This window comes from Hibiscus syriacus, unplaced genomic scaffold, assembly GCF_006381635.1.
Source record: "Hibiscus syriacus cultivar Baekdansim isolate YM2019G1 unplaced genomic scaffold, ASM638163v2 tig00002840_pilon, whole genome shotgun sequence".
In the NCBI taxonomy this organism is placed as follows: Eukaryota; Viridiplantae; Streptophyta; class Magnoliopsida; order Malvales; family Malvaceae; genus Hibiscus; species Hibiscus syriacus.
Window position 1 is genome coordinate 8,074,389 of NW_024061947.1, and position 72,089 is coordinate 8,146,477.

At 33.7% G+C, this 72,089-nt stretch overlaps 3 protein-coding genes and 2 pseudogenes across 4 annotated transcripts; 2 read left to right on the plus strand and 3 right to left on the minus strand.

The window, feature by feature from the left end:
* Positions 1 to 741: 741 nt before the first annotated feature.
* LOC120156455 (probable WRKY transcription factor 15) lies at positions 742 to 14,076 on the plus strand. Of its 2 annotated transcripts, XM_039167787.1 has the most exons (4): positions 742 to 1,407; positions 1,505 to 1,712; positions 7,653 to 7,659; positions 14,063 to 14,076. In XM_039167787.1, the coding sequence occupies exons 1-2, from the start codon at positions 869 to 871 to the stop codon at positions 1,677 to 1,679; spliced, it is 714 nt and encodes a 237-aa protein (XP_039023718.1). In that variant the 5' UTR covers positions 742 to 868; the 3' UTR covers positions 1,680 to 1,712; positions 7,653 to 7,659; positions 14,063 to 14,076. The 2 variants fall into 2 exon arrangements, with proteins under 2 accessions (XP_039023718.1, XP_039023714.1); XM_039167783.1 differs by lacking the exons at positions 7,653 to 7,659; positions 14,063 to 14,076 and adding an exon at positions 1,728 to 2,055 and having other exon boundaries at positions 782 to 1,407; positions 1,505 to 1,630.
* A 5,566-nt stretch (positions 14,077 to 19,642) lies between these two features.
* LOC120152361 lies at positions 19,643 to 21,254 on the minus strand (annotated as a pseudogene).
* Positions 21,255 to 42,995: 21,741 nt separating this feature from the next.
* LOC120152370 (uncharacterized mitochondrial protein AtMg00810-like) lies at positions 42,996 to 43,793 on the minus strand. The gene has a single exon (XM_039164599.1). The coding sequence runs from the start codon at positions 43,791 to 43,793 to the stop codon at positions 42,996 to 42,998; it is 798 nt and encodes a 265-aa protein (XP_039020530.1).
* A 1,018-nt stretch (positions 43,794 to 44,811) lies between these two features.
* Positions 44,812 to 45,723, minus strand: LOC120152380. Its single transcript, XM_039164606.1, has one exon. It carries the CDS (start codon positions 45,721 to 45,723, stop codon positions 44,812 to 44,814), a length of 912 nt encoding a protein of 303 aa, XP_039020537.1.
* A 12,363-nt stretch (positions 45,724 to 58,086) lies between these two features.
* Positions 58,087 to 59,448, plus strand: LOC120153664 (annotated as a pseudogene).
* The last annotated feature ends 12,641 nt before the right edge of the window (positions 59,449 to 72,089 follow it).

Sequence of the window (72,089 nt, forward strand, 5' to 3'; positions counted from 1 at the left end):
GTTGCACTGGTGAGCTCTGCAGTACTTTATTCATGGTGGGATATAGTCATATAGCTGACCTAATTTTTAAGTGGAAAATGTAAGAGAGAAGAAGAATGGAGAAGAAGATAATTTTTTTTCAAACTTTTTTCTTTAAGTGTTGGTCAAAAGTTTTTGAGTCAAACATATAAAAAAATGATGTCAAGTTATATAACAGGTGACATCAGCATCTCATCACTTCTAGTATCGATCGTTAACGAAGGTTGATCAGTTTATTATTAATCGATAACATTAATTAATCAATTTATTATTTTTAAAATTTCAATGATAAAAATTAAAATTTACTCAAATATTAGTGGGTATTTATGTAGTTAAAAAAAACTAATTCAATATCAAAATAGTTTAATGGTGTAATTGAATTTTGAAGAAAGAATCCCATGTGAAGTGTGAGAAACAATTTTGACGCGGTTTCCGGTTACCGGTAAAATAAGTGGAGATCTTTTTCGTTGGTCCCACACATGATTTATTTTTGCATTAAAAGCTGTTAAATGTCATCTCTACCACCTAATACAACCTTTTGACCTTCTGCTTTTTGCCTCCTATCTTCATTTCGACACGGTCTTGGAAACCGGTATATCCCATTGCCGAGGGACTTCATATTTATTCTCAAAGCGTGTTGGTCAATGTGCTGACAATTCTTGAATACGTGGAACCAATTTAATGGATGGTAGTTTGACGGGAATATATGAAAGATTAGAAATGTCAGTGAGCCGATCGATGCCCAAATCCATTGGCTTTGCTTTTCTGAGTTTTCATTTTCATATTATTACAAGTCCATTTATTGTTCTATAAAACCAAAATTGAGGATTTCAACTTTGGATGAACAAAAATGGCGGTGAAATTGATGATGGGATATGGTGATGGGAATAGTTTTGCAGAAGCTGCAACTGCTGGGATCCAAGGCGTTGAGGAATTCATAAAATTGATGTCCAAAGCTCAGCATCTTTACAACCATGATGATTCTTTTAAAGCGTCTTCTTCTTCTTCTTCAGATTCAGAGCCGAGTATCGTGATCCAAGCTGTTACAGATAAGAGTGTAAGTTCTTTCAAGAAAGTTATTTCTTTGCTAGGTCGTCCCAGAACAGGCCATGCTCGGTTCAGACGTGCGCCTCTTACTCCTCTCCGACGAGACCAATTTGATTCCCAACAATCTCCGCAGAAGATTGAAGAAACCAAAGTTAAAGTGTCTGCCTTTAATCCAGTTCATCCGACACAACCAGTTCATAGATTTCCTCCTTTGTCTTTCTCTTCCCATGTCCATTCATCTGGTAAGCCTCCATTGTCTTCGAAAAGGAAGTGCGATTCCATGGGTACTGCCGCTCTCAAGTGTGGATCCGCATCCGGTCGTTGCCATTGCTCCAAGAAAAGGTTGGTTTTTTCTTCTCTTGATCTAATTTGGATGGTTTTGTTTAATCGATCGGATCATAAAGTTTCAACCTTTTGATTGATTTTATTTGTTACTTAGGAAATTAAGAGTGAAGAAAGTGATTAGAGTTCCTGCAATCAGCGATAAAACGGCGGATATTCCTCCTGATGATTATTCCTGGAGAAAATATGGCCAGAAACCAATCAAGGGTTCTCCTCATCCAAGGTGTGCTATTATATTAGCTCATGTGTTAGGTGTTGGTGAGCCAACTTAACTCAATCCCCGAGTTTCCCTAACTCGTTTCTTTGTTCAATTTTTTCAGGGGGTATTACAAGTGTAGCAGCGTCCGAGGCTGCCCTGCCAGGAAACACGTCGAGCGAGCATTAGACGATCCGACGATGTTGATTGTAACATACGAAGGAGATCACAACCATAGACAAAACATCAGTGATGTCCCAGCAACTATGATCCTGGAGTCATCTTAGTACCTCACCACTAGAGATTTAAATTACCTTATGGTCATTTTTGATTACGTTTGTAGCGATTAACAAATGTTATTGCGATCATTACGGTTACGAGTATCATGTCATCCCATAATAATTTTGGACAACATCATTACTATTATAAAATGACGCTATTTTAATTGCGAATTGTTATTTAGATCCCTGTTCACTACCCAAATCTGACTATATGTATAGAAGATTGATTAGTGGACTGGTTATGCTAGAAGAAAACGTAGGATTCATTGTTTTTGGTTTTGCAAGAAGACTTTGTTTACACAAAAACATAAAAAAAGAATAGAGTTGGAGATTGTGGATTTGGTGGGATTTGAATCATGCAAGTGTTGATTTTTTTATATGTTTTTATACTTGATTTACCAGAAAAGTTTTCCCTTTCATACATAAGAATAATAATATATGGTGGTGGATCTTGTTGAGGATGCTGTCACTTTAATTTGTTCCTATGTCTCCACTAAAGCTCTGAATTATGATTCATCATTACATTTTATATATTTAAAAGAATATAAATGGTGATGCAATCTATGAAGAAACGAGCTTCTTTTTTATTGTTTTAAGCAAAGGACGTGTCTTTTATATGAAGGTTGACCTTGGTGTGGGTGCTGAATTTAATTAGTGTTGAAGTGAATATCGACACAGAAAGAACAAATAAAGCTAATGTGTGGTTGGTTTTTTGTTAGCTTGTGATTGTTTTGATCTGTTAACGTTGTGGACTGATGTTGATTTTTGTGAATTTTGAAAAAGAAAAGTTGAAAACAAAATCAGTTCATATGGTGTACAAGAAATAAATGGAGTTTTTAAAGATTTACTCGTTCTTATAATTTTGATATTATTTCATATATAATTTAGTTAATTTAAAATTAATTATAATTATCGTAAAAATATATTCTAAGGGTCTTGTTTTTTTATGTAACGCATTGAATCACGAGTTGTTAGTTTCGGGCTAACTCGAGAAGATTTTGAAAAAAAACATTTGTGGAATGTGTTAGCCCAAGTTTAAATTGATTTGGGCTTGTTGTGAGCCCAAATAGTTTTTAAAAGGAAGATTTTGAATTGGTGACAAAAGGAGGATAAGGAGGTGATTATTAGGGGTGTACCTGAAATACCGGGTAATCGACCCGAAAAATTGGGTATTTTCAATATAAATACATGATATTTTTTAACTAGGTCGGCGGGTTAGCGGGTTGGGTCAACCGAGTCAGATATTTTTAAACACCCCTAGTGATTATCCCATGGTTTATCTCAAAGGATGAATTTCCATAATGGTTGATGAGGTCACACGCCGGAGACAAAGAGGAATGCTAATCTCTCATATCTCATTTTCCTCATTTTTTGTCTTTCTCCATTATTTTCCATTGTATCTTGAAAAAGGTAACAACTTTGTAGCCTTGAAAGCTTAGTCCAAATTTTCTAAGGTAAGAAGTGAATTCCTCGTCCTAGAGCTTCATCTCAAGCCCAAAATATCAATGTTTGGCTATGATAGCCATAAGTGGGGTTTTAAAAACCCTTAGTGAATCAACTCGATTTTTTGTTTGTTTGTAGATTTAAGCTTTGGTGAGTGATCTAAGGGTAAGGGCAAGGAAAAACTAGTTCTTGGTTGAGCTGGAGTCATTTCAAAACCATAGGATTCTAGGTAACACATTTCTAACTCATCTATATCACTTATAGATCACTAGATGTGTTTGGTTGGTTTGTATGAGTCATGAAGCATGTAAGTGCATCCATGATAGATTTAGGCTTATAATGTTGTTCAACATGAAAATTGACCTATTATGACCTCTTTAATCTTATATAAGACTTAAATATCTTTAAGGGCCTTAGAGTGGCAAATTGGTTAAGTTGGGTGTCATTCTCGAGTAAAAACAAAGTATTTCTGAGCTCAAGTATCAATACTGGATGAACAATACCGATATTATTCTTTAGATAGTCAAAATAAAAGGGTTTTTGACTTATTAGTATCAATAATACTCATCAAGTATCGATGCCCAAGGAAGTGGTATCAATACAAGAGTTATATTACAAATTCCAGTAGCCAAAATTGATATCGGTACACGGGGAGTATTGATACCATTTAAAACAGAAGTATCGATACCATAAGTAAGAATATCGAAACTGAATTATTTTTCCAAACATCGAAACCAATTTTAGTATCGATACCTAGGGAGGCATCGACACCTTAATATAGCAGTATCGATATTCCCTATAGGGGTATCTGTAACACCTATAACCCGTATAATTATACATATACAGATTATAGATGTCACCCGAATTTTTAAAACCATTTTCTTTTCTGAAACAATTTAAAATTTATTTCCTTAGAATAGTAATTGATATTATAAAAATATCATATCTTATAATTTATATTTTGTTATAGCAAATTTAATTCAAAAGATTTTTTTATGAATAGTGATGAACAATACCGTAAACAGTGATGAACAATACCTGTGAACAGTGAACAGTGTACCGATGCGCTACAGTATCGTGAATAGTGCATCGATGCACCAAAACTTCGAATTAATATTATGTATCGATATGCTACAGTAGCTGCTACAGTAATTTCAGCATTATACAAAACTCATAAAATTATCATTTTGTTTCCAAATTTGTTCAACAAAACAAATAAAACATTAATAATTACATGCCACTAATTAAGTCTACATTACATCTTAGGATGTCTTAGTGATACTGAAAATATACACCTCGATGCTTGATGTCGCTTTAAACTCTTTATTCCACTACTGGCTTTTTACCTATGTGTGAAAATCATCACACGCTAAGTATATACTTAGTGAGGCAATTAAGACGATAAACAATGTAATACAATTCATGCATGATTTTCAATGTCAAAATCAAAGTTCCATAAAATCATTTTACTAATATATCCAATATTTTACCATGATCAATATAATATAAAATCTTTTACCATTTATCCCATAAGCTCGTAAGCTTATTTTACCAAAATACTTACCATTTAAATTCTATAAGCTCATAAGCTTATTTTATACAAAATACTTACCATTTAATCCCATAAGCTCGTAAGCTTATTTTACCCATATACTTGCCATTATTCCAAAAGCTCGTAAGCTTATTTGTATGCTTACCATTTATTAAGCAATAAACCATAAACCATAGCATATAGCCCAATATACAACCCTGAGGACCCTGGGTATTCGAGTAATATTTGCACCGTAGTACTACACATAAGGTCGTTCCCACCATATACACCGAAGTGTATTACTCATAAGGTCGTGCCCACCATGTACACTTAGTGTCCTTACACACTATAGTGTAATATAAACCTGCAGCTGCTATACTCTATGGCATGCCAACTATACCCTGTCCCTCAATGACTTATTTGGGCATATAGTCTACTTTATTCGATCCATCCATGGCAAAGTATATTATCAAATTTAACATTGGACAGTTCATACCCGAAAACATTCATGGTAAAATATCACATTTTTCATAATCAATGCGTTTTGATTTCATACCGTAATATTTCAATGTCATGTCGCTGTTATAAAAATAACATATATCATGTTGATATAAATAAGGTTGACTTATCGCAAGTCTTCCTGATGATGTATAAAACGTCCATGTATAATTTCATGCATGTATTGCACTCACCTTGACACTTTATAAAATCCACAATATGAGCCTCACTATTGCTCCACAATAAACCCTCTTGATTTGCTTCAATCGTAAATCAATCATAATCTGTATAATTCACAAATTCATAATAATACATATGTTAGTATTATACTAACATAAACATATCCCATAACAACTCCATTTCTACCAAATATTAAACACTTAATAATTCCTTTTAACATTGGAACCAACCTTTCCAATTTACACAAAATGGTCCTTCACCATTTTATCACTTAAATTCTTAATACAAAAAATTCAAGCATTGAATTTATTACCATTCAAATGCTTTTACAAAGGCATACTTACATTTAAGTACCCCAACTATGGAAATATTGTACTTAATTCACAAATCTTTTCAAACTTCCAAAATAGTCATATTTCACGTTCTAACACTCATTTTAATTCCCAAACAACAATTTCCAGCATAGTATATCAATTATACAACACTTTCAAAATAACCCATCAATTTTCCAAAATTTATGAATTGATCCCCAACTTTTCAAAACTTATGAAATGGTCCCCAATTTTTCTAAGGCTTGTAGCATACTTCCTTCATCATTTCCAACCCATATATAATTTTTCCATAATTTTTCTCACTCAAACCATTCATGACCGAAATTTAAAGAACAAGTTGTAGAAAGATTAAACATGTTCTAATCATCTTTCATACTTGAATATGAATCTACAACATGTAAATCATCAAGATTTATCATCAATTTCATGAATCATATCATGAACATAAACCCTAAGATTTGGGATCTTTGAAATCCAACAAAATTAGAAAGCAATATTGGTACCAAATGATATCGTTTTTCACTTAGATCACTTTCTTATCTCACGACATAACTCTAATTCCAAAGGAATTAGCTCAAAAATGGAAAATAAATATTTTTCTTACCTTGAAAGCTTCCTCACGTGAATATGCTGGAGAAGAACACTTTGGCATGATATTTTTTATTGATATCATGTTTATCATCTTTTAATTATCATATTTAATCATTAACTTGAGAAAATACCAATATACCCTTAATATAACCTCATAATTACCATAAAACCAAGATACATATCCTTATCATCTTTAAATTCAATTAAATTTCAACCTTGTCATCTTTTAATAGTCAAAAATGAACAAATTAATTTTCCACTTTACCGTTTTGCCCTTGCAATTTCCAAAAATTATAATTCAATCACTTTAATCAAACAATTCAAATTAAACATGAAATTAAACCATTAAATATTATTTTCTAACATTTTAAAAATGTGAAAATAATATTTTTATTTCTTATTTTCGTGACCCATTTGTAATTTTTCCAAAATTACATTTTGGTCCCTAAACTTTCCAAAGTTTATACTTTGATCACCAAACTTTACCAAATTTATAATTTGGTCATTAAATAAATCCATTTATGAAATAAAATTCTTTTTTGGAAAATCACCAATTAATTCCTTAAACTTTTCCCAATTTTCTACATTAACCATCAAACTTTCAAAATTTACATTTTGGTCAATATCTAAATTTTGGGGTATTACAGTATCGATACTACCAGTTTTTCTCATATTCCAGTAGACATATTTATTATCGATATCAAGTGTGAGTATCGATATAAAAAGGTCAATACCGATACTAAATGACTTAATATTGGTACCATCGTCCTTAATTGAACAAGAAAATCCAACTTTGATAGTATCACCAGAACTTCTTAAAGAACATACAAGTGAGAATAGCTAATGAATACAATAAAAACTAAGAATGATATGAAATAAGAATGACATAAAACTAGCCATTGTGTGACGCTCGGGAAACAACAAGGACACCTGAGTTACTCTAGTAGTATGAAGATCGTCTTATATGATAAGAATATTAGAATATATCTCAGCTAGTGCCAAGATACTTCAGTTACTAGTTGGGCGCATATGTCCCAAGTACACTAAGGAGTAAGCTGACCATGTGTACGTTTCTGATACAGTTCCTAACTTTATATATCCTATGGTATCATAAGTAGGCTAGAAGAGTGTATGTCCCGAGGTGAAGAACCCTTCGACCTTACCATGATGCCTACCTCAACTTTGTATGTTAGTTCTTTTGTATGTTCATGCCTCTGCCTACTAGCATGCTTACATTTTAGGGTTTATGCTTAATTTCATGATTATATGACATTTTTTATGTAATGCATGTGTTTTATGGCACTTTATGACCTTGAGTAATTTTTTAAGCTTTAGTACATGAATTGATACCAAACTAAGACCTTTAGTATGATTTTAAGTGTTTTTAGCTTAAATAAGATAATTTTGGGTTTGAGTATCAATACTAAATGAAAAATATCGATATTGGGCGATCTAGGATAATTTCTAAGCATTTTATAAGGGAAGTGTCGATAATCTAAGGAGCATTATTGATATTATAGCCATATTATCAATACTGAGGATGTCAATATCGATACCGAGAGGATTTTTGACACACAAAAGTTATTTCTGATACCAATACTCATGAGGGTATCAATACTTGACTAGAGGGTATCGATATTGCATGTAGGGTATCGATACTACCTATCTTAGATGGTTAAATTCGATTTTATTAAGGCTCGTAAGAGTTAAGGATGACCCGTAATGGTGGGACATAGTCTGTGAAGGACATAAAGGGCCAAAAGTGCCTAGAAACACTCGTAGAAGTGGGTTATGACCGAAGTAATCATATTACGCGTAATACATCCGAGTATCTTTAGCTAAGAACGTATCGAGTAACTAAGAATGAATGATCATTGCAGTGGATGTACCAACAAGCTGTATGATGAATTAATCAGATTATGTAATAACGAAATCATTTACTACAAGAACGTTAGTGAGATAAGGACGAACAAATTGTTCTCCCAATTTAAGGGTGTACAGAAGGGAATTGTGGTAAGAGTGACTAGCGTGTTGTTACCAAGTAACGAATCCGAGTCAAACGTCGAGTTAGAAAAATAATACAGCTAATGAACAACAGTAACAACATTAGTCGTAATTTCATAAAATTCCTAAAGACCTTAGAGACAAAGATGACTAAAACACCTTCAGTGTTAAATGATCAAAATAGAGCAACTTAATAAATTAACAGAAGTAATGGACTAATAAACCCTTGCATAACGTTCTAGATGAGAGAATGAGCGAGATAATAACTGTGTCAAGATATACTAGTGGGTAGCTAGGCTACCGTAGTTACCCTAGTAGAACATTGTCAGTTATGTGTGGCTTTTGAGCCTTCAGTCATACATGTGTAGTTGTATCAGTACAATACATTAGTTATCCATACATTTTTGCTTCATGCTATATGATGCCGAAGTAATGCTTCAGCGGAGCGAGAATTTTACTGATGCTATGAGATAATATGTTCCCCTTTGATGATCTACCTGATGTTATATGAGACCAGGACATCATTCAACAACTTAGTGAGAATTTTACGGATGCTATGTGATACTAGGATTCCTTCAGTTTTCTAGTATCTGATGCTATGCGATACCAGATACTAGAAGTGTGTTATGTGTCACATTTAGATAATGCACAATATTTACAGTCATTGTGGTTGGAGACCCAATAGAGGTGTACTAATGGACATACCCTTAGCAGAGGATTAAGAGAAGCATGAGACTCTTACTTTAGCTATAGAATAGTTGAACCTTAAGTATGTAGCACTTAATTATGATCAAGCATGCACCTACTACTTAGTATCATGTCTTTAGCATACTTATGTTTATGAGACTCATAATTCTTTTCTAGATTAGTGATTATACTGTTAGGCTTTGTAAGCTCACTGTTCAAATGTTTTTCGTTCGTAGATTATTAGCTTGAGCCATTCGAGGAGTACTGTTATAGTAGGGCTTCCAGTATCCCTGCCAGAGTATTGTATTATCGCTTTAGTGGGTATGTATATTCATACAACCTTACTTATATTTCTAGATTATCAAACTTTGATTTGTATTATTTGATTTAAATTATGTGTCATGAAGCTCCGGATTATAAAAGCATTTTTATAATTGTCATTTATGTCTATTTTGGTACCATTCATTATGTTTTCAAATGGACATAAACATGTTTTAATTTTTAGTGGTTGCATCGGCAGCCCAATGTGACACTTTAGAACTAATCAAATTTAGGGTGTTACACAATGTCATTCCCATGCTTCATTTTTAGCTAAAGAAAATAGCAATTTCAATGAACAGAGCAAAACGACCAAAAGTTCAAAACTTACAAATAGACTAACGAAGAAAAGAATAAAAGAACAAACAACTTCTGTATTGATCCATCTTGATTGAACAAAAATATTATAACTGCTAGCTTAAGTATAAGCAACAAATCCAGTTAAAATGTAATTTGGAATCTCCATAGAACAACCTATCTTTGCGGACCTACTTGCAGCTATTGATGTTGGGGTTGTGCTCATTGCACTTGCTCCTCAACTATAATTTTTATCTCTGTTAGAGACTGTTTTTAATAGATACCACGCAACAAAATAAGATACAAAGTAATCAACGGTAAATTTAAAGTTACTTACAATCTTTTTCACCATTAAAATATATATCATTATACCAATCCCCCAACTGGAAATGATCTGGATGTTTGCTTTCTAAAGTAATCAATAATAAATTTAAAGTTACTTAAATAGTTTGTTAATACTTTTTCTCTTTTCTTTTTATATTTTTGTTGTATTCAATATTTTACCTCTCCTGTACAAAACATTATCATTCAAATTAATTAGTTTTTTTATAGTAATGGTTGTAGCATAAGAATCAACAATAACCAATCAAACTATGAGCATATTTTAAAATCAAAAGATCAAATAATGACTTACTATTTTATTTAGAATACACAAAAAGACATGTTGATATGCTACATTTTCACATTTTAACACTTTCACTTATTACTTCAACAGTTCAACCAATTCAACCAATTCCGACATTAAAAGACATCGACACTAACACAGGGTTTCCATTAAAATAGCTAGAAATAGAGAACTATCCGAAAATAAATCTATAACAACCCATATGCAATAAAAAAACGAAATAGAACAATGACTTCTTATAAGTTTTCTTCCTTCTCTAGTATCTTACTATAAAAGGCTCAAAGAGCTATGGTTGATAAAAAGAGTTAGCAGGCAAGACATAATCTCGTGTTATCAATACTTCCTAAGACTAGTTAGTTTCATAAGATAGATTTGAATAAGAGAAATCTTAGTGTAGAAAGTATTGTGAATAGAATGAGTTCCACAAGAATAAGGAAGTTGGGACTAATTTTCTAAAGAGGATTTCTGTTCTATGAAGTACATGCCCGGTCGCTCAAAGCAAGAGGAAATAGACATAGTTTGGCTGGTCAGTTTAAACAAAACAACTTATAACAATGAATAATCAATTCAGTGAATACTTTCTACAAATCTAAAAATAGCATAATGTGTTAATCTTTAAAGCTGGATAAAAAATTTTAGGGTTAGGAATAAATTTTTTTATAAGAATAAAAAAATAACATAAAGAGTTAAAGGGGAAAAAAATCAAAGACCTATGTTGAGAAAGATCAAGAACTAAGAAAAGCACGTGAAGCTTACCTTTGTTTAAGATGTTGGAGTGACAGTGATAGCTAAAAAGATTCGATGAGAGAAAGAGAAAGAGAAAAAAGTGGGAAGAAAACTAGTGAGAAGAGTTGAAGATGGTGAGCAGCGTTGGTCTAGGGTAAGAGACCTGGGGGAAAGAAAGAACTCGTCAGAATGGGAAATTGAAATGACTTACCGATAATTTTTCGTTATTTTATGGTATTTCAGTTTCTTTTCCCTTTGATTGTATTTAACTTTCTATTAACCGTTATTGATTTTCTTCAACCAAACACCTAAAAAAAGGAAAAAAGTGTTTTCAGGAAAATGAGTTCCTTCAAACAAACATACCCTAAATGAATTCATTTCTCATTGTACACAAAATGTAAAAAGATTAGAGCCAGATAAATCTAAAAGTGCTCGCCAAGCCAATATCTTACAAGGGCTAGAAAAGAAATTTTCAAAATGAAATTGTTAAGGATCCAACTTAAAAAAATAACATGTTAATCAGAAGCTGTCTTTTGCTACATGTTTGGACAAGTGTAATAGAATTGTTACTAAATATCACACATGGCGTGTAAAAAACACTATGATATTTACTTTAATGTTAACTTTAATCACAAACTTTACTTTCATCCTTCTGATAAGCCGGATTCAGATCTTATTTACCATCAGTTAACCGGTGTTGAAACCTATAATCTTTGAACTAGATAGATACTTCTAGCTCTTCTTGTAAAGAATAAGCTGGGACTCATTGACGATGATTGCAAACGAGATGACTTTGATGAGCCTCTACATCCTTACTAGGATCGTTGCAATACGATTGTTCTCTCATGGATCATCAATTTTGTTTCGAAAAAACTTTCAGTTGGGATTATTTTTACTTCGTACACCGTCGCCGCTTGTAAGATCTCCATGAGCGTTACGATAAAGTCGATTGTTCTCTTATGAATGGGAAAAACCGGTGATCCAACTCCGACTAACTACTTTACTCTTCATGATGAACTTGAATCAAGGTAAAAGACGATTTATTTTCCCATTTTTTACTATTTGATTCGAAAAAAACCAGACCCAGAATGCTTGAATACGTAAGGCAAAAATACCTTTCAATTTTTTGTGTTTGTATTACTTTTTCTTCTGAATGAGGAAGCCTTTTTTACATTTTGCTTAGGGTTTTTATAACCGGTTTACAAGGAAGAAAATAAAACGAAGAATTACAATTCATTTTTTGATTTGCTTGCATGTCGGTGCTGATGGAGCATTTGGGGGGGGGGGAACTATCTTGTTTGTTGATGGCATAGAATACTCGGATGAAAGGGAACCACGGCTGGGTTGCATACGTGAAAGACGAAAGAAAGAGTCATTGACAGTGTGGTTGCTTCCCTCTATGGCTAGTGTCGTAACTATTTTTTTTAGAATTAAAAATTTTAAAAAAAATTCTACTCTATTTTGGAAAAACTAGGATTTTTTTTATGAAATTTGAATTTGGAGTCGCTATCGACTTTTATTTTAGGTATATCAAATACATATAAAAGGCATTTTTAACAAGTTTTCTAAAAATCATTCAAAGGACAAAAATTGGTTTGCATATTACTAGAAATTAATTTTAGTGGTTCGAGAGTCGGTTACGCATAGGGAAGGATAATCACCTCCACAATGCCCATAATTAGTACCTTCGATTATACGTTGTCTATGATGGTGGAATTTTATAAATTTGAATTCTAAATTTAAATTACGATCATTTTATTTCGACAAATTAAAAATGAAAGAATCTCGTTTTTAAAATAATTGACTCAAAGAAAATGATTTAATTCACTCAAATTTATTTAAAAAATGATGTTCTCTTACTACGTGAATTAACGAAAATTGAAATTCAGTCATGTTGGACACAATTCCATTAACTCACAACGCATCACAACGTTACCTTTGAATATTTTATAAAACGAGAAAACAAATTTATAACGGAGAAATGCAACAATAATAAGTAGTATGCAATGGATGAATGAAATCTCAACACGTCAGGACAAATAAATAAAATAACGAAATACTAAATTAAGTAAAAACACAATAAATCTTTATTTATTAAAATAATTTCATTATATATAAAAATATAAATATATATATATATAAAGATATCTTTAAAAATGAAAAATGTTTATATATCTTAAAAAACATAGAATACGAACAAATATTAATTAATAATAAAATATCAATTTTATTTGAATAACCTTCATAAATTTTTAGAGGTCTTCCATAAGTTAATCAAATAACCAGAGATTTTATGAATATTAAAACATTGAAAATTCATATTCTTAAAATATTATAAATATGTAATAAAATAAAGAAAACTATCATTAATAAGATATATACATGTGTATGAATTCAAAATCCATAAAATATAGTACATAAAATTTTAATGTTTTCTTATCTATGTACATACATATACACGTAACTTAGGATAAAAGTAATTATATTATATCTGTAAAGTATAAAACACACATGAATATATATATAGTTAAAAATATTTTAAAAAAAACATACATACGGTATAAGGTATTTCATAAATATATAGATATATACATATAAAAGATTATTATAGGGACCTAATACATAAATATAACAGTTTCAAGTAACATTGCAAATATAGACTAAAATGTAAGTAATGCCAAATTAATAAACTAAATTAAGCATTTAATCATAATATTAACATAGTAGGTCGTGACAAAATATAAATATGTATGGCAAAATAAACAGGATCGAACACAACATTAACCTATCTTCATTTCATGGCTGAGACAGAGAAGTTACAAGCATGAAGGACCTAAGGTGCTATTAACCTCTAAAAATTGAAAAACAAGGGTGAGGGAGAGTGAAACGACGTCATTTACATGAGGTATTTAAGCCCAAGAGCAAGGCTTAATTTCCAAAGCCTAGCTATTTCATATTTTTTCTAAAGAGAAAACAGAGAGAGAATTTGTGATATTCTCTCAACTTCCCCTAACCGGGAAAGAGGACCACCGTCCACCGGTGGAGTTTCACGGCCGGTCAATGCTCCTCTCTTCTTTCTTAACCCAAATCCTAGCCCTCTTTAGCCTACCCTAAAAACCTAGATCTACAAAAATACCTTTCGAAATCCATCAAAAATCCGGCAACGTTCGAACATCCATCGAGCCCAGTTTTCTTCCGATAAACAGTGAGTAAGATAAATTTGCCCCTTCTGCTCTTCTTTTTTTTATATTTCGAATGATTTTTTCTCTCTCTTTTCAAATTGGTTCCTCTTCTCTTCTCTACTACTCCCCCTTTATCTTGTTGGTTCTCTCATTCTTTTAATGGTGATGGATCATTTTTATAGAGGTTCGGAGAGTAAATGATGGCTAGGTGGTAGGGATATAAGTATTTTTTGGATCCTCAACATTGGGTAGATTTGGGTATGATTTTTATTGTTTTTTTATTAGATTTTGATTTGATAAAATTTGATTGATTTGGAACATGGGTGGCTTGATCAGCGCGGTTGAAGGCTTGTCGACGACGGTGTGCTTCTTAGCTTGGCTTATCAGCAGCAGACAGTGGCGGTGGGAGCGGATATGGTGGCACAAGCAATGGCTTAGTAGCTAGGGTTTAATTTATGTTGTGTGCTGTGAGTATTATAAATTGGACGCAAATTATGTGCAAGTATATAAAATCATAAAATAAATACCTATTTTTGTCCGGATTTTAAAAAATATAATAATAATAATAATAATTATTATTATTAGTTTTATTAATGTTAATTTTACATCTTTGTACAGGCATCACCAAACAAGTTCAATACACCTAAGGCCCAACAGTACAAGAGGACCCAAACAACAACCAATCGCCCCAAATAATTACAAGCTACAACTCGGTTCAAGCCCAAGAATCGAATCCACTCAGTAAAGCAGCGGACCAGCTCCTAGACGTGAGCCGAGCCACCAACTAGCCATTGAGCCACCAATGATGCGCCGATCTGCACAAATAATCCACAATCCACCAAAATACAAAGTCAAAAGCAAATACAACCAAACCCTTACCTAATCCCTAAAGTTTCGGGATGATTTCACCTACTCTATTAACATCAAATCCGTCACAAAAAATGAGATGCATCAATGGGAATAAAGGGGGCGTGGAGAAGAAAACTGAGGGCACTTAGGGAGAACCCAAAAAAAAAAACGAGAAGAAAAACATGAGGATTGGAACCAAATAAAAAAGAATAAAAAGAAATCCAGGGGACTTTTGAAAGAAAAGAAAGGAAAAAGGAAGAGTACCTCGGTTGTAGTATCAGAGATTTCAAAAGGTAGCCGGAGTCGAAGAAATACGAAGAGTTCTTCGTAGATCTACGACGTGTGAGAGCTTTTCAGGTGAAACTAGCTTTGGATTCGCGACCAAGGTAACAAGATCATTCGGACAGCACCATTATCTCTCCACTCCGACGCCGGCAGACGGCGGTTGCCGCCTCTCAGTGGCGGCCGACTGGCGGAGCTCCATCAGAGCTTTTGAGAGAGTTTTCTTACTCTCTCTCTTGTTTTGCAGAAATGAAACATAAATGAAGGCTTGGGTTTATTTTGGCAATGTAATTGGCCTTATATTAGCAGACCAAAACGACACCGTTTAAGGGTTTGATGCATGCGTGTTTCAGCGTGAGGGTGTAATTTCTGTTTAAGTCATTCCTACCTTGTAGCTTTATATTTTGGCCATTAATGAAATCATTGTTGTTTTATTTCGAGTTTTTAGATTTCAATAATTTAATTTCAGTCACTAGTTTATGTTTTATGTTATATTTATTAATATTTGAATTTGGCCCAGGGATTTATGTCTGTTTTATTTTGGTCACTTTGGTATAATATTATTTATTTTGGTTTATTTACAATGTTCAGTCCTCTATAAAGAGTATTGTTTTAGATTTGGCCATATTATATTATGCGTGTTTATTTTGACACTATAAATTATGTAATTTTAATTATTTTAATTTTAACAGGTAATTTTATAAATTTTTATTTTAACCCTAAATATTATTTAGGTTGTTTTGGTTTAAATAAAGCTTGCTGGTATAAATATTTGATTTAATCAATTGGGATATTTTTTTTTCTTAATTTGATTTCCATTGTGTGAGTTTAGATACCAACTCTCCAGCTTTGTCAAAGTTAGGCCACAAAGCACCTAACCACTGAAGACGAGAGAAGAGCTACTTTTAATTAAATAATTATTTGTTAATATAATACTAAAAGTTTGACAGAGGAAGGTTACCTCCTCATTTTTTTCAATAGATTGTCTGTTATTTACATTTATAGTGCTTGTATTTTCATCCCTATTTACATTTCAATGTTTTATGGTTTTATTTAAGTCAGGTCACCGTATTTAAGTTTATTTATACTTAAGTAGTAGATGTTTATATTAGTTCATTTTAATCCCGTTTGCTTTATTATTTTATCTTTCTGTTGTTTATACATTTGTCTTATGATTTTAATGTTTCATGTTTCAGTCCCAAAGTATGATATATTGTTCATGGGGTTTAGGGGTGCACAAAAAATCCGAATATCCGATTTTGCGAAAAAAATATCCGAAACCGGATTTGGGAAAAACTGGTTTTTTTTTTTAACCGGATCAGATTTTTTTTAACCGGTTATTTTAACCGGTTTGGAAAAAAAACCTAGACAGGTTTTTTTACCGGATAAAAAACCGGTTTGAAAAAAACCGGTTAAAAAACCGGTTTTTATCCGAAAAAAAAAACCGGTCTGGGTTTAAAAAACTAGCCGTTAATATCCGGTTTTTTTAAAAAAACCTAGACCGGTAATTTTAATAATATTAAAATCGGTTTTTTTATAACTGAAACCGGTTACACCGGTTAGGATATCCGGCCCTCCAAACCGGTTAGAAACCGAAGCGATTATTTTATAAACCGGTTTTTTTCTATGGGAAAAAATCGGATCGGATAAAAACCGATCCGGATCGGATTAAAATCCGACTTCTGTGCAACCCTGATGGGGTTGATAGTATTTGATATTTACATGTCTTTCATAATTATTGTTTTGCTTTTGATTCGTAACCTTAAGATTAATATTATTTAATTTAGTCATGCGTTTATGGTTTACATAATTTTGGTTATTTATTTTTGGACTTTCACATTTGTACGGGTTGCATTTAAAGCTCATATTATAATAAAGTGTACGTTGTAACTATTATATGTATATATATTATTTTAGGGATAATATATATATGTTAAATTTATTAAGTATATTATATTATTTATTTTAGAAGTTTAATATTTTATAAAGTTCTAAAATATTCTTAGATATTAACTGCATTCTTTATAAAGTTAATTTTATTCATATTCGAACATCTTCAAGAATATTTATTTGTAGAACAGGCGTGGAAAGTATCACTGATCGAAGTGGTGTGATCCGATACGATGTTTGAACAAATGTGAACTTGAAATAAAAAATGATTCTATTTTGTTAATTAATTCTTTTTATTTCATGTTGAACAATGTCGTGCATGTTTTTCTAAATAATAATTTATTTCATTTTTCTAAAATGTCAATATTCAATTCATATTTTATCAAAGAGAGAATATTCTTTTATTGATTAGAAATAGTTGAGTTAGCCTTCCCGACGGAGGATTACTAATTTTGAGATTTCTTTTTGAATTAAAGAATTTTCCCTAATTAGTTAATTTGAAGCAAATTAATTAAATTTCAATAACTGGATCATAATTTAAATTTATATTTGATTCATGATTTCCACCATTACGACAACGTGTAAGTGACATAGTACCCAGTTTTAGGCGTTGTGGGGTGCTAATCCTTCTCCACGCGTAACCGACTCCCGAACCCGTTTTAATCGAATCTTTGGTAAATGCAGATCAATTTTTGTCTTAAAAATGATTTTTTCTGAAAATTATTTTTTTAAAGATGTTTTTGGTTATTCGACCTACCTGACTCAAAGGTTGATGGCGACTCTTATCTATTTTCGTCCAAATTAATTCCAAATCACCAAATTTTCCAAACTAAAGTCGTAACTATTTTTTTAAAAAAACAATAAATAATTGTTCCACCCTAAAAATGGTTATGACAACTTGCCGACCTTGCTGGGAACCCTTTTTAGAGAGTCAGGCTATAAGTTGCTTACACATTGTCGTTGTGGTCGAAATTATGAGTTCGAGTCTTTAGTTAATCTATGATCCTTTATTGAAGTTTTTAATTGCTTCATTTTTTTTATCATAATAACATTTGAATTTTTTCTTGCAACTTAGTCCAAGTTTGTTGAGTTTTTTCTTTTCAGTTTAAGAGTCAAAGATAGGTACGTTCCTCCTCACACACATCACGTGCATTTGCATAACATAAGCTCTAGACACGAGCTTCGATCCAAAGTAAGTCGGGTGAATGCTTTACTCTCGTAAGAATTTATTCTTCGTATGAGTTTTAGCAAATAACCCATGGGATACATACTTTATACCTTCGTAGGGATTTATTCCTCGTATGGGTATAAGGTAGTGGATCCCTTCGAATTGAACTCGTTCCGTTCGAAACCTGTAATGGGTGAGGATTGAGGGTTTGGCAGCCCAAGGGGGCACCGACATCAAGGACAATTTGAATACCTTTTTCCTCATAGAGCCGAAACCATGCATATAGTGAACCGCAGAACGGTCACCCTAGGTATAGACATATCAAACCTCTGTTCGTTAGTAGGTACCCAAATTAAGTGTACACAAAGGAGGAACGTTTCTAAATTATTTTCTTCTACTTTAAAATTGTAGAATATATTTTTCTTTTCGAATAAAAGCATGCGAACTAGATACCATGCGGTTAGGATTAATTTCTTAAAAATTGTCATTGTGGATAGATAGCATGTCCGGGTAGGAATACTATTTAATTAAAGCATGTTCGGGTAGATATCATGACAGGGTAGGTGTTATATTCATCTTTGAATAACATTTATCTGTATCGATTATTTCACATGTACTAACTAATTTATTTTCTTTTGTTTGTGTACACTAACATATTTCTTTTCTTTTGCTTGTGTTATTTTTCATCATTCTTTGCATTGTATTGCATTGACATGACATAATGCGAAAAGTATTGATCTGCAAGGGGATATTCATGAGAAATTTTCTCAAAGAAGAGATAAAAGTTTTCAATCAAGCGGTTGCGTACACAGACATGTACCAAGGGCTAAAAGAAGTTGAGAGCACAAAATGAAACTTGTTCGAAGATCATGCAGCATTCAAAACTGAAGTGATGATCCACTGATTCGAGGAGTAATCCAGCAGTAGAGTCTTCTCTACAATCATGCCATCACTAATCATAAAAAAGTGACGCACTAACTTCAACACCGCCGAGGCATTAACGGAGTTGGTTTACAGAGTATTGAGAGGCATCATTTTCAAATATGAAGATCCAAGATGAAACAGTGAGCTCGACGATCGTGCAGTAGTCGAGACTGAAATGATGATTCATCGATATGAGGAGTAACCCAATGGTAGATTCTTATCTACGATCATCTAATCGCTAAGAGCGACGCACTGGCTTCCGCACTGACTTTCATTTAAGATATAACGAATGGAAAACTTCATTAGATCAAGTGGGATGTAGAAAATAACACTGTAAAGCCATATGATATCAGCCCATCCCCATCTTATTCCTTGAATCCTTGTAAATCCCCAGTTTGCATATACAACAATCAAAGTAGCAACCAACTGTGCAATAACAAAGGCGGTAACCAGTAGCAGTTTGGGAGGCTCAACATAAGACTAGTTACATGATCCAATCACAAAAACTAAAGCTTGGCTCACAATGTTTGCTTGTAAATATAAAGCGCCCATCATTTGATCCTCCATGTCCCTTAGAGACCTTACAACAAATTTGTTCGAGAAGAAGTTGGTATCATGCATAACCCAGAAGAAAACGAAAGTAATCAATGCCAAGTAGCCTCCAAGCATAATTTCGGTGGCAAAAATTTCTTTCAGTTTCCAGCTATCAGGCAAGGGAGACAACTTTACTCTGTCATTTGAGATTGTCATGATGGTTCCATCATTTAGAATGGAAATGATCAGAACCATAGATGGTGAAAAATCGAACTTCCAGATGAAAACAATAAACATAAACTCAAACACAATACATATAGTGATTGAGACTACATAGATAATGTAGTTCTTCATCATATGGAAAATGGCCCAGCTAGTTAACATTGCACTGATAATAATGCTTAGACCAGGTTCTGTAAAGACAATATATGAAGTGCTCCATACCACATCAATAACATTGGCCACAGTGATACCAATATCAGTATTCTTCAAAGCAAGAGCATCGTTAACACCATTTCCAATCATTCCACAAATATATTTCCTCTCTTGCAACTTCATCACAATTTCATATTTGTGCTCTGGAAAGATGCCAGCAATCCCATCTGCCTTCTTAATCAAGTCTTCCATGGGGAGGTCATCTATGATTGCATTCTTGTCTCGACCAAGCAAAGAAGCAGATGGATACATGTTTGTTCCCATTCCAAGTCGTCAGCCAATTCCCTTTGCAATGGCAAGTTGATCACCTGTAATCATCTTGACATTGACACCAAGATTAAGAGCTCTATGAATGGTCTCTGCACTGTCATGCCTTGAAGGATCAAACAGAGGCAACAAACCAATAAATTGCCAAAGAGTACCAGCACCTTCTTTTATTTTTCTGGCACATGTTGTTTTGCACACCAAATGACCGAAGTCCATGATATGCAAACTTATCTATGATAGAATGAACATTCTTCTTAACATCTTCTTTTGCATTGAAAAGGGTAAAGATCTGTTCAATAGAACTTTTGCTTGCTCGGTGCAGTTACCATTTGAATCAATCAAGAATTTCAACAATGGCAGCATCAATGACATCTTGATTTTCAAATCTAGAGGCTATTGCTACAAGCAGGACAACATGCTCTTTGTCGACATCCTTTACAAACACCTCAATCAAGTTTCTATCAATACTCAGTTTGTTCAGAGTTAAGGTTTCTCTCTTATCACTACAAAGGGCATTCATACCAACAATTTCTTCAATGGCAGTTATTCGCTTGGTAATAACACCCTGCTGAGACAGCCTGTGAGATCCAATTGCTATGGTTATCATTTTCAAATACGATAATCTAAAACGAAATAGTGGTCTACTTCAAACTTAACCATCTAAGCAAATACATGTCTGTAAATTGGACTATCTTGCAATGTGAAGGCTTTTATCACTGGTGAAAATTGTTCTACCATATTCATTGTTGGGATCAATATTTTTGTATCTACATTTGTATCTTTGCATTTTGCATCTGCATTGCATTTTTAAGCACCATTCATAAAAAAACATGAAGCTAATTCATGGAGGATTCGATGAAGTGGTCCTAACTACGTGACACCACATGGAAGCAATAAGCTAAAAGTAGTATAGTTGGAGCTTGTTCAACTGGCTGTAGGACTGAGCCTTCTAGAATGATATGAGAAAAGAGTCCCCGTATCTTGAGGGCTACGATGTTGATCTCCTATACAACGACCAGATAGGAAGCTCCAGACATTCCGCTGAAAACTGTAAGGCACTGAAGCGCAAGATCCAAAACCTGATGGATTCAGGGGCATGAACAATCAAAGAAGAATGGGGGCATGACATCTACCATTTTCATCGAGAGAATTGTTTTGTTTGAAATCATTTTTGCTCTATCTTTTTCATAATTGTTTAATCTTTTAAACGACTAAATTTATACTACATTCTAAGGTTGAATAATTGAACGAATTTTAATCTTTAGTTCTTCGAATATCGAATGAATTAAGGATTCTTTTAATTCTTCAAGAATTATGGATTTTTGACATGTGTCAAGATTAGACCTCTCTTATCCTGTCTATAACCAAAAAAAAATATACCTTGATTTTTCACCCAAAATAACTCATGGTCATTACCAAAAGACCAAATTTTGACATTAAATTTCCTTGATACACAAAGAGTTATATTGATACCTTTGAGTCAATAAAGTCACACCATAGTCTTTTTAGACGCAACACTGACATCTTTATACCAATAAAACCTAAGGCATTGAGTACAAGATATTCACTTGAACATGAACCTTCCTACTAGACGACACAACTGGGAGCATCTCATATCAATTTTCTGAAGTTGAACTTGTACAATTGAGGCATGTTGGGAGCAAGAAGCAGCAAATGAGAATGAATTCGAAATAATTCTATCATGCATTAATTACATTTTTTTCATATGAATAGAATTAATCCTGAAAATCTATCTCCCTGGGGATACCTCTTCTTCTAAGACTCCTGTGTATGAGATGATGAACGAATTTGTTTCATTTATCCATATATGTATATATATATATCCCTTATTGTCCCCTTTTGAGCCTATAATATTTTTTTCTTCTGATTCAACCCTAACCAATGATCACCCCCACATTGGGGGGCAAGGTGGAAGAAATCTGCTCACATGAGTGAAGAAATCAATCCAGATGAGATACCAAAAGGTGATTCCTTTGGACTCAAGAATGTTGGGGCAACATATCAAAGAGCCATGGTTACTTTGTTCCACGACTTGATACATAAAGAAATAGAAGTAAATGTGGATGATGTGATTGCCAAATCACAAACCGAAGAAGAACATGTGAAGGTCTTCAGGAAGCTATTTGTTGAGTTAATCGAATGACGAAATTGGCCAAGAGGGGGGTGAATTGGCAATAAAAATTTTGTGGAAGCTTTTGCAGAAAATTGAAAGCAATTGCACAGCGATTTACAGTGGTTCGACTTTCTCAAACAAAGTCTACGTCCACTACCTTAGCTATCCACACTAAGGATTTTCCAACAAATTCACTAATTTGTTCTTTCTTTTGAGGCCAAAGAGATAACCTTACAATTCCCTCAAGAGTATACCCCAACTCTTGAGAACACTCTTTTCTCAAAGAGAAGATTACAAATTTGCAAACTTACAAGAAAACCTCACAAGGTAAGATGTTTGCACAATTCTAGAACAAAGAAAAGAACACTCAAAGATGAATACAATTGAGCACAAAAAGTGTTCTTGAAAGCAAAATGAATATTGAATGAAAATGGGCTTGAAATGCTCAAACTTGAGGTTTGATGCTTTCTCTTTGATTCTCTCTTGATTCTAGTTGCTTGATGTTTCTTGTTATTGATCAATGGCTTCTAAGCTTGCTTAAATACACCTTGGATCACTTCTGAACGTTGGGGATAATTAGAGAAGATATTATAGCCGTTTTAGTGTGAAAACATTTAATAAAACAGCTTGGACAGTGGGGGGAATCGGTTCCCTATCATAGGGAATCGGTTCCCTAAGTGTAAAATTCAAATATTTCGACCGTTGAACAGGGGGGAATCGGTACCCCCTTGGGGGGAATCGGTTCCCTCCGAGCATTCTGGAAATCTCGGAGCCAAACCATTCAGGGGGGAATCGGTTCCTCCTATGGGGGGGAATCGGTTCCCTCTGAGTATTCTGGAATTTTTGGCTTTGAATTGGTTCGAAATACTTTGTAAAATATTTTGAAATTGTTTTATGATTAAAACTTAATTTTACACTTAAGTAAGGATCAAAAATGATTTTTGAAATATTTGGAGTAATGTTTTGATATTCGAATAGTTATATCGAATATACTTAGAAAATCATTTGGAAAATCTTAAAATCCATTTAACTTAATTTGTTATATCGAAATATTAAAATGTTTCAACAATCTCCCCCTTTTTGATATAACAAAACATTTTAGTAATTTTAAGATTTTTGACATCAAGTTTTGAAATTAGAAAATTAAAATTAGAAATTACTCCCCCTTACTTTAACACTTATTCTTCTCCCCCTTTTGTTAAATCAAAAAGACATTGTAAAACAAGGTTTTGTAAATCATTTAGCCAATTGATTTATTAATTATAAGCTTAAGCTGCTAAGATCATAATCAAAAGAGAGGTTAGCCATTAGTTTCATAAATCAATATTCATAAATAATGTGATATGGCAAAATTGGTCATATTGCTAATGATAATGTAAATGATGCAAAAATGAATAAAACACACCAAACATATAAGTTCACACCATTCATATATCCAAAATCCAACAATCCACAAAATCAAACATATCAAAATGTTGAAACAATATTCATTTTGTTCAAAGTTTTAAAGCTAAACATAAAATCAAGCATCCGGATCGGTAGGAGGAAAACGGGCTCGCATGGCGGCCATCTCGTGTGTGAGTTCATTTATACGAGCGTTGGTTGATTCATTGTTTGCACGCATCTCCCGAAGAATCTCTAATTGTTGAGCTCCCATTGTGGATAAATGAGACTCTATAGAGGAAAAACGCGAGTCCATGGTAGCGTATCGGTAATCGAATGTCTCCATAAAGGATTGAAAATATGGAGGCATTTGATGCGTTTGTTGTGCTTGCTCCTCGGGCTGCTCTTCGGGCTGATCAGGTTCTTCTTCAACTTCATCAATATCCCTCATTAATTGTTCAAACTCGGGATCTTCGTCAGCTTCGGGTGGAGCTTGTGAAGAACTAGCTCCCGGAGTAGAAGAACGAACCCATTCACCGGTTTCTTTGTCCTTTACCCATCCCGCTCTCGTTAAGGAAAGAAGATTTATTTGTTTCTTAAGAGGAAAAACGGCATCTAGACTTACTCTAAGCCCGGCTTTGGAAAACAGATTACTCAAAAAGCAACCGTAAACTAGAGATGAACAGTGTTTCTTGTTAGGAACAAGATTTACGGTTTCAACAATTTCAGCAAAAATAATCTGAGGTAGGTTAATTTTAATACGGTTTTCGAAACAATGTAACCACCAAAGATCCAAAGCTCTAAGAGTAGAATAACGACCTCCGGATGGTCGAAACCACCAAGAAATCATTAGATGAAGAAAACGCTCATGTAGGTCTAAGACACTCGCACTATCTCTTCTTTTGTAACGAGAACCTAAAATTTGTTTTTCATTCGAGATACCATCATTATCTAATCCAAATGTATTGGCTATATATGCCGGGTCAATATATAAGAATTGTCCTAGGAGGTAGGAACGAATTCCTATAGTTTCTGTTTCAGCTTGGTTTTTAACACATACAGCATTAGAGTAGAATATACGAACAAGTTGATGGTAAACGATGGGTTCAAGATCAAATAGTTTATCAAATTTCCATTCTTGTAAAATGGGAAGATATTTAAAATCGATAGCTAACATAGCTTGACGAGAAGGAATACGTTCTTCCCGGATTTTGTAAGAATCGAAATATTGATAATACCAATATCGGTGATTTCTAGACCCAGGATGATTGAAACACGAATTTTGGATAGTCAAGTTAGGATCAGTGGGATTGGGATTAGAAATTGGAATAGAAGGAGGATTTTGAGGTGGATTTGGTTGACGACTAGAACGACTAGATGAAGACCTAGGACGTTTAGGATTTGACATGGTGAAGGAAATCGGAATAGATATAATAACCTGCAATTTTAAAACAAGTGTATGCAATTCAATTAATCCCAAAACTCAAATGAGTCCTCAATATTTCAAGATTCTCTAAAACAATCCTAATGGGCAAAGTTTTTGAAAAACTTTTGAAAAATATGGTTTTGAGAAACAATATATGTATAGTTTTTCATAATAACAATATAATTTGATCAAAACACAATAATTTGAAAAATAATATATATTTTTTTTTATTTCGAAAATTTTAAAAAAAAAATTGAAAAATTCTTGTGTTTTTGATGAAATTAGTTGTAACATCTAGTTTCTAATCACTAAATAATCAATGCCCGATCACTATTTCAACCTAGAACTAATTGAAACTAATCCTATGTTCAAAAATAATGAAATAAAGAGTTTAGAAAAATTTACCTTGAAATATGAAGATTGAGGGGATTTAGATGTTGTTTGCACGATTTTAATGATTCCAACAGGTTTGGAAGATGATTTATGAAGCAAATTCCGATTAATATCGTTGATTTGAGGCAAAAATGGAGATTTGAGGGGTTTAGAGGGTGAGAACGGCGGAGAGAGAGAGGAAGAGGGTTTTTGGAGAATTTGGGGTTATTCTGCCCGATTTTAGCAGAACCCCAGGGGGGTATCGATTCCCCTGTGGGGGGAATCGGTTCCCCTTCAAAGGGGGAATCGGTTCCCTCAGGGGGGGAATCGATTCCCTCTGCACCAAAATGCTAAAATCCGAATTTTTTAAGCACAAAATGCTAAATTAATCTTTTCTAGTGGTATTGGCAACTCATATATCAAACATTAATTATGTTCAAATAATTAAATTAATCTTTAATTGATTTTTGAACATAAAATTAATTTTCATTAAGAATCACAAACTCCCCCTAACTAATAGCAAGAATGTAATCAAAAAATATAAGCATTTTTCAAGATTTATTAAAAGTGCTAAAATTATTTAAACACTAAGTGAAGATAGATTGGTCAAACCTAATTCTCTCCTAAGTGTCCAAAATCTTTCCTTGTCTAAGGGTTTTGTAAAGATATCCGCTAATTGGTGCAAAGTATCAACAAATTCTAGAACTACATCTTCCTTAGTGACATCTCTAATGAAGTGATGTGAGTTCTACAAATAGCACTAGTATTGTCACACTTGATAGGAATAGTACCTACTTCAATTCCATAATCAAAAAGTTGTTGTTTCATCCATAAAACTTGTGCACAACAACTACCAGCTGAAATGTATTCAGCTTCAGTGGTAGATAATGCAACACAATTTTGTTTCTTTGAAAACCAAGAAATCAGCATATTTCCAAGGAATTGGCAAGTACCGGAGGTGCTTTTCCTATCTAATTTGCATCCTCCATAATCCGCATCAGAAAAAGCATGCAAGCTAAAACTAGAGTCTCTAGGATACCAAAGTCCTAAACTAGGAATGTCCTTAAGGTATCTAAAGATTCTCTTAACAGCTAGTAAATGTGATTCCTTAGGACATGATTGAAATCTAGCACATAAGCAAACACTAAACATAATGTCCGGTCTACTTGCAGTTAGATAAAGCAAAGAGCCAATCATTGACCTATATAGTTTAACATCTACACATTTACCTCCTTCATCTAAGTCAAGCTTTGTTGAAGAGCTCATTGGAGTGTTATGAGGTTTCCCATTTTCCAGTCCAAACTTCTTGAGCATATCTTTGACGTACTTAGCTTGATTAATGAAGATGCCATCTTTTCTTTGCTTGATTTGGAGTCCCAAGAAAAATGAGAGCTCCCCCATCATGCTCATCTCAAATTCACTTTGCATTAGCTTAGAAAATTCTTGACAAAGAACATCATTAGTAGAACCAAATATTATATCATCAACATAAATTTGAACTACTAATAAATCTTTACCTTTTCTCTTTAAAAACAATGTAGTGTCAACCTTTCCTTTTAAAAAACCTTTTTCAATTAAAAAATTTGACAATCTTTCATACCAAGCTCTAGGAGCTTGTTTTAAACCATAAAGAGCTTTTGTCAATTTTAAAACATGATCCGGAAAATTTGAATCTTCAAAACCTGGAGGTTGTTCCACGTACACTTCTTCTTTTATAAAACCATTTAAAAATGCACTTTTAACATCCATTTGATATAATTCAAATTCATTGAAACATGCAAATGCTAATAACATTCTAATTGCTTCCATCCTAGCTACGGGAGCGTATGTTTCATCATAGTCTATGCCTTCTTCTTGAGTATAGCCTTGAGCAACAAGTCTAGCCTTGTTCCTCACTATATTACCACTTTCATCAAGTTTATTTCTAAAAACCCATCTAGTACCTACAGTAGATTTATCACTAGGCCTTTCAACTAATGTCCATACTTTACTTCTCTCAAATTGATTTAATTCTTCTTGCATAGCCATAATCCAATGTTCATCTTTTAATGCTTCTTTGATGTTCTTAGGCTCTATGCATGAGATAAATGCAACATAATTACAGATATTTCTAAGAGAAGATCGAGTAGTTACCCCTTTTGATAGATCACCTATAATTTCACCATCCTTGACATAGTTGTACTCTCTTGGAAAAGATACTTCCCTTTCTTCAATGGTTGGATTCTCGAGGGGATCATGAGTTTCCTCATCTTTTGTTTCTTCCTTTGATGATGATTCTCCAACGTAATGTCTAACGTCATTTGCTTGTACAATACCTACATCATCATTAACAGAAGAATCCTTCCTCGGAAGGGGATTATCATCGAAAACAACATGTATAGACTCTTCTACAACTAAAGTTCTTTTATTAAATACACGATAAGCTTTAGAATTTAAGGAATAACCCAGAAAAATTCCTTCATCACTTTTAGCATCAAATTTACCAAGATTTTCTTTACCGTTGTTTAAAACAAAACATTTACATCCAAAAGGATGAAAATAGCTAATGTTAGGCTTTTTATTTTTGAGAATTTCATATGGAGTTTTCTTTAAAATTGGCCTAATCATTACTCGATTTACAACATAACAAGCGGTATTTGTGGCTTCCGCCCAAAAATATTTTGGCAAATTATTTTCACAAAGCATGGTTCTAGCCATTTCTTCTAAAGTTCGATTTTTCCTCTCAACAACTCCATTTTGTTGAGGGGTTCTAGGTGCTGAAAAATTGTGGCTAATACCGTTAGAATTACAAAACTCAATAAATCCAAGATTTTCAAATTCAGTTCCATGATCACTTCTAACACTAGTGATAGAGTAACCTTTTTCATTTTGGATTATTTTTGAAAATGTGATGAAATTTTCTAATGCTTCATCTTTAGTACTTAAGAATAGAACCCAAGTGTATCTAGAATAGTCATCTACCAAGACAAATGCATATTGTTTTCCTCCCAAGCTAGTAGTTCTAGTTGGCCCAAAAAGATCTAAATGGATCAATTGTAATACTCTACTAGTTGATACATCATTAATAGATTTAAAAGAAACTCGTTTTTGTTTTCCTTTAGCACAAGCATCACAGATTTTATCATTATCAAATTTAAGCTTAGGCAACCCTCGAACTAAATCACCTTGAATTAGCCGTTGCAAAACACTCATACTAGCATGACCTAGTCTCCTATGCCATAACCAACTATCATGCTCATCCTTAGCAACTAGGCATAAATTAGTCATATCAATAGAATCTAAATGCACCATGTAAATGTTTCCTATTCTATGACCAACAAGCATAATCCGATTAGATGCAATGTCAATGACTTTACAACCATTAATTTCAAATAAGACATTGAATCCTTTATCGCATAATTGACTAATACTCAATAGATTATGCTTTAATCCATTCACATATAAAACATTTTTAATTTGTATGGAAGAGGTATTACCTATTGTACCAATACCTTCAATGTGACCTTTTGAATTGTCTCCAAAAGTCACTTCTCCTCCATTTTTGGCGTTAAGCTCAATGAACCGGCTTTTGTCTCCGGTCATATGTCTTGAGCATCCACTATCAAGGTACCATGAGTTTGAATTTGTTTCCCGTGCCTTGTAGCAATGCTCCTTTCCCTACAAACATAGATTAATTTTTGATTTTTGGTACCCAAATTCTTTTGGGTCCATATTCATTAGTTTCCAAAATCCTAGTCCCTTTAGGTATCCATTTGTGTAGGATATTTTTATCTTTAGTAGTAATGAGTTCTTTAGGAACCCACACACTTCTAATGATTTTTCTATTTGAGGTTCTTTGGGGACCTCTATGATTGTAGTTTCTAAAACTTTTTCTAACAAAGTTGGATTTTGAATTTTCACCTTTTTCAAAATGTTTTGTTCCAACTTTATCAAAAGAAGTTTTAAGATCATCAATTTTCTTTTGATGATCATCATTGATCTTTGAAAGTAAATTTTGCAAATCTAAATTTTTCTTTTCAAACTCTTCTAGTTTGATTTGCAAATTTTTGATTTTACTTTCAAGATCGTTGTTGGTTTTGGATATGAGTTTGTTTTCATTTTTCAATTTTGAAACATCATTTTTATATTTTAAAAACAATTTCTCATAATCCGAAGCCAACCCATTGTACTCCTCAAATAACTCATCATAAGATAAATCATCAAAATCAGATGAGTTAGAGGTTACCTTAGAATCTTCCCCGAATGCCATCAAGCACAAGTTTGCTACTTCTTGTTCCTCTTCATCGGAACCTTCTTCATCGCTCCATGTAGCCACATGAGCCTTGTGCTTATTCTTTGATTGACCCTTTTTCTTCAATTGTGGGCAATCATATTTGACATGCCCCGGCTTTTTGCATTCATAGCAAATGATTGGGTCCTTCTCTTTTGGTTCATTTTTGAGGCCTTCGTTTCGTTTGAATTTTCTTCCTTGGTAAGGTCTCATCATTTTTCTGAACCGTTTGGCAAACAATGCCATTTCCTCGTCATCATCATCATTAGAATCACTCTCATCTTTTGTGGATTTGAGAGCAACTCCAATGTTTTTCTTCTTCTCCTTCTCCTTTGGTGTCTCTTCAACTTTATCAAGGTCCACCTCATCTTCAAGCATCATCTCATGAGTGAGGAGTGAACCGATAAGTTCTTCAAGAGTTAAGGACGATAGGTCCTTAGACTCGATGATTGCCGTCTTCTTTGATTGCCATGATTTTGGGAGGGAGTAGACTAACTTCCTCACAAGCTTTTCATTTGAGATGATCTCTCCATATGATTTGAGACCATTGACAATCGTTGAAAATCTATCCGTCATAGCTTTGATGTCTTCATTTGGTTTCATCCTGAAATTTTCATAGCTATGCGTTAGAATACTAATTTTTGATTTCTTTACCTCATCTGTACCTTCATGTGTGACTTGAAGTTTGTCCCATATTTCTTTGGCGGTTGTACACGATGAAACTCTTCCGTATTCATCTGGTCCAAGAGCACAAAAAATAATATGGATGGCTTTGGAGTTGAGCTGGAACATTCTTGTCTCTCCTTCACTCCACAACCTTGGATGAGTGAGAGGTTTGATGTATCCTTCTTCTACAGCATTCCATGCTCCCATGTCACTTGCTTGAATGAAGTACATCATTCTATTCTTCCAATAGGCATAGTTAGCTCCATTGAAGAAAGGAGGCTTGTTGACGGGCATCGAATCAAGACCGGAGTCGAAGTTTGAAGTGGAGGCCATTGATGACTTTGTAATCGATGTAACTCTTCCCGGATCGACTCAAGAGGCGATTAAACCTTCAAATGAGTTAGGCTCTGATGCCAATTGTTGAGTTAATCGAATGACGAAATTGGCCAAGAGGGGGGTGAATTGGCAATAAAAATTTTGTGGAAGCTTTTGCAGAAAATTGAAAGCAATTGCACAGCGATTTACAGTGGTTCGACTTTCTCAAACAAAGTCTACGTCCACTACCTTAGCTATCCACACTAAGGATTTTCCAACAAATTCACTAATTTGTTCTTTCTTTTGAGGCCAAAGAGATAACCTTACAATTCCCTCAACAGTATACCCCAACTCTTGAGAACACTCTTTTCTCAAAGAGAAGATTACAAATTTGCAAACTTACAAGAAAACCTCACAAGGTAAGATGTTTGCACAATTCTAGAACAAAGAAAAGAACACTCAAAGATGAATACAATTGAGCACAAAAAGTGTTCTTGAAAGCAAAATGAATATTGAATGAAAATGGGCTTGAAATGCTCAAACTTGAGGTTTGATGCTTTCTCTTTGATTCTCTCTTGATTCTAGTTGCTTGATGTTTCTTGTTATTGATCAATGGCTTCTAAGCTTGCTTAAATACACCTTGGATCACTTCTGAACGTTGGGGATAATTAGAGAAGATATTATAGCCGTTTTAGTGTGAAAACATTTAATAAAACAGCTTTGACAGTGGGGGGAATCGGTTCCCTATCATAGGGAATCGGTTCCCTAAGTGTAAAATTCAAATATTTCGACCGTTGAACAGGGGGGAATCGGTACCCCCTTGGGGGGAATCGGTTCCCTCCGAGCATTCTGGAAATCTCGGAGCCAAACCATTCAGGGGGGAATCGGTTCCTCCTATGGGGGGGAATCGGTTCCCTCTGAGTATTCTGGAATTTTTGGCTTTGAATTGGTTCGAAATACTTTGTAAAATATTTTGAAATTGTTTTATGATTAAAACTTAATTTTACACTTAAGTAAGGATCAAAAATGATTTTTGAAATATTTGGAGTAATGTTTTGATATTCGAATAGTTATATCGAATATACTTAGAAAATCATTTGGAAAATCTTAAAATCCATTTAACTTAATTTGTTATATCGAAATATTAAAATGTTTCAACACTATTTTTAAGATTGAGAAAATATCAGCTCAAACTTAATCCAACCAAGTGAACTTTCGGAGCTACTTCAGAGAAATTATTGGGATTTGTAGTCAGTGAAAATGGGATGGAGATTAATCCTGATAAAGTCAAAGCAATCTTGGAATTACCAACTCATAGAACGCAAAAAGAAGTACGAGGATTTCTGGGGAGGTTAATTATATTGTCAGATTCATCTCTCAATTAACTGAGAAGTGTGATCCAGTCTTCTGATTATTGAGAAAGCAAAACCCAAGAGAATGGGATGATAGTTGCCAAGAATGTTTTGACAAAATTAAGAATATTTGACTACCCCAGTCTTAATGCCACTAATCCCAAATAAACCATTGATCGTGTACTTGACCATCTTTGAGAAGTCAATGGGATGTGTATTGGCACAGCATGACGAAACTGGAAGAAGAGAAAGAGCTATTTACTATCTCAGTAAGAAATTCATTGACTGTGAGACTCGATATTCCTCGATCGAAAAGTTGTGTTGTGCCTTAGTATGGACTACTAAGAGGTTGAAATAGTATTTGTTGTATCACACCACCTGGTTGATATCAAGGTTGGGTCCACTAAAAATACCTGATGGAGTCAACGGATTTAAATGTAAGGATGGCAAGATGGCAAATGTTGTTGTCTGAATTTGATATGGTCTACATAATTCAGAAAGCATTAAAAGGAGGTGTTATTGCTGATTTTCTGGCAAGCAGAGCATTAGAAGACTATGAGCTAGTAAAATTTGATTTTCCAAATGAGGACTTAATGAGTATATTTGCGGCGGAAGTAGATGCTCCGAATAATGAAGTCTGGAAAATGAACTTTGATGGTGCCTCGAATGCTGTGAGACATGAAATTGGGGCAATATTAGTTTCACCAGAAGGAGATCATTATCCTTTTACTAGTAGGCTCGCATTTGAATGCACAAACAACATGGCAGAATATGAAGCATGTATCTTGGGTATTCAAGCAACAATTGAGCGCAAAATTAAAAGCTTAGAAGTATTTGGTGATTCTGCTCTGGTTATTTATCAACTTGGAGGGGAATTGATGACTCGAGATTCCAAATTGATAGAATACAAGGACTTGGTGATGAATTTGATCAAGGAGTTTGAAGAAATTTCTTTCACTTATCTTCCCCATGAAGAAAATAAAATGACGGATACTCTGGCTACGTTGGCAGCCATGTTTAAGGCTGATGATCAATCTCGAATGATGCCTATTCGATTGAGTATAAGATAAATGTCAGCTCATTGTTACAATATTGAGGAAGAGGAGGAAGACGATCTCCCTTGGTATTATGATATTCTCCAGTATGTGAAGTATCGAGCTTATCCAGCTGAGGTAACTGAGAATGATAAACGAACTTTGAGAAGATTGGCAATGGAGTATGTTCTTGATGGAAACATTTTGTAAAAAAGAAGAAGCAAAGATCAGGTGCTTTTTGAGATGTGTGAATAAAATTGAGTCCAAGAAAAGATTTGAAGAAGTCCATGAAGGGGTTTTTGGAACACATGCAAATGGATTCACAATGGTTAGACAGATCATGAGATTTGGATATTACTGGTCTACTATAGAAGAAGATTGCATCAGATTTGCTTGAAGATGTCATAAATGCCAAATTTATGATAACCAAATACATGTTCCCCCTTCACCATTTCATGTAATGAATGTACCTTGGTCATTTTCAATATGGGGCATCGATGTTATTGAATCAATTTCACCGAAGGCTTCAAATGGACATCGTTTTATTATAGTAACCATTGACTACTTCACCAAATGGGTTGAAGTTGCCTCATATTCTAATGTCACAAAAGGAGCAGTTTGCAGATTCTTAAAAAGAGAAATCATTTGTAGATATGGAATACCAAAAAGGATCATTACAGATAATGTGTTGAATCTGAACAATGATTTAATGAAGGAAGTCTGCACAGAGTTGAAGATCAAACATCACAACTCGGCTACTTATCGCCCGAAAATGAATGGGGCAGAGCAGTGAATAAAAACATCAAGAAGATCATCACAAAAGCAACTGAAGCATATAGAGATTGGCATGAGAAATTACCTTTTGCACTGCTTGCTTATCACACACTCGTTAGTACATCTACTGGGGCAACACCGTTTTCTTTGGTATATGGTATAGAAGCAGTTTTACCTGTTAAAGTAGAAATTCCTTCTTTGAGAGTATTGATGGAATTGAAACTTGATGAGGCTGATTGGGTACAAAGTAAATTTGATTAATTGAATTTGAGTGAAGAGAAAAGACTAAAAGCTATTTGTCATGGCCAAATGTGCCAGAAAAGGATGATGTTAGCTTATGACAAGAAAGTCAGACCTCGAGAATTTCATGAAGGTGATTTAGTGCTGAAAAGATCCTCCCTATGCAAAAAAATATTTTCGAGGGAAGTGGATGTCAAACTAGGAAGGCCCTTATGTTGTAAAAAAGGCATTCTCAGGAGGAACTTTAGTTTTGACTGAAATGGATGGAGAATATTTGCTTAATCCTGTGAATTATGATTCAGTCAAGCAATATTACACTTGAAGAAAAACAAAAAAAAGAAGCAAAGAAAAATGGACGAGACTCGAGTCAAATGGCGCATCAAACTTCAAACTATGAGATTGATCTATCAAGTAATCATTCCAGAATCACTTCACTCGAAGATCATAGAGAATCTAGAGAGCATCAAGAGAGAGAGAGAGATACGAGCAGATTCAAATTGAGCAACACAAGATTGAAGGCATCAGAATGAATTGATCTTTGGTTCAATACCTTGAAACACTTGTTTGGGCCTATTTATCCTTTTCTTTCATAACCGTGAACCACAACCTACATTACATGCCTTAAAAGTCTCTTCTAATCATACATGGATTTCTAAACATAAAAGACTATCTTCAAATTTCATTCCTCCCATCAGGATTAATCTTTATTTGCAAAAGGTTTTCTAAAATCTTTAATGCATGATAGAGAAAAAATAACAAAGGGGGGTTCAAGACGTAAATTTTGAATGACATTTTGAAACCAAAAGAGGATTCGAGTTGAAAACCTGAAAATGCAGCTCGAATATAAAAATTGTGCAGCTGAGACGATCACACAAATTTCTTGATAAGGCATCACACAAACCGAATGTGATCATGAGAGCTGAGAATCGGAGAACATTTCCAGTAAAGGAGCATACAAGCTACCCCATCAAATCAGTGAGCATCAAATAAACAAGAATGTCAAAACTTTGACCAAACACAATAACCTGAGACATTTTACCCTTTCCTCACTTAACCATTTACCAAAGATAGCTTTGATCTTGACACTTGTCAAATAACTATAATTTATTGAAGGATTAACAGTGTAATTAATTCTTTGATATCCAATGAACTCTAGTTTTATGATTTGTCTCAATTGTAAAACCTAGAAAGGAGCAATATTTTCAAATCTTTGATTAAACATTTTTCAAAACTCTTCTAATTGATATTTTCAGATTTTGAAAATAAAAGAAGAAGAAAAACACTTTTTAAACAAGACAATCTCTCTAGAGTAGATCTTGGTAATTGACATGTAGCTCTCAGAAACAAAGCTCATGCTCAGAATCAATGTTGAAGCAAGCAATGAGGAACAATGAGGGCATATTTAAAGATTCAACAGCGAATGTTGAGGTATCTTTGGAGATTCAACATCGAATATTGGGGCATCTTCGGGGATTCAACATCCTGATGTGAACTATCAGACCTTATGAAGGCATTTCCTCTACCACCAGGAGCAAGCAGACTATCAGTATCATTTGATGTTGTTTCTCTCGAAACAAAATGTTGTCTCGCTTGAGACAATTTTCTTTCAAAACAAATTTTGTCTCATTTGAGACATAAAAAAATCTTTGACTTTGTTTCTTTGAAAACAAAATTTTGTCTTTTTTGAGACAACTTCTTTTGAACCATCATCTCTGAGTTGGTTTCTTTTGAAACCAAAATCACCTGACTAGATCTCCTCATTATGTAGGAGATGTGTCAACTTAGATAACCAACCGTCCCCATCAGAGTAGAACCGTGTTATCACCTTTAGATGACCAGATTTCCTCATTATGTAGGAGTTGTGTCAAATTAGATAACCAGCCGTTCCCATCAGAGTGGAACCGTGTTATCACCTTAGATGGCCAAGACTCATGAACAGTGAGCAGTGTTATCACCTGACCATATCTCTTCATTATGTAGGAGCTGTGTCAACCCAGATAGTCAGTCGTCCTCATCACGTAGGAACCGTGTTATCTCATTTAGATGTCCAGAACTCTTCATCACGTATGAGTCGTGTCATCACCTGACTAGATTTTTTTTATGTAGGAATCGTGTCAATCCTTCATCATCCGACCAGAACTCTTCATCACGTATGAGTCGTGTCACCCAAGATAAACAGTCGTCCTCATCACGTAGGAACCATGTTATCACTTTTAGATGGACAGAACTCTTCATCACGTATGAGCCGTGTCATCACCCGACTAGATTTCCTCATTATGTAGGAATCGTGTCAATCCTTCATCATCCGACCAGAACTCTTCATCACGTATGAGCCGTGTCACCCAAGATAACCAGTCGTCCTCATCACGTAGGAATCGTGTTATCACCTTTAGATGGCCAGAACTCTTCATCACGTATGAGCCGTGTCATCACCCGACTTGATCTCCTCATTATGTAGGAGTCGTGACAATCCTAGATAATCAGCCGTCCTCATCACGTAGGAACCGAGTTATCACTTTTCCGAAAGATGGCCAAGAACTCTTCATCACGTATGAGCAGTGTCATTCCCTGACTAGATCTTCTCATTATGTAGGAGTCTTTTCACCCTTAGACGACCCGAACTCTTCATCACGTATGAGCAGTGTCATCTCCCAAATCAAACAACAAATCTCAAAACAAAAAAAAGAACTGGACAAAAACTAGTTGTCTTTTTCGTCTTTGCCCTATTCTTGTTAACACAAGAATGTGCAAAGAGGGGCAGCTGTAGACACCCATTTTTGTCCGGGTTTTAAAAAATATTATAATAATAATAATAATAATTATTATTATTATTATTATTATTAGTTTTATTAATGTTAATTTTACATCTTTGTACAAGCATCACCAAACAAGTTCAATACACCGAAGGCCCGGCAGTACAAGAGGACCCAAACAACAACCAATCGCCCCAAATAATTACAAGCTACAACTCGGTTCAAGCCCAAGAATCGGATCCACTCAGTAAAGCAGCATACCAGCTCCCAGACGTGAGCCGAGCCACCAATGAGCCATTGAGCCACCACTGATGTGCCGATCTGTACAAATAATCCACAATCCACCGAAATACAAAGTCAAAAGCAAATACAACCAAACCCTTACCTAACCCCTAAAGTTTTGGGATGATTTCACCTACTCCATTAACATCAAATCCATCACAAAAAAGAAGATGCATCAATGGGAATAAAGGGGGCGTGGAGAAGAAAACCGAGGGCACTCAGGGAGAACCCAAAAAAATGACAAGAAAAACATGAGGATTGGAACCAAATAAAAAAGAATAAGAAAGAAATCTAGGGGACTTTTGAAAGAAAAGAACGAAAGAAGAAAAGAAAGGAAAAAGGAAGAGTACCTCGGTTGTAGTATCGAAGATTTCAAAAGGTAGCCGGAGTTGAAGAAATACGAAGAGTTCTTCGTAGATCTACGATGTGTGAGAGCTTTTCAGGTGAAACTAGCTTTGGATTCGCGACCAGGGCTACGAGATCATTCGGACGGCACCATTATCTCTCCACTTCGACGCTGGCGGACGGCGGTTGCCGCCGCTCAGCGGCGGCCGACAGGCGGAGCTCCATCAGAGCTTTTGAGAGAGTTTTCTTACTCTCTCTCTCTTGTTTTGCAGAAATGAAACATAAATGAAGGCTTGGGTTTATTTTGGCCATGTAATTGGCCTTATATTAGCGTACCAAAACGACACCGTTTAAGGGTTTGATGCATGTTTGTTTCAGCGTGAGGGGGTAATTTCTGTTTAAGTCATTCCTACCTTGTAGCTTTATATTTTGGCCATTAATGAAATCATTGTTGTTTTATTTCGAGTTTTTAGATTTCAATAATTTAATTTCAGTCACTAGTTTATGTTTTATGTTATATTTATTAATATTTGAATTTGGCCCAGGGATTTATGTCTGTTTTATTTTGGTCACTTTGGTATAATATTATTTATTTTGGTTTATTTACCATGTTTAGTCCTCCATAAAGAGTATTGTTTTAGATTTGGCCATATTATATTATGCGTGTTTATTTTGACACTATAAATTATGTAATTTTAATTATTTTGATTTTAACAGGTAATTTTATAAATTTTTATTTTAGCCCTAAATATTTATTAGGTTGTTGTGGTTTAAATAGAGCTTGCAGGTATAAATATTTGATTTAATCAATTGGGATATTTTTTTTCTTAATTTGATTTCCATTGTGTGAGTTTAGATACCAACTCTCCAGCTTTGTCAAAGTTAGGCCACAAAGCACCTAACCACTGAAGACAAGAGAAGAGCTACTTTTAATTAAATAATTATTTGTTAATATAATACTAAAAGTTTGACAGAGGAAGGTTACCTCCTCATTTTCTTCAATAGATTGTCTGTTATTTACATTTATAGTGCTTGTCTTTTCATCCCTATTTACATTTCAATGTTTTATGGTTTTATTTAAGTCAGGTCACCGTATTTAAAATTATTTATACTTAAGTAGTGAATGTTTATATTAGTTTATTTTAATCCCGTTTGCTTTATTATTTTATCTTTCTGTTGTTTATACATTTGTCTTATGATTTTAATGTTTCATGTTTCAGTCCCCAAGTATGATATATTGTTCATGGGGTTGATAGTATTTGTTATTTACATGTCTTTCATAATTATTGATTTGCTTTTGATTCGTGACCTTAAGATTAATATTATTTAATTTAGTCATGTGTTTATGGTTTACATAATTTTGGTTATTTATTTTTGGACTTTCACATTTGTACAGGTTGCATTTAAAGCTCATATTATAATAAAGTGTACGTTGTAACTATTATATGTATATATATTATTTTAGGGATAATATATATATGTTAAATTTATTAAGTATATTATATTATTTATTTTAGAAGTTTAGTATTTTATAAAGTTCTAAAATATTCTTAGATATTAACTGCATTCTTTATAAAGTTAATTTTATTCATATTCGAACATCTTCAAGAATATTTATTTGTAGAACAGGCGTGGAAAATATCACTGATCGAAGTGGTGTGATCTGATACGATGTTCGAACAAATGTGAACTTGAAATAAAAAAATGATTCTATTTTGTTAATTAATTCTTTTTATTTCATGTAGAACAATGTCGTGCATGTTTTTCTAAATAATAATTTATTTCATTTTTCGAAAATGTCAATATTCAATTCACATTTTATCAAAGAGCGAATATTCTTTTATTGATTAGAAATAGTTGAGTTAGCCTTCTCGACGGAGGATTGCTAATTTTGAGATTTATTTTTGAATTAAAGAATTTTTCCTAATTAGTTAATTCGAAACAAATCAATTAAATTTCAATAAATGAATCATAATTTAAATTTATATTCGATTCATGATTTCCACCATTACGACAACGTGTAAGCGACATAGTACCAGTTTTGGGTGCTAATCCTTCTCCACGCATAACCGACTCCCGAACCCGTTTTAATCAAATCTTTGGTAAATGCAGATAAGTTTTTGTCTTAAAAATGATTTTTCTTAAAATTGTTTTTTTAAAAGGCGTTTTTGGGTGTTCGACCTACCTGACTCAAAGGTTGATGGCGACTCCTATCTATTTTCATCCAAATTAATTCCAAATCACCAAATTTTCCAAACTAAAGTCATAAATATTTTTTAAAAAACAATGAATAATTGTTCCACCCTAAAAATGGTTATGACACACACAAGTAATAAAGAGTGAGTGAGTATCGTTCCCACGAGAATTGGAGGAAAATTTGCAAGTAAATTAAAGCAAAAATATTAAACTACCTATGTATAGTTAGTGTGGAGGTATGCACAGAGAATGCTATGGCAGAATGAAATGAATATGGATGGTTTTGTGGAAATGTGATGGCAATGTGAGATGTGATATAAATATGGAAGATGGAAATGTTGTGGCAAGCAAAAATGCTTTTGGAATGTAACCAACTGAAAATGTAAAAGCAAAACAAGTTGAGAATTCGGAAACAAATAAGCAGACTTAATAATCCTCACACGACAAGCTACTATGGGAATGAATGGTGGGATTTCTAAGGAATCTTATGCCTTGCCTCTCAAAATGATTCAAGCTTCTATGGTCTATTTGCTCGACAAAGTTTACTAAGAATGTCCCTACGCTCTCTTGAGTCAAGGGAACCTGAAAGATGCAAATGCCACGACGATACCTCTCGACGTGAACAGTAACATTGAACCTATCAAATCTACACTACTCCTTTTAGTCGTTAAAATCCTATCCTTATCTCTAAGGTGGATTAGGTATTAGTTAGCAGTTATAACACATTGCTCACGTTGATATTCCCTTAGTTTCTCTCGAACACTAAGTATCTTTAACCTAGTTTCTCTCGAACACTAAGCAATACACTTAAGAAATGGGTATTCTCATGCCTCCTACAATCCTAAGTAATTAAGCACAATGAGCAAAGCAAATAGATAAACATAAAAACCTCAAATCATTCATTAAAGTAAGTACTCAATCATCCATAAAAATCCACACCATATAAAGATTAGTTCATGGTGGGTTTGAAACATCCATGACAATATTAGTTTAAATTCATCGAATCACTTTGCAAATATCTCCGAAAATGATCATTCCAAATATTCAAACAAAATTAAGTATTACACTATTTACTATTCATTCAATAGTTTTTTGTAGACAATGATGTGGTTTTGCATGAGACTATTTTTTCATTTCATTTTCCCCAACATCTTAATTTCCTATTTTCATCATTCTTCATATGGTACTGATTTTTTGGTTCTTTCTCCTTCTCATGTCCCTGAATCTTTTGATTTCTCTACTTCAGTCTTAACAGAACTTTATGTTTCACCATTAATTGAACAATTACAATCACCATTATCTGAATATTTACCTTCACCATTAATTTCACCATTACTTGAACATTCACCTTCACCAATGATTTCTCCTTTATCTTCTTCTACCCTCTCTTCATTTTCTTCTTTTCCTACATCTTCCACTGATATTGGTCATGCATCTATTTTATCTACTGTTTAGTGTTTTAGAAGGTCCAATAGGGTCTCTAGACCACTAAATAGGTTGCAAGATTTTGTTTCAGTTTACAAATCATCTCTTTCTCCAGGACAGTAACTCATTTCTGAAAATGTATCTTATTCACGTTTAACTATAATTATTCAATCGTTTCTTTCTTCTACTTCTACTCTTATTATAGCTCAGCTTTTCTGAAGCCATTAAAAACCCTCTATGGATACAAGCAATGAAAGAAGAAATTCAAGCTTTGGATGCTTGGTTTGTTGTTCCCTTTGCACCAAGAAAAATCCCAATTGACTGCAAGTGAGTATTCAAGATTAAATATCAGTCTTCTGATGTTGTTAAACGATACAAAACACGCCTGGTAGCTAAGAGTTATAATTAGAAAAAAAAACGTCAGATTTCACTGAAACATTATCTTTTATGGCAAAATTAGTTACTATCAAAACCCTTTTAGCAATTACAGTAGCATTGATTTGTCACTTTACCAAATAGATGTATACAATGCATTTCTTCAAGGTGATTTGACTGAGAAAGTGTATATATAGATGCCTTCTAGATTTTACTGCGGGGAGGACTATATATGTAGACTGCAAAAATTAATATATAGTCTCAAAAAATCTTATATAAAATGGAACATGAAGCTAACTGAAGCCCTATTAGCTGCTAGATATTAGCAAAGTAATCAGATTATTCCATGTTCCAAAAGGAAGGGTGAAGAAATTGTAGTTATGTTGATGACTTGTTGATCACAGGCAACAGTGATAGTCCGATTACTGAGTTGAAAACCATATTGAATTCAAACTTCAAAATGAAAGATTTGGGAACATTAAATTTCTTTCTTAGATTTGAGGTCTTAAGATCAAAAGAAAGAATACTGAATCAAAGGAAGTTGTTGAAAGTAGATGAATTCTTTATTATTTTCAATATATTAAAATAGGTTACACGTTCCCTATATATATAGATGTTGAAACACCTAATTTCTAGGGATATATACAACTTACCTAGAATAGGGTCAAATCTATCTAAAACAGAAAGAAATAAACAAGAAATAAATATATACAGATATGGTAACAAGCTACCAGAATCATCTAAAAATATGGAACAAAATACTGATCTGTTTAACTCTAGATTTCCTTAATTTCGGCTCTCTAACACGCAGACAGATATGCTTTCAAACTAAACTCCAAATAATTCTACACTCCCCCTCAAACTGGATGGTAAATGTTAATTAACCCCAGCATGGAACTTAGATCATCAAAAGTCTTTCTTGGTAGAGCCTTAGTAAGAATGTCGGTTGTTTGAAGACATGTGGGTACATATAGCATTTTGATCACCCCTTCCTCTATCTTCTCCTTTATGAAGTGCCGATCAATATCCACATGCTTAGTTCTATCATGATGGATTGGATTCTTGGCAATGCCGATTGGTTATCACAGAACATCTTCATAGGTTCTTCACTAGAAATTCTTATTTCCTCTAGTACCCTTCTTAGCCATATTCCCTCATAAATACCATGGGCCATTGCCCGGAATTCATCTTCTGCACTGCTCCTTGACACCACTGATTGCTTCTTACTTCTCCATGTGACTAGATTTCTCCACACATAAGTACAATACCCTGAAGTTGATCTTCGGTCTTGTACTAATCCTGCCCAATCTACATCACTGAACACCTCTATGTCTCTTCTTTGATTATTCTCAAAAAATAATCCTTTCCCTGGTGTTAGCTTCAGATACCTTAGGATTCTATACACCGCCTCCATATGTTCTTCATTTGGATTGTTCATAAACTGACTTACCATGCCGACAGAAAAACCAATGTCTGGTCGTGTGTGAGAAAGGTAGATTAGTTTACCCACTAGCCTTTGGTATCTGCCTTTATCCACCGGTGCACAATTTTCTTTAGTGCCTAATTTTGTTGTTGAATCCATAGGTGTGTCAGCTGGCTTACATCCAAGCATCCCAGTTTCTTTTAATAGATCCAGTACGTATTTTCTTTGGGAAACACATATTCCCTTTCTTGACCTTGCAATTTCCATACCTAGGAAGTATTTGAGCTGTCCAAGGTCCTTGATTTCAAATTCCTTAGCAAGAAGACCTTTGGTAATATTGATTTCTTCCTCATAATCTCCTGTTAGGATAATGCCATCCATATATACAATGAGGATAGCTAGTTTTCCTGCAAATGAGTGTTTGACAAACAAGGTGTGATCTGATTGACATTAAGAATAGCCATGATTCTTTATTACCATTGAGTTTAGTTTGTATCATGGTGTTGAAGTTTTTGAAAATCTGACATGCCTCTGATTTTTCTTTCATGAGAAAGACCCATGTAAGCCGAGTGTGATCATCAATAAATTTAATGAACCAACGGGAACCAGTCACATTTTTTATTTTAGATGGCCCCCAAACATCACTGTGAATCATAAAAAAAGGATGGGATTCTTTGTAAGATTGGTTGGGATAAGAATTACGGACATGTTTAGAGAATTGACAAATTTCACACTTGAACTCATTTGGATTTTTATTATGAAATAGAGAAGGAAACAGTTTCTCAAGATACAAGAAATTCAGATGGCCTAATCTATAGTGCCATAACATAATTGCACTATCATTATTAGAACAACTGACAGAAAAAGAAGTAGGATTACCAAACACTAGACAATTGGACTGATAAGTTGTGCCTTGAGGAGGATTTGTAACCTCGAGAAGATAGAGTCCTGAGCATATTTTAGCACTGCCAATCGTCTTCCCTGAGTCCAAGACCTGAAATTCACACATGGTTGAACCAAATTTAGTCACACAATTCAGGTCTCGAGTAAGTTTACTAATGGACGGTAAGTTACAATTCAAATTTGGCATAAGAAGGACTGATTCAAGTGTAATATTCTCTGATACTTTAATAGAACCTGTACCAACCACTTTTGAGAGTGAACCATCGGCTATTCTGACTGTTAAGTGTTTATCACATGGACTGTAAGTAGAAAATAGATCCTCATTTCCAGTCATATGGCCTAAAGCTCCAGAATCTATAATCCATGAATTTGACGTCTCTTTTTTAACATTGAGAGCGCTTAAAAAATTACCATTTTGGGCTAAGGACCCAATACCAACCACAGTGGAGGTTTGGGCATGCAAAAACTGGTTGAACAACTTCTGTAGAACCTCTAATTATTCCTTGCTGAATGGAGTAGGTTCAAGTGAAGGTTTTTCATCCATTGAGACAAAATTGCCTCTCCCCTCTTTGTCGTTGGCAGACCGGGAAGACTTCCAATCTGCAGGCTTACCATGAATTTTCCAGCAAGTGTCCCTGGTGTGACCAGGTCGGCAGCAGTGATCACACCAAGGGTGTCCTTTCTTTGGTTTGGTGTCATTGGTGTTGTAGGAGTTCCCTCTAACAACAAGGGCTGAGCTCTCAAGACTTGTCATTAGTTCTTGAGAGCCCATCATGATTTTCTTTCGACTCTCTTCTCTCCGAACTTCAGAAAAAGCCTCCCATATATTAAGTAGAGGTTTAGATCCCAAGATTCTTCCTCTTACTTCATCTATATTTTTATTTAATCCAATCAGAAACTTATATATTCTCTTCTGTTCAATGATTTGTCTATACCTGATTCCATCATCTAGACAGCCCCAATTGTGCTCCTCGAACAGGTTCATCTGTTGCCAATAGCGGTTGAGTGTATTGAAGTACTGGGTTACTGTTAAATCTCCTTGACGGAAATCATGGAGAACACTCTCCACTTCAAACAGCTCAGGTGTATTCTCATTGTTGGAATATGTCTCCTTTGCAGCCTCCCAGATTTTCCTTGCTATTCTGTAGAGTAGGAAGTTCTCTCCGATTTCATTTGTCATGGAATTGATGAGCCATGACATGACCATATTATTCTCGGAATTCCAGATTTTGAACTTCTCATCATCCTGGCTTGGCTTGGTAGCCACTCCTTTGAGATAATCACCATTTCCTCTTCCGCAAATGAACATCATAACAGAGTGGGACCATTGGAGGTAGTTGTTCCCATTAAGTTTGTGTCCTGTAATGGGCATGAGATTGCTATCTCCACTATTATTACTGGAGGCCATGGCTACCTGGTTGGAGGTAATTTGGGACACGGAAGCAGTTGAGTCACTTCTCCCTTATTTGGTTATATGAGGGATTTAAGGTTCAGAGAATGCTCTGATACCATGTTGAAAGTAGAGGAATTCTTTATTATTTTCATTATATTAAAACAGGTTACACGTTCCCTATATATATAGATGCTGAAACACTTAATTTCTAGGGATATATACAACTTACCTAGAATAGGGTCAAATCTATCTAAAACAGAAAGAAATAAACAGGAAATAAATATATACGGATATGGTAACAAGCTACCAGAATCCCCTAAAAATATGGAACAAAATATTGATCTGTTTAACTCTAGATTTCCTTAATTTCGGCCCTCTAACACGCAGACAGATATGCCTTCAAACTAAACTCCAAATAATTCTACAGAAGTATACTATTGAATTAATTACAGATTCTGGGAGCAAAGCCAACTTCAACTCCCCTTGAGTAGAATGTAAAGCTGACTTCAGTAGTGTTTGACAAGAAACAAAAGGATATTCTTGGTGATTGTGAGTTGGAAGATAAGGCAGCCCACCAAAGGTTGATTGAAATGTTGATTTACTTGACACATACAAGGCCAGATATTACATATGCTGTACAAAACCTTAGTCAGTTTATGCATTAACCCTAAAAAATATCATCTTAAAGCAACCTTTAGAGTTGTTCGATATGTAAAGAATAATCTAGGGAAAGGTTTGTTTTTTTTAAAGCTTGAATTGAATGACAACTTTTAGGTTTTTGTGATTATGATTGGGCTTCCTACCCAATGTCAAGAAGGTCAGTTACGGGATATTGTATTAAGTTTGGAGAGTCCTTGATATATTGGAAAAAAAAACACTATAGTCAGGTCTTCAACTAAGGCTGAATATAGAAGCATGACAGTGGTTACTGTTGAAATAGTATGGTTAATTGGTTTGTTGTAAAAACTTGGAGTGCAAGAGATCAAATCGGTCAAATTATTCTGTGATAACAAGGCAATCTTTCAAATTGCTACAAATCCTGTCTACCACGAAAGGACCAAGCCTATAGAGATTGATTCCCATTTTGTTCCAGAGCAGATTTAAAATGGTGTCATCAAGACATAACACATCTAAATTGTGAATAAGCTTGCACATATTTTAGCTAAAGCATTAGGAATACAACAACAATTTTATTTGTGGTGCAAGTTGGGAGTTAAAAAGTTTCAATAAAATATAATTTTTTTATTAAAATTTATCACATTGAGATAAAAAGTTTGAATAAAAATATTTTTATTAGAACTTATCACCTCCATATGACAAGTTCCATACACTATAGAAACTGTCGTAGATCTCAAAATAAAAGTGATGCATTTTTTACTGCCTATTGGGTCAAAAAAACCCTGTTAACAGGGCTATTACTTTTTGACCCATACCTTGATATTATAATTTAATTAGGGCCTTCTTCATCAGGTTAGATGGCCCATCCGCATGAATAATACACAATTTTTGTGCAATGATACTGCTTCTACTGGCACCCTCGATCAACGATCGTACCTTCTTAATTACAATTTTAAAAATTAAAAGAGTAAAGTATACAAATGGTCCTTCGACTATTGGGTGATATTTTGTTGAGTCTCTGTTAAAAGTTACAAAATGATCCTCCGACCATAGGACGCTACTTTGTTGAGTCCCCCGACTATTAAAAGTTACAAATTGTAACACAACTATTCATATTTTCCAAACTCGTCATTTTTCATTAAAAATTTGACGACAATCTGAGTTGGATGTTAACCTGCTGACTGAGATATAATAAAATATAATCACAGAATCTTAAACGATTATCATAACTCAGTAGAATGAAAATAATCAAGATTTTAAACACAACATGATGACGTTACATTTATTGAATATATATTCTTTATTTTTTACACATGAATTATATTCTCTTGTAGAATGAAACTAATCAAGATTTAATATGCAAGAGTAACAATTTGACGTAATTGAGGCTTTCGTAATATGGAACATTGTAACGTAAAATATTAGGGGGAAAAAGATAGAACGGAAAGGAAAAGGGCGAGGGATAGCCAATAATGTGGAGCTCAAATACCCAAATTAAATAGGTGGTCCAATTATGTGAGTGACACATATTTCATCTTTCCGACATATTATTCTCAATGCTGCTTTGCAAAAGTTTTCCAACGATGAAAATAAAAGGATCCCCTTGTGTAAACTAAAGTAACTATCAATGAACTTAAGTAATACATATATTATATTATAAGTTTAATATCGAATTCTATGATTCAAAACACTAGATTTATTTTATTATTTAGTTATGGAATAAAGGAGTTAGCTAAGAGCTATCTCTTCTTTTCAAATTCCTTGAGTGCGATGACCCTTTTGCAGAAATGGCCCCATTATATTGGCTAACTTGGTATCATCAATGAGGACCTACACTTGAAGCTTTGCAGAAATGGCCTCATTATATTGGCTAACTTGGTATCATCAATGAGGACCTACACTTGAAGCTTTGCAGAAGCCTTGCAATCATTCAGTCACTTACCACAGTTAGGTTTTGTTTTTCTATATAAATATATCCCACCATTGTTGGCCATTTAGCTGGAATCTTTAGAAACAAATAAAATAGAAAATTGTAAGATTTGTAACAAGTTTCAAATAGAAGGTTAATTTGGGCCAATCATCTTACCTGCTCTATCCTACTTGCTCTACTTAACGTCACCTTCCCATGCAGAATATATGTATACGCACGTATATTTTTAAAGAAGACCCGCTTTTGGGTCTTTCTTTAAATTTAAAGAATAATGAAATTACCAAATAATATTATTAGTTGGTCTGGTACAATGAAATAGTATATTTTTAAATAATATGTAAATTTTAAAATTATAATATTATAAATATTTTTAATTAATATAAATAATATTTAATCTTAATTATTTAATTAATAAATTAAAAATCAATATGAACCGATAATGAATTTGTCCTTAGTGTCGGTAGTATCTTTTTGTATTTCCTAATTGGCTCGAACGTTATTCCCATCCTTTCATTCACTAAAATAATAAAGCGTGTTATCTTTCTTTTTCTTTGTTTTGTTCCCGGTATTTGCTTTTCTTACCTTTCTTTATTGAAAGTTATCTCTGCTTTTAAACCTTACTTGTACAAAATAAATTAATATTTGTTGAGGGAGTAAATTTTTTTTTGTTGGTAGTCAACGGTTCACTTACTTTAATTTGGAAAAACAATCATAACTAGTGAAAGAATGGTTGTTGATCAATATTTCGATGAAAGAGAGATTATATTATCATGAGGAAAAAGGAAGATTGACCGGTTATGGATAGTCCATCCCCTTCTATAGTCTTGATTGAAGTATTTATAGTGATATTTAATGTGTGTGTCAGCGGTAAAGTTATTATCTGGAATGTGTCTATGCCCAATGCATACGCGTTTTCTTGTGGCTCCTCTCCCATGATCGCACTATGACCAACTATGAGCACTTTCGTCGTGGCCTCTCTACTACCCGTCATGCCTGATTTCTGGTGACCTCAATGAGAATCAATTCATGCCCTTTAGGATTACATTGTTGCTCGTTCCACGTAGAACTCTATCCTTGACCACGCACACCATCGCTCCTTATATCTTCATGATATGAGGACCAGGCTTAGCAACAACTTAAACTCTCATGATTTACTGTTGATTTGTGCATTCCTTGGTCTATGCTCTTTCGCTCTTCCATTTGGCAGGTCTGAAAGCGAATGAATGATCTCACCTTCAATGGCTCGTGCACCTACATTGATGAAGCCCTTGTAAAACCCCCAACCCGTATCCGACCCGGATACGAGTCCGAAGTGTCACATTGACTTTTCAAACCTTGACTCTTAAGAAAAATCCCGGGAAATTTAAAACTTTATTTAAAACAAAATACAGACTTTATCAGAGTGCTCGTACTTAATGACTTATTACATGCCAACACTTTATACATAACCAAAAACATATTTTATCAAATATTTCTGATCTGATCTTTTGGTAAGGAAAACTGACCTGTCTTGCTCCGCATCACTCCTTACTCTTCTCGAAACCTACGTGTGAAACAATCACACGCTAAGTCGAAGACTTAGTGAGGCATAACCACTTATAATGCACTTTAAAACATATATTGATACATGCATGTTCTGTTCTATCATGTTATAGCAATTCCAGGCATTTTTCATATCGTATAGAATCATATCAGATTAATCGCAGTAAATTCATACATACACATAATTCATCATTCACATGTTATCATATAATCACATACTTTTTCAATCAAACACTATACACACAACATCATATAATTTCTATAGCATTTATCATACCACTAACTTATATTTGTTCATATCTCTGGATTAGCCCATGTATATATGTGAGAACTATCGATATGTGAGTCTATAGAGGTTGTGCACTATGCTGTCACCACAGCTCGTATAAATGCACCGAAGTGCCCCGTAGAATTGCACCGAAGTGCCCGTAGAATTGCACCGTAGTGCCCGTAGAATGATGTCCATAAGGACCACGTAGAATTCCTTAAGAATCATATACATATACTATGGATCAAGTATGTGTCTTTCAAGACTTCACACAGGTTCCAAGGATATACATATGTCCTAAAGAACCGAATAAACCCTCGACTCTTGGCATGCCAACTATACCCCTAGCTCTCATGACACATAACATGGGCGTTATCATTTATTTCATTTCAAATATTCACATAAACTTGTAATTCACTTTCACATATCACGTATCACATAGCTTCTTTTCATATGATCACATAGTCCCGTAGTTCACTTGCACGTAGATCATTTCCATATAATTCACATGTCACATATGTCATGTTTTCATATAATTTCTATCATTTCTCACCCAATCACCTTTATTCATATAAACATACTTATCATATCTTGTTCACATAAGATCATATACTTCATATAATATATCGAAACACCTAGAACACTTTCACGTAGCTTATAGTCATAAGTTTTGTCTCGTATCATATACTTGTTTTCACATATATATTTCCTATCAATTCTTATACCATCACATAATTCCTTTAACATACATAACATATCATGTAACATTATAATAGAAATACTTATAAGTCATATCACTTAAAGCACATATACTTATAGTCACATTTCTTATATCTTAATCGTATGCCTTCTCTTAAACATATATATCACATGTTCAGGTAATTCACCATTTCATCACATAATTGGGTATTCATATAACTCATTTCATTTCATTTCATATCTATCTATATATATATATATCCTCAAGATTATCCTAATATAATCATATAGCACCTTATATTTCGTATTCATCTAGGGCAGACTTATAAACATATCTCACTTCTATTATTTCTATATATATCTAATCTGTTACTTAATTCAATTTCTTATAGCTCTTATAATCTTCTCATATAACTTCACAAATTTCTATCATTCAACCCATGTGTTATAGTTTTATTTAAACCTATGAATCTTTCCCATCTAGCTTATCTTATACGTTCATCTTATCATTTATGTTCAAATCCCCTAGTTGGTGTACTATTTTCACTTCATCCTATAGATCAATATTATCCAGCTTATTTCACTTATCATATAATAATATAATTATATTTTACTATGATCACATAGTTTATATCTCATACTTTGCTTTCTCATGTTCACCTATATCATGTCATATGGCTCATATCTTTCTCATGCAGTCACATAGTTCAGTTTCACATATGTATATATATACATTATATAGCACATACTTCTCATAACATTACATTCAAAAGCATGTCAACACATATATTCATGCATACATACAATTCATGTCATTCATATACGTATAATCATATATTCATGCATTCTAACATAGGAAATAGACTTGTCGCAAGTCTTGTTTCCATTTAGCACCATAAACACTAATGCACTCACCTGGCCTCACTAGCCAAATCCAATCTCTTATCTTTCCCTTGATCGATCTTACTTGCTAAACGTTCCGGAATTGCTTTATGCGTAGAATCTACATAAATGTACATTTCGAGACCATCATTAGATACCTACACCTTGTAATTGGATACTATCAATTTAAACGAACTTATTAAATCCATATCCCCAATTTTCCTTTAGGGGGAATCGGTTCCCCCCTATGGGGTATCGGTTCCCCCATGACATACTGGAAATTCTTGTTCGTTTGAAGGGGTATCGGTTCCCCTTGAATGGGTACCGATTCCCCTTGCCCAGAAATCATATTTTCAACCCGAAAATTACTTCATTTCCTCTCAAATACTTCATATATCATCCCCTTTTCATCCTTAACTCTAGTACACATACTTAAAATCTATATTCATTTATTTCATCTTAAACCTCAAAATTCTATCTTCCATATAAGATTCAAAAATCATACCAAATTTCCAATGTGTTCTAATTCCAATTCTAACACTTCCTACCTCTTAATTTAATCCTTGACAAGTCAAATTCAACTTCACAATCTATTAACTCCTTCCATATCAAAAATTCACTTAAAAACTCATTTTTCTTAATTTCTCATAACTTGTTAATCTTTGAGGTTTAAGCCCCCTAAAGCTTTCCTTAATCTTTCTTAATATCCCAAGAATCAAAACAAGCTTTAAAACGAAAGAATTAACCAACTAAAGACTCACTTACCTTATACCAAGCTTCACGGTGGAGAGGAGGAAGAAGAAGACTGAAGAATGCTCTGGACTCTTCTTCATACGTGCTTATTACCCTTAAAAAAAATTATAAAAAATCTTTCTGGTCAAATGACCATAATACCCTTAATTTCCTTTAATAATTACCAAATAACCTTCAATATATATTCAAATAATCATTGAATTCTTTCATTCTTCTACTTTAGTCACCAAATTCTGAAACTTTATAATTTGGTCACTAACCCGGTATTGCGGATGTTACAGCCCTTACCTTGAGCAAAAGCTGGACAATCTATATTTTTTTGAACAATTCAGTAACTTGAAGAATCCTCAGAAGATTTTGTGTGTCGTTAACTAGGCTCGTCTCCCAATGTATGGTACTATCTCAACTCCGACGCCTCGGTTAACACAACTACTATCTTAAGCATCGTTGGTGGCATTCTTCGCTCGTCAGACGGCTCCTAACTGCTCAGTTTCAACAAGTTTGTTGGTGTTTCTAGTCCCCTCAATGTTGAGTTAGAGGAATTTATACCATATTACAACTAGTCTGGTCGTTGGGCCTCGAATTTGTCCATGTTTAGTCTGACAATGCCCAAGTGATCAGCCTCCTCACCCAAGTTGATGGCAAAACGTCGTCTCCCTTAGTTTAGGTCATCTCTATTCTCTCCACTGAAGCTAATTTATTGAATTTATATGGGATTCCCTGCGAAAGTAATGTCCTCGTTGACGCAATGGACAAGCTCCTTTATAGCCCTGACTTCTCTACATCTATATTCATTGATGTCCTTCATGCTCTTACTGCTCTCCACCATCTGGACTCCGTTGGTCCCCTTAATCATGTCTTGTAATAAGTTAAACTTTAGCCTTTGCTTTCATTTCATATAACGCCCGATCCTCGGGCTAGAATTTTCGAGTTACCCAAGAGGTAAGTGGACCTCGTTGAATTCTTAAGTAAAGTTGTTGGTCCAACTGTGGGCTTAATTGGGTTGGAATTGAGCCCAATCAGCCATAAAAAGGAGGTTTTTGATTTGTGGTAAGATGATGAATGACCTATAATGCGATTATCCCATTTTAAAAAGATGAACGCTTTTTATTTATTTCATCTCATTCTTCTTTTCATTTCTTCCTTCTTTTTCATTTTCCTCTCCAAATTCCATAACACAAAGGTAAATCCTTGAGCCCCTTTCATGCTTCAAATTCGTTCATAATCCCTTAAGCACCGTCGTTTTAATGATTCAAGTCTTGGGTTCTTTATGGCTAAGGATAAAGTAGGGGGTTTTATCCAAATCTTAGAGGAAATGAGTGTGGCTAAGCAAGGAGCTTCATTTAAGGATCTTAGCACCAAGGTAGTGTGTATTTCTAATCTTTTAGAGTGTTAAGGCTTTCATAAATATGAAGAAATTTCTAAGATTTGTGTAGTTGAGAATTTTAGGGTTTTTGGATTATTTCATGATTAAATGACATTTTAGTTGTAAAAGAAGATGTTTTTATACTACCTTAAGACCCTAAATAACTTTCTAAGGCTTTAGCACGTGATTAGGAATCAAACCAAGTCAATTGGAATGAATTTTGGGTGTTTCTCAAGCCTAAACAAGTCATTTTTAGGTTCGAGTATCGATATTGGATGAATTATAATGTAAATTGGGGTTTTTGGCTAGGAGTATCAATACTGCTAGGGAGAGTATTGATATTGCCACTACAGTATCGATAGTGAGCCTAAATTTTAGCAACATAATACATTTTTAATACAAATACTCACAGGGATATTGATATTGCAAGTAAAGTATCGATACTACTCACCTTGGAAGGTTAGATTTGTCTTTTTAAGGCATGTAAGCCAAGGATGATCTGTAATAGTGGAACCTAATCCATGGGGGACACAAATGACCAAAGATACCTAGAAACACTCATAAAAGTGTGTTACAACCGATGTAACCATACTAAGTTTAGTGCGTCAAAGTATCTTCAGTCGGTCACATATTCAAATAGTTAAGAACGAGAATCGTTACAGAGGTTGTACCAATAAATGATACCATAAGTAAGTCAGATTCAGTAATAGCATAAAGTATGAGCTGCAAGAGCGTCAATGAACCAAGAACGCATAAGTCGTCCCTCCACTTCAAGGGGTATAGGGGAGACGTACGATAAGAACGACTAGAGGATTGCTACTCAGTAATGAACCAGAGTCAGGTATCTGGCTAGCTAGTGTTACAACCAATGAGTAGTAAACACGGAAATCGTCGTCAAGTCAAGAATAACATAAAGACCTCTTTAGAGACAGAAATGACTAAAGAGCCTTTAAGTAATGAATGACCAGAATATAGCAGCTTAATAACTAATAGTGGTAACAGACTAATAAACTCTTGCATAATGTTTTAGATTAGAGAACGAGCGAGATAACAACTAGTGATAGGATGACCTTATTTTAGTATGTCCAATTATGCTAGGGTGTAGTCAGGCTACCTTAGTTGGCCTAATAGGGTATGGTCAGTGCGTGAGGCACTTTAGTGCTAACTAGGGTACGAGGCTTGAATGCTCACGAGGAGTGTATTAGCGATGTCAGTGTTGTGTGGCCTTTAGACCTTAGGTATGCATGGGTAGTTATATCAGTACAATACAACAAATCAGTAAAGCTTGGCTTTATGCTATCTGATACCAAACCAATGCTTTAGTTGAGTGAGAATTTTCGATGTTATGTGATATCGGATTTCTCCCCCCATGGTCTACCTGATACTATGTGATACCAGAAGATCATTCAACAACTTAGAGGGGACTTTACCGATGCTATGTGATACTGATACCCCCTCTCACTATGTTAGTATCTGATGCTATATGATACCAAATACTAGCATAACAGATTCAATGTTGCATTCAGATAATGCATAGCATAGTTAGCGTTGCATTCAGATAATGCACAGGGATGTCAATGTCGTATTTAGAGAATGCATAGCAGTTACAATCAATGTGGTTAGAGACCCTAAAGAGGTATACTCACGGGGAGGCCCTTAGCAGAGGATTAATGGAAGCATGAGACCCCTACTTCAACGATAGAACAGTAAAACACTAAGTAAATAGAACTTGATCTAGATCATACATGTACCTACTGCTTAGTATCATGTCTTTAGCTTGCTTATGTTTATGGAACTCTTAATGTTGCTCTAGATTAGCGATTATACTACTGAGCTTTTTAAGTTCGGCGTTCGGATGTTTCTGTTCACAGGTTTCTAGCTCGGGCCGTTCGTAGAGCACTGTCGCAGTATAACTTCCAGAACATCCTTTAGAGTATTGTACTTTAGCTTTAGTGGACATGTATACATGGAACATTACTCGTGTATTCAGATTTATAAGAACGAGTTTGTAATATTTTGATTTAAAATATGTCACGGAGCTCTAGTTTATAAATGTTTTAATAAATATTTTGTATATTGTATGATATCATTGAGTATGTTTTAAAAGAAAATGAGCAGATTTTGAAAATAATGAGTTGTATCAACAATTAATGTGACACTTAATGCCCAATCGAGTTTAGGGTGTTACATTTTCACTAAATAAAGATATGGGTTTTTGTTTGAAGGAGCTAGGCTTTTTACGGTTCCGATGATCAAAATAACATATCTAAAATTTTTGTTTAACGAAAAACTAATAATTTTCGAAGACCACGGCTTGGAGGTATAACAATATTCAATTTGATCAAACAAAATTATATATATTTTTTTAACTATTAGACAATATATATTATACGAAATAATTTTATATCTTTTTTCATCTCATAACTGGATCTATGCGCACTGAACAATACCTGCCACAAACAATTATTGATACATAAAGTTAGCATAAATTACATAATTGTTCAGAATAAAGCATAAATTGTATTATCACATAGAATTTAAGTATTAATAAGAATAAGTTATTATATATTGAAAAACCCTAAAAATTTATTTTTTCCTCATTCGTGTATCGTTCATCTCTTTTCTTTTTCATTTTTGTTGATCGACGACAGTACCAACTTTAATATTGATTATCGATCGTCGGTATTCTTTATTTTCTTTTTATTTTTTATATCATATCCTTATTTTCTTTTGTTTTTTTTTTCAAATAAGTTTACATGTATTGTACGTTTTCTTATGTTTTTGACATTTTTTCGGTTCTTTAGCCATTTTTATTTATTTCTTTTCTAAGGGTTGATTTGACATCGTCACGACTGATCAAGATGACGCTTATATGATATCTTGTGATCTTCCCTGCTTTGGATAATCAGATTGGATTTGGTTACCCGATTTGCGTTCGTGGATAGTTTTTCACGTCGCTCGAGTATGATTTACGGTTTGTCGGTGATCTTTCAATAGCTTGATCTCCTTTTGTGGTTCGTTTGCCTATACGATCAGATCTGCTTGTATCTATCTTTGTTCGAATTTCTTGGTTAGATTTAATATTCCCTTATATGGTCCTTATGTGATCTTAAGTTAATAGTTTTGTTTCAATGATTATAATTTTTTCCTAATTATGTGTTTAATTTACTATTGTGATTATAAATATTTATTATAATTTAAGATATTTTCTATTTAAAATAAAATTAATTCTTTCCGTCACAAAAAAAATTGATCAATAGATAAATTAAGTCTGGGTTTCGAGGAAGAAGAACGAGGATCACGTGGCAGGTAAAGTCATCCAAGAAGAACCTGAAAAATTGCACCCAACAAATGAAATTCTCAAATAGAAAAAAAGGTATAAACAACATTTAATCTCACTAATTTTTGACATTTCCCCATAAAATCTTCACAGTATCCAAAATGTACAGATGAAAAGCGTTTGATTACTCTTAGGGGTGTTCAAATTTTTGAACTAATTCGATTAATCGATCGAACTGAATTAATTCGGTCGACCATCAAATTAGTTCGGTCGGTTAACGGTTAAGAAAATTTTTAGAATTCGATTAACTGTTAATTCGGTTCGAAATCAGTTAATTAACCGAATTAATCGAAATTAAATTTTAAATATTAAATATATTATATAGAACATATGGGCTTAACCCAAACCATTTAAAACCCAATTAATAATTTAAGATCTAATAACTTTTAAACCTAAATCAATATTAATTAATTAAAAAAATTTATAAAATTTTTATTTTATAATTATATATTATTTAAATTAATTGTAAATTATTTTTTATTTAAAAAATATTAAATATATTTTATATAACATATGGCTCAGCCCAAACCATACTTTATTCGGTTCAGTTAATATTTTGAAAAAAAATTTGATTCGGTTAACGGTTAAAGAAAAAAAAAGTTCGGTTAATTCGGTTAATGATAATTCGATCGGTTCAGCCACCGAATTAACTGAATGAACAGCCTTAATTACTCCAATAGAAAAAGATAACATTGCCTTACATTGTAACTTGGTAATATTTGAATAGATCAAGTATTAAACAATTCACTGCTGAACGAGTCTTATCCAATAGAAAAGTATTTTCATTTGAATTTTTTATATATTAAATTTGACATTTTAAGAATACTCAACTAGATATAATAATCATATTATATTTTCGTGGAACTTGTGTGTTGGATTCTAAAATTTAGCCCCAAGATTTGACCGACACTTTAAACAATAAAAGGCTGTTCACCTGCACGTTTGCTTTCTGCCACAATCCTTCTAAATGTGCAACCAAATCATGCTTCCAAACCTACTCTTTTCTGCTTTCCTCCTCAGTTCATGTCTCTTCCGGATCGTAATCGCCCAAAATTGCCCCCGTCCTCCGCCCTGTCCGACGATCTCACCGCCACCACGCCCTACTCAAACCGTCTCTTACGTTCGACCCCGTCCGCCGCTATACAATCTTCAACTGCGTCTCTTACCTCGACAGCCTAACAACAATCCAGGCCCCTTAGCCAATCAAGCCAGGATTCTCGCCATTACACAAGAACTCAAGCGGAACATTACCTTTGACCCCCAAAAATACACCGGTACTTGGGTCGGCAACAACTACTGCCTCTTCAAAGGGTTCATTTGCGACACCGTGCCGGACCTCAACATAACCTGACTGGCAGGCATTGATTTCAACGGCGCGACGTTCGGTGGTAACTTGAATTTCTATCGTTTCGTTACGAACTTGCCCGACATTGCCATCTTCCATGCCAATTCGAACAACTTCAGTGGTGTCATTGGTCAAGGTCTTAGTGGTTTACGTTACTTTTACGAAATCGATTTGAGTAACAATAAGTTCATCGGAGGTTCCCGTCGAACGTTCTTAATGCTAGGAACTTAACCTTCGTCGATCTTCGTTTCAACAACTATATTGGAACTGTCCCTCGTACCGTGTTCAAATTCGACACCGATGTTCTTTTCATCAACAACAATGTGTTTTCTCAATCGGTCCCTACCAATCTCGGCAACACACCGGCACTTTATTTGACCCTAGCGAACAACAACTTCACTGGTACCATCCCACGAAGCATAGGGGCTGCCTGGGAAACCATGACTGAGGTTTTGTTCCTAGGCAAACAAGCTATCCGGTTGTCTGCCTTTCGAAATCGGGTACTTGAACCGAACAACCGTATTCGATGTCGGATCGAACAGGTTAACTGGTCCGATCCCGCAGTCATTCGGTTGCATGGCCAAGTTACAGCTGCTCAACATGGCTCACAACCGCTTCTACGGCGCGATACCGGAGGTTCTATGCCGGCTTCCGAATGCATTCAATTTCACGCTGTCCAACAATTTCTTCACCCAAGTAGGACCACAGTGTCGGAGGCTGATCAGGCTAAGGAGGCTCAACGTAAACAGGAATTGTATAATGGGGCTTCCATTTCAAAGATCGGCAGCCGAATGTTCAAATTTCTTTTCGAGGCCTCGGAGTTGTGCTCGGGAAAGTACGTTCAGTATCATCCCATGTCGGCTGCCGGCGGCATCGATGAGAACCCGAAACCTTTTCCAAGAAGAAGAAGAGCCGCCGGCTCCGAGAAGCTATAATGCGCTTGAGAAGCCTCAGAATTAAACAATTTGGAACGGTCGAAAAGATCACATGGTGGATTGCCTGTGATTTGTAGCAAGTTTGTACTTTTATATTAATTAATTGCTGGTTTGTGCTTGTTTTAAGTGATGATTAGATACTGTGATTAAAAGTAGAGGGGGTTCTGTTCGCTGTCATTTTAAATTTTCTTTTTGTATAATTTGATCTCTTTAAAATGCTGATTTATGTGCTGGAAAGTAGGGTTCCATGATTTTATATAGTAGTGGATTTCTTTTGAATTTTATGGTTAATAATTAGGGTATCAACTACTTCATTTGAAAATCTTTATATTTCATGTCTTTTAATTAAGATGCTTGTTCGATCGAGTCGAATCGAGTTAAAAAACTTCGAGTTATTTAAGTTAACGAGTCTTATTTTACAATTCGAAGTTGATTTAAAATTTTTTCAAATCAAACTATTTGAATTTCTCTATAAAATAATATTTTATATTAAAAACGAACCTCATTACAAATTTCTTCTGATCCAAGATATGCCGACGCAAAACCAAAGACACCATAATGACTGAATATCGAAGAAGAGTCACAAGGAAAATTAGGGATTTTGGCTCTGGTTAGAGGATACGTGGATGTTTCTACAGGCTCTGGGTGTTCTGCAAAGGAATTGGGAAAAAAAAGACTCAAGAAATAAAGACTGAACGACGTAGTTTAAAATTTAAATATTAAAACGACGTTGTTTTGAATTTTGATTTTTTAAGCTGACAAAATCTCTAACTCCACCCAACTTCAAAAACAAAATTAATAATTTAAGTTGACTTGAATAATTTAAAATTAAAAAAAATAATTTTTCAATGAAAGTAAAATTTTATTCACCTTTACTTCTAATTGAATTTCTTTTAGGAATTCTAATTGAATATTTTAACTAATGATATTGTCTAATCAAATTCTGTCAATCATTTCGTTTGCTTTTCATTGGATATTGCGACACGGTGTCCATAAAATTCTCTCTCATGTCTTTGGATATGGGTTATATTACCAATATCAAATTCAAGCAATTTAGTTTCTCTTGGTGCATGGTTTGCTCATATTCTTCACACGGGTCATATGAATCAGTAAAGGTACTGCCAACACTTCATTTGATGTCAAGGGATAGAATGTACAATACTTGTAAGTCAACTGGATAATGATGAAAAGCAAATGAATTCCTTATTTTTTATTTTATCATGCTATTAGATTTAAAGGTTTGGATCTGCACTCTCGGTGTTTTTTGGGGGATAAATGTGAATATTTATAGCCAATAAAACTGTACATCAATTACAACTGAATTCCCAGGCACTACTTGCACCAGAAAACCTCCAACAAAGCAGATAACAAACAACCAAAGAAAGCCCCTCCCACTTACAAATATATATATAGGTAAAATATACGAGCCCGGGTTCAAACTGGAGACTTCTAGGGTGTGCGACTAGCCTGATAACCAACAATACCACCCAGACTTGCTTAGACTTTTTTTATCAGGCATATTTTTAATTCTTTACTGGGCATGTGTTCTTTGATGGGCTCTGTCTATTCTTCATATGATTGTTTAGGGTTTGTTTTTCTTTTCATTCATAACAAACCTGGTTTTATTCTTACCGGCTGCTTCTATCATGCCTCTAGTGACGGAAGTCGTTGTCATTGACTTCAATTACCCGCTCTATTTTAATCCATATTGCCATAAGCTCTCCCTGTATCTCATCAACTCATTTGGTGTATACAATTGTATTGTTTGAAATCGTTCCATAAAAATTGCACTTTTGACTAAGAATAAATTGAATATTTTAGCTAAGGATATTGTCTAATCAAATTTTGTCAAATAATTTCGTATCATAACCTATATAATAACTAATAATTGTATGCTACAAGGTGTCCTCTCTCTCTCTCTCCAAAGTTAAGTTTTCTATCCATATTTTTGTGTCGCGTTTCTTTTTTTTTTGTTTAATTGACAACGATAATAATCTCAATATTAGTTGTCAAATACCAATGATTATTATTTTTTTTTTCTTTTTTCATATTATGTCATTTGTTTTTATTTTTCTTAGTTTTTTAAATTTTAAATAAATATTTATCCTTGTGACACGTTTTATTTGCTCTTGTGGTACATTTTCTCTATGTTATTGGCACGCTCCTTATGGCTTTTGGTAATTTTTAAGTTTTCTATCATATTTTTGTCGCGTTCTTTTTTTTTGTTTAATTGACAACGATAATAATCTCAATATTAGTTGTCAAATACCAATGATTATTATTTTTTTTTTCTTTTTTCATATTATGTCATTTGTTTTTATTTTTTCTTTAGTTTTTTAAATTTTAAATAAAAATATTTATCCTTGTGACACGTTTTTATTTGCTCTTGTGGTACATTTTCTCTATGTTATTGTGGCACGCTCCTTATGGCTTTTGGTAATTTTTTTGCATATCTCTGTGGTCATGTTGGTGCTCGCACAAAGATTTATCACTATATTTATTTTCTGAAATTGGTTTGTCAGTGGTCACGTATTGTCAAATATCGTCTTTAATAAAAGGTTGTTTGCCAAAATAACCAGAATTGTGTAGGGATGGAGTCTGTCAAATTGTTTCCTTCACTTAACACTCCTTTATTACTTTGTAAAGCGTCTTGTTCGATATAGACAAAAAGTTTTATGAAGGTTACTAGATTCTTTAATGTTTGACTTCATTCTCAATGAAATGTTTCATTTTTCTTCATGTATTTGGGTTTAATATTTTTGTTTTATGTCTGATTTTTTTATGACTGTTGTCTCCAATTTTCTCTTCGGCTGCGTTGTAATTTTGATTTCTTCCATTAATTTAATAATGAAATTCAGTTACCATTGTTAAGAAAATAATAATAATTGTATGATATTTAGTTTTATAAAAGGTTAGCCCATGTTAGAGTGATTTAATACATTTTATATTTTAATAAGATAGAAGCTGTCAGTTTTATTATAAATAAAAAAATATCCAAATTACAATGAAAGTTTACAACTACAATCGTAAATTAAAATATATAATAAGAATATTTTTCTATGATCATTAACACAAGAAACTAACCCACTTAAGATCACACAAGGACCATACAAGAAAAAAGATAATAACTTAACCAAATAAACTTGAAAGAAAGATAGATACGAATAGATCTGACCGTATCGACAAAAAAAAAGAGGATCAAACTATTGAAAAACCATTGAAAAACCACAAATAAGAATCGAGCGACGTGAGGAAACTATCAACAAACGAAAATCTTGTACCCAAATCCAATCAAATGGTCCAAATCATAGAGTATTAGCATGATAACAAATGAGTGTTATCTTGATCAGTCGTGACAATGTTAAATTCAACACTGAGAAAAGGGATGTTGAACCTATATTTTGATATAACAAATAAAGACAACTTGTTTTTGAACTTAATTAATTGAATTTATTCAAATGATTCAAAAAATAATTTAAAGTCTAAATTAATTTGAGAAATATGTTTTAAATATTTTCTAACTTTGTCAAACTTTTTCAAATACTTACTCAATCATTTTTATGCTTAAAATTATTTTTGAAACACAAGACATGACAAATTTTATAAAAGTTGGAGCATGATTTTGAAACCCCCCATGAAGGTTTTGAAACCTTTGAGGCAGAATGCTCAAAGTTTCAAAAATTTATGATTGGTTTAGAAACCCCTTATTTGGCTTCTAAACCCCCCTGCCTCGTTCCTAAACCCCTTGTTCCAATAGTCATATTTTTTAGAGGGTTCGAAATCCCCTTATTGGTTTTGAAACCATTGTGCAGAAAAAGTATAAATTTAGGGGAATAAAGGCTTCAAAGGGTTATAATTCACCCCCAAACGGTCATAAACGACTAGAAACTCATTTGACACAATAAAAACACTCCAATGACACTTAAAAGGTTACTACATATAACCAATGACACTCCTATTTCAATCATTATCTCTTGTATATGGTGTATTGAGCCTTATTGAATATCTTCGCATTCATTATTTGTGAGCTTAAATCTTTGTGAACACCTACATATTGAGGTATTCTTGTTTACCCAAAGTAAACCTTGTAAAAAGGGGGAGAGGTTTTAGTTTAGCCTTTGGAAAAATTAGAGTTGTAAAGGTTAAACCTTATCCTTTGAAAGGTAAAACAAATTTAGTGAATTTGTTAGAAAATCTTTAGTGTCGAGCTGAGCAGTGGAAGTAGACTTTGTTGAAAAGTCGAACCAATATAAATTTTTGTGTCAATTTTTCTATCTTTTATTGCTTCCACACCAAAGATTTTTAAAAGCTAATTCACCCCCTCTTGACAGTTCTTGGTTGAGCGATCAAGCCCAACAAAGGATAAATGAAAATAACGGTCAATCGATTGAAAACATGTCAAAAGGCAGAGGAAACATGTCATAAAAGTATATGAAAACATGTCACAAAGACAGAGTTATTAAAAAAATACAACATAATAAAATTAAAAATGAATATCAGAGGTCAACGATCATCAGTAAGATGAGTGTCGCCGCCGACTATAAAGATGAAAAAAAAGAGAAACGACAACACAAGAAAAAGAGAGAGAAAACTAAGGTTGAAAATCCTTTATACATTCTATATTAATAAGAATTCAATAGTAAAATAAAATATATGTAACGTATGTGTAGATACTCAAATAATTAATTTTTAATTGATGATGGTCCAATTAAAAAGTTAAGATTAATGTGCAGTTATATTAGAACTATACGGTCTCTACCTTACAGAACAATTACTTTTAGAGAAAATAATCTCAGTGACCAAAAATGCCTTATAATATACGATTTTAACCAATTTTTTTAGGAATGATATTTAAGGTTTGGCTTTCCCACTTCCTTGTTGAGTGATAGAGAACAAGGGGGACTCTCGCGCGCCGCCGCCTGTCTCGTCTCAGGTCGGTTCGGGTCGGGGTCGTGGTCGTGGTCGTGGTAATACGTGTCTTCGACACGTCCGCGCGAATACTATCTTTTTAGAGAAAATTCTTAAGAAACAAATGCAATACCACCAGTCGTTGCGATTTTGGACTATCACAACGAATTTGGAATAAATCGCAACGCGAACTTGTACTATCGCAACGAATTTGGAAAATAGCATTGTGATAGTCGAAGTTCGCGTTGCGAATCTGGAAACTGATTTGCGATACCGGAGATCGCGTTGCGAATTATCGATAGCATTGCGATTTAGTTAGTCATTTTGGCAAATCTAAAAAAAGTTGGTTAAAATCGTATATTATAAGACATTTTTGGTCACTGAGGTTATTTTCTTTTACTTTTATGATATCTCATCTTTAGAGTGACGAGAAATATTTTTTTCTCTAAAATATGTGAATGCTAATTTGGTATATCAAAAATAAATTATTCAAAATTTCAATGTCTAAATTTAATGTTTTTTATTTATTAATAGATTCACGTACGCTTCTTTATCTATTTTTTTTTATCTTTAATGATTTGATATGAGATATCCTAAGTCATTAGATTTCTTTTTAATTCTATTAACTGATTTCAAAATACACCAAATTAAGTATTGAGATTTCTATTTAATTTTAAAATTTCTTTCTATCTTATTGTATTATAATGATGACGAGATATGCAGTTAAATATTTTTTTATTGTAGTTAGAGGATTAAGATTGTAAGAAAAATCTTTTGTTGTAATAATTTCACATGATGATTTTTTTTGACGATCGTAATATTTTTTCTTATTTAGGAAGTTTTCATATACAATTTTTTTGTGTTATTTATTTATTTTATGGTTAATTTCTTCATTTTAATCTAGTTATAGTTATCTCAATAGAGGATTGGTCTAGTTTATTCCCATCAGAAGTATTATTAGGTTATTGTCTTGGAGAAATGACGATCATGACTCTTAGGTGACGTATGGTTCGTCGGAATCCCTTGGAATTAGGGAGAATTGGAATCCAATTCTACCACTTTACCATGTTTGGTTCAAATTTTCAAAGGGAGAAATAGAATCCAATTCCATTAAGGGAGGAAGAGTAAATTCCATCAATAACATTATGAAATTGAAATCATTTGGAGGAGAGAATGTGAAATTTGACCATACTACCCTCATCAATCTTTTGGTATTCGGGTCGGATTTTTTTTAAAAAAAAATTCGGGATAGGGTCGGATTTTTTTTTAAATTTCGGGTTCGGGTTCGTTCGGGTTTTTATAAGTTTGATATTCGGGTCGGGTCGGGTTTTTTAAGTGTGATATTTGGGTCGGGGTCGGGTTGGGGTTTTTTTTTTAAATTTCGGGATCAGGTTGGATTTTTTTTAAAAAATTTAGGTTCGGGTCGGGTTTTTTAAAGTTTGATATTCGGGTCGGGTTGGATTTTTTTAAGTGTGATATTCTGGTCGGGTTCGGGTTTAGGGTGAAAAATACCCGACCCGACCCAAAAAAAAATATATAATTTTTCCTTCTATATTTAAGAATAATTACAATAATACCCCTCTATATATTATTTTTTTTCAATTAAGTCACTATTTTTTCACTATTTTTATTGAATAAAAATAATTTTTATTATTATTTCGGGTCGGATTTCTAATTCTGTTGAAAACATTTTGATGTTTCGATATAACAAATTAAGTATAAATGAATTTTAAGATTTTACAAATGATTTTCTAAATATATTTCGATTTAATTACTCGAATATCAAAATATTACTCCAAGTCTTTCAAAGATCAAATTCAATCCTTACTTAAGTGTAAAATTGTGTTTTAATCTTAAAATATTTTTGAAACAATTTTCACAAAGTATTTCGAACAAAAAAAAAGCCTAAAATCAATTTTTCAAAAGGGTGTACTGATGCACCAATCCATGCATCGATGCACCATTGAATAAATTGAACATCGAATGCATTTTATGCATCGATGCACAAGACATGCATCGATGCACTCAGGCTATTTTGAAACATCGAATGCACTTCATGCATCGATGCACTCAGGCTATTTTGAAACATTTAATGCACTTCATGCATCGATGCACTCTTAGTGCACCGATGCACTAAGGGTCCAACGGTCGAAATATTTGAATTTTACACATAGTGTATCGATGCACCAGACGCTCCCAACTGTTTTATTAATTGTTTTCACACTTAAACGGCTCCATTGACTCCACTAATCATCCCCAACGTTCAAAATCAATTGAATGAGTATTTAAACAAGCTTAGAAGCCATTGATCAACAACAAGAAACAACAATCAAGAGAGAATCAAAGAGAAAGCATCAAACATCAAGTTTGAGCATTTGCAAGCCTATTTCATTCAATATTCATTTTTGCTTTCAAGAACACTTATTGTGCTTAATTGTATTATTCTTGAGTGTTCTTTCTTTGTTATAGAATTGTGCAAACACATTTGCCTTGTGAGGTTTTTCATTAAGTTTGCGAATTTGTAATATTCTATTTGAGAAAGAGTGTTCTCAAGAATTGGGATATATTCTTGAGGGAATTGTAAGGTTATCTCTTTGGCCTCAAAAGAAAGAACAAATTAGTGAATTTGTTGGAGAATCCTTAGTGTGGATAGCTAAGGTATTGGACATAGACTTTGGTTGAGAAAGTCGAACCACTCTAAATCGCTATGCAATTACTTTCAATTTTCTGCAAAAGCTTCCACCAAATTTTTAATTGCCAATTCACCCCTCCTATTGACATATTCCATCGATCGATTAACTCAACAATTGGTATTATAGCCTCACTCATTTGAAGGTTTAATCGCCTCTTGAGTCGATTCGATAAGAGTTACATCGATAATCAAGTCATCAATGGCCTTCACTTCAAAATTCGACTCCGATCTCAATTCGAAACCCGTCTCAATTCGATGCCCGTCAACAATCCTCCTTTCTTCAATAGAGCTAACTATGCCTATTGGAAGAATAGGATGATGTATTTCATTCAAGCAAGTGACATGGGAGCATGAAATGTTATAGAAGACGGATATATCAAGTCTCTCACTTATCCAAGATTGTGGAGTGACGGAGAGACAAGAATGTTCCAGCTCAACTCCAAAGCCATCCATATCATATTTTGTGCTCTTGGACCAGATGAATACGGAAGAGTTTCATCTTGTACAACCGCTAAAGAAATATGGGATAAACTACAAGTCACTCATGGAGGCACAGACGAGGTAAAAGAATCTAAAATTAGTCTTCTAACGCATAACTATGAAAATTTCAGGATGAAACCAAATGAAGATATCAAACCTATGACGTATAGATTTTCAACGATTTTCAATGGTCTCAAATCATATGGAGAGATCATTCCAAATGAAAAGCTTGTGAGGAAATTAGTTTTCTCACTTCCAAAATCGTGGCAATCAAAGAAGACGACAATCATCGAGGCTAAGAACCTAAAGTCCTTAACTCTTGAAGAGCTAATCAGTTCCCTCCTCACTCATGAAATGATACTTTAAGATGAGGTGGACCTCGATAAGATTGACGAGATACCAAATGAGAAGGAGAAGAAGAAAAATATTAGAGTTACTCTCAAATCCACAAAAGATAAGAGTGATTTGGATGAAGATGACGATGACGAGGAAATGGCATTATTTGCCAAAAGATTCAGGAAATTGATGAGGCCCAACCGAGGAAGAAAATTCAAATGTAATGAAGGCTTCAAAACTGAATCGAATGAGAAAGACCCGATTATTTGCTACGAATGCAAAAAGTCAGGGCATGTCAAATATGATTGCCCTTAATTGAAGAAAAATGGTCAATCCAAGAAAAAGCACAAGGCACACGTGGCTACATGGAGTGATGAAGAAGGTTCCGATGAAGAGGAATAAGAACTAGCCAACTTGTGTTTAATGGCCATCAGGGAAAACTCTAAGGTAACCTCTAACTCATTTGATTCGGATGAATTATCTTATGATGATTTATTAGAGGATTATAATGGGTTGGTTTCAGATTATAAGACTCTATTTTCAAAATTAAAAAATGAAAATAGTCTTATGTCCAAAGCCAACAATGATCTTGAAAGTAAGATTAAAGATTTGTAAATCAAAATTAAAGATTTTGAAAAGAAAAATACTGATTTGCATAACTTACTTTCAAAAGTTCATGATGATCATCAAAAAGAAATTGATGATCTTAAAGCTTTTTTTAATAAAGTTGGAACAAAAAGTTTTGAAAAATATAAAAATTCAAAATCCAACTTTGTTAGAAAAAGTTTTAGAAACTACAATCATAGAAGTCCCCGAAGAACCTCTAATGGAAAAATCGTTAGAAGTATATGGGTTCCTAAAGAACTCATTACTACTAAAGATAAGGATATCATACACAAATGGATACCTAATGGGACTAGAATTTTGGAAACTAATGAATATGGACCCAAAAGAATTTGGGTACCAAAAATAAAAAATTAATCTATGTTTGTAGGAAAATGAGCATTGCTACAATGCACGAGAAACAAATTCAAACTCATGCTACCTTGATAGTGGATGCTCAAGACACATGACCGGAGACAAAAGCCAGTTCATTGAGCTTCACGCTAAAAATGGAGGAGAAGTGACTTTTGGTGATGATTCAAAAGGTCACATTGAAGGTATAGGTACTATAGGTAATACCTCTTCCATACAAATTAAAAATATTTTATATGTGAATGGATTAAAGCATAATCTATTGAGTATTAGTCAATTATGTGATAAGGGATTCAATGTCATGTTTGAAACTAATGGTTGTAAAGTCATTGATATTGTATCTAATCTGATTATGCTTATTGGTCATAGAATAGAAACCATATACATGGTGCATTTAGACTCTATTGATATGACTAATCTATGCCTAGTTTCTAAGGATGAACATGATAGTTGGTTATGACATAGGAGACTAGGACATGCTAGCATGAGTGTTTTGCAACAGTTTTAATTAAATGAGACCTAGTAAGAGGGCTGCCTAAACTGAAATTTGATAATGATAAAATCTGTGATGCTTATGCTAAAGGAAATCAAAAGCGAGTTTCTTTTAAATTCATTAATGATATATCAACTAGTAGAGTATTACAATTGATTCATATAGATCTTTTTGGGCCAACTAGGACTACTAGCTTGGGTGGAAAACAATATGCATTTGTTTTGGTAGATGATTATTCTAGATATACTTGGGTTCTATTTTAAAGTACTAAAGATGAAGCATTAGAACATTTTATCACTTTTTCAAAAATAATCCAAAACGAAAAAGGTTACTCTATCACTAGTGTTAAAAGTGATCATGGCACTGAATTTGAAAATCTTGGATTTACTGAGTTTTGTAATTCTAATGGTATTAGCCATAATTTTTCAGCACCTAGAACCCCTCAACAAAATGGAGTTATTGAGAGGAAAAATCAAACTTTAGAGGAAATGACTAGAACTATGCTTTGTGAAAATAATTTGCCAAATATTTTTGGGCGGAAGCCACAAATACCGCTTGTTATGTTGTAAATTGAGTAATGATTAGGCCAATTTTAAAGAAAACTCCACATGAAATTTTCAAAAATAAAAAGCCTAACATTAGCTATTTTCATCCTTTCGGATGTAAATGTTTTGTTTTAAACAATGGTAAAGAAAACCTTGGCAAATTTGATGCTAAAAGTGATGAAGGAATTTTTCTGGGATATTCCTTAAATTCTAAAGCTTATCGAGTATTTAATAAAAAACTTTAGTTGCAGAAGAGTCTATACATGTTGTTTTCGATGATAATCTCCTTCCGAAGAAGGATTCTTGTGTTGATGATGATATAGGTATTATCCAAGCAAATGACGTTAGACATGACATTGGAGAATCATCATCAAAAGAGGAAACAAAAGATGAGGAAACTCATGATCCTCTTTAGAATCCAACTATTGAAGAAAGGGAAGTATCTTATCCAAGAGAGTACAACTATGTCAAGGATGGTGAAATTATAGGTGATCCATCCAAAGGGGTAACTACACAATATTCTCTTAGAAATATTTGTAATTATGTTGCATTTATTTCATGCATAGAGCCTAAGAACATTAAAGAAACATTAAAAGATAAATATTGGATTTTGGCTATGCAAGAAGAGTTAAATCAATTTGAGAGAAGTAAAGTATGGACATTAGTTGAAAGGCCTAGTAATAAATCTACTGTAGGTACTGGATGGGTATTTAGGAATAAGCTTGATAAAAGTGGTAATATAGTGAGAAAAAAGGCTAGACTTGTTGCTCAAGGGTATACTCAAGAAGAAGGCATAGACTATGATGAAACATACGCTCCCGTAGCTAGGATGGAAGCAATTAGAATGTTATTAGTATTTGCATGTTTTCATGAATTTAAATTATATCAAATAGATGTTAAAAGTGCATTTTTTAAATGGTTTTATAAAAGAAGAAGTATATGTGGAACAACCTCCTGGTTTTGAAGATTCAAAATTTCCAAATCATGTTCTTAAATTGACAAAAGCGTTTTATGGTTTAAAACAAACTCTTAGAGCTTGGTATGAAAGATTGTCAAATTTTTTAATTGAAAAAGGTTTTTCAAAAGGGAAGGTTGACACTACATTGTTTTTAAAGCATAAAGGTAAAGATTTATTAGTAGTTCAAATTTACGTTGATGATATAATTTTTGGTTCTATTAATGATGTTCTTTGCCAAGAATTTTCTAAGCTAATGCAAAGTGAATTTGAGATGAGCATGATGGGGGAGCTCTCATTTTTATTGGGACTCCAAATCAAGCAAAGAAAAGATGGCATCTTTATCAATCAAGCTAAGTACGTCAAAGATATGCTCAAGAAGTTTGAATTGGAAAATGGGAAACCTCATAACACTCTAATGAGGTCATCAACAAAGCTTGACATAGATGAAGGAGGTAAATGTGTGGATGTTAAATTATATAGGTCAATGATTGGCTCTTTGCTTTATCTAACTGCAAGTAGACCGGACATTATGTTTAGTGTTTGCTTATGTGCTAGATTTCAATCATTTCCTAAGGAATCACATTTACTAGCTGTTAAGAGAATCTTTAGATACCTTAAGGACACTCCTAGTTTAGGACTTTGGTATCCTAGAGACTCTACCTTTAGATAACATACCTTCTCTAATGCGGATTATGGAGGATGCAAATTAGATAGGAAAAGCACATCCGGTACTTGCCAATTCCTTGGAAATATGTTGATTTCTTGGTTTTCAAAGAAACAAAATTGTGTTGCATTATCTACCACTGAATTATAATATATTTCAGTTGATAGTTGTTGTGCACAAGTTTTATGGATGAAACAACAACTTTTTGATTATGGAGTTGAAGTAGGCACCATTCCTATCAAGTGTGATAATTCTAGTGCTATTTGTCTCACTAAAAATCTCATCAAACACTCTAGAACTAAACATATTGAAATTAGACATCACTTCATTAAAGACCATGTCGCTAAGGAAGATGTAGTTCTAGAATTTATTGATACTTTGCATCAATTAGCAGATATCTTTACAAAACCTTTAGACAAAGAAAGATTTTGGACACTTAGGAGAGAATTAGGTTTAACTGGCCTATCTTCACTTAGTGTTTAAATTAATTTTAGCACTTTTAAGAATAAATGAAAAATGCTTATAATAATAATAATTTTTTATTGCATTCTTTACTATTAGTTAGGGGAGTTTATGATTCTTAGTGAAAATTAATTTTATGTTCAAATGTAGTTTAAGGATTAAATTGATTGATTGAACATGATTAATTTTC

Bases quoted from the DNA above. Each gene is read 5' to 3' on its own strand.
- LOC120156455 (XM_039167783.1), top strand. From the start codon at position 869: ATGGCGGTGAAATTGATGATGGGATATGGTGATGGGAATAGTTTTGCA. The intron at 1,408-1,504 runs GTTGGTTTTTTC...TTTGTTACTTAG, and splicing joins TGCCATTGCTCCAAGAAAAG to GAAATTAAGAGTGAAGAAAG. The intron at 1,631-1,727 runs GTGTGCTATTAT...CAATTTTTTCAG, and splicing joins AAGGGTTCTCCTCATCCAAG to GGGGTATTACAAGTGTAGCA.
- LOC120152370 (XM_039164599.1), bottom strand. From the start codon at position 43,793: ATGGATGGCATTATCCTAACAGGAGATTATGAGGAAGAAATCAATATT.
- LOC120152380 (XM_039164606.1), bottom strand. From the start codon at position 45,723: ATGGCCTCCAGTAATAATAGTGGAGATAGCAATCTCATGCCCATTACA.